Consider the following 72,089-nt stretch of genomic DNA (forward strand, 5'->3'; position numbering starts at 1 on the left):
TTATTTGATTATAGTAACGCAAAGAGTAAACATAAGAAATTATCAAAAGTTCCTTCCAATCTAAATTTAGTATGTACCATATTCATTTATTTAAGTTATTTTTTTTATTTTTCACTTTTATAATTTCACTTAAAGGGTTAGATTGAATAGAAAATTATTCATGCGTAATTAACTTTTTCTATCTTTGTTTCAATTAAATACATCATAATTAATTACCACAAATACGGTTATCTTGTGATTAAGATCTTTGTACTCTACTTGAAGTTTATTAGTACAAACCTAACTAATAACATATAAATCATCAATTTATAAATGTATTATAAGCTAATATTAGTCAAATCAATTCCCTCTTCGATGCGGAATTCTTTTTCCAATGAAGTCTGACCGATGAACCATAATGTTTGACTAATAAGACCTATGACTTAAGTCATTAATATGTTAATAACTGTCATAATTAAGTTAAATTTTGTCTTAGCAAGTTATAATGTGCCAGATAAAAAAAATTCTATGACAACTAAATTTCTTTAGTTGGTACCACGTAAAGGACTAAAAAAATATGATACGTGCCATATGTGATGGCAAAATAACTCAAAGTCACTCATTGAAAATTTTAGTGAAAAAGTTAAAAAAAATAGTGCTCCATTTTTTTTAGGGGGCTCCTTTTTTAAACATCCAATCATTGATCTACACATTCAACATGTGACATTACTACCCGTTAGATTTCACAGATAAAAGTACTGACTGTCAATCAACAATGTCTATCCCATTCGACTATAGTAACAGAAGGAGTAAACCTATAAAATTATCCAAATGTCCTTTTGATCTAAATTTGGTAAACATTTATTTACCATATTCATTTTTTTCAGTTATGTACTTGTTTTATTTTATTTTTTAATTTTTTGAGTTTACTTAAAAGAGTAGTTTAAATAGAAATGTGTGTAATTAACTTTTTTATCTGTGTTTATTAAATACATTATAATTAGTTACCACTAATACAATCATCTTATGATTAAGATCTTTGCACTCTACTTGAAGTTTACTAGTTCAAACCTTACTGATAACATACAACTCATTAATTTATAAGTGTATTATAGGTTGATAGTAGTCAAATTGTAATATTTGATTGATAGAACCTATGACTTAATTAATTAATATGTTAATAAAACTCATGATGAATTTTGTCTCAGCGAATTATAACGTGTTGGATTTAAAAAATTCTGTGATGGCTAAATTTCTTTAGTTGGTATCATGCAAAGGACTAAAAAAATTTGACACGTATCATATGTGATGGCATGAGAACTTAGGGCCGCTTAATTGAAAATTTTAATGAAAAAGTTGAAAAAAGAAGTGCTTCATTTTTTTTCGGTGGCGTGATTTTTAAACATCCAATCATTGGCTGACACGTTGGGTATGTTAGTGTATGATATTACTAACTATTTACTTTCACAAACAAAAAATCAGCAATGTTTATCTCATTTGACCATAGTAATGCAAACAATAAACTTATAAAATCACAAAAAAGGCCCTACAATTTTAATTTGGTAAAAATTTTTAATATCACTTTTAATTTTTCAATTATATACTTGTCTGTTCTTTTTCAATTTTGACAAGTTCACTTAAAGAAGAAATTTAAGTAGAAAATTATTTACACATAATTAACTTTTTCTACCTTTATTTTTATTAGATACATCATAATTAATTACCATTAATGCTATGATAATAACATATAACTTGTCTATTTATTAGTGTATTATAAGTTGTTAGTAGTCAGCTTGTAATATTTGATTCAACATGACTTATGACTTAGTTGATTAATATGTTTATGGGACTATCATGATTAAGTTGAGTTTTATTGTGACATCTCAAATGTTAATTAAGACATAAGGGTGTCAGATACATAAATAGATTACGAATGCATGATAAAAATTGTATACAGTGGAGCAAACTATTTTAAATCCCTTACCAAAATATATGAGTTCCAATTAGATATATACATAACTGAGGCCAGAAGTGGCAACAAAATATAAGATATTAAAAATACAAAAGGGCTACTTCTATCATTATGCGATAGGGCTCATCAAAGTGTGGGACAAGTCATGCACTCAAGGGTTGTGGATCCACGAGATCCTCAAAGACTTCAAGGGGTAGGTCAGCAGTCGATTCCTTATTATCTTCCTCATCTGAGGGAGGGGCATGGAAAGGGTGAGTTCCATATACTTAGTAAAAATATAATATTTAAATAACATCGTAAAATTTTAAAAGTGAATAATTATGTTATTAATACTTACCATCAGGTCACGTTAGGGTTCTATCTTTCTTTATAAAAATAATTTATTTATCTAAAGTAACATTATGTCACACTCACAACAATCAAATCAAAATCACACTTACAATAGAGAAAATCAAAAAAATCATGAAATGCTTAGATTTTCATATCATGCTTCACGAAATCGTTCCAACTTTCATCTCTAAGCACAGATACGAATTTTTGACTACCCATGTGGAATAACCAGATCAGATACAGATAATGGCAATTTACTCAAACACATTTTTGACTTGCCAAACCATGGTACGATCTATGATCATGGACCAACCACAGCGGTCCTATCAAATATTTTATAACCACGACAGTACTTACCCAAAGGTGACTCCTAATAGATATTTGCGTCATCACCCTTGTCAGAGGGTACGTCGTTATCCACATGGAGCAGTTCTCTCACATCTTTCCAAACGAGATGGGAGAGGGGAAAGCAGACCCTCATAGATAAAAAGTCTAACGAGATATTTGATACATTATGCATATTAATACATATACATAAATTTTTCAGACCATTCAAGCTCATTGCTCTTTTCTTTCTTTCTCTTTTCTTTTTTTTTTTTGTTACATTTTTCAGGTAAATATCACCAGATTCATATTATTTAATATTCAAATCATCAAGTACCTATAAAATCACATATCATGCTTGAAATCAAGAATAAATCATTTTATTAGAACTAGTAAACATGGAACATGCAAAACACAAACACTAACTTCATAATTTTAATTTTCTAAAAATATTCTTTAAGATATTTAATGAAATATTAAACTTTTTACTGAAATCTCGAAGTTTTCCTACACCGTTCTTTCTCTTCTTTTCTCCTTCCCTCTTTAAATCACTCCATCTCTCTCTAAATTCTTGGAAAATGGAAGAATGAAATGGAAGTGATGAGGAAAAGGAAGAAAATGGTCCCTATTTATAGAAAATAGAGACCGTTGGATTTGCACCAAGTGGCGAAATATGGTGAAGAGAGAGAATTTTGAATGGAAGATAATCAATTTGACGCGACATGACGGCAACGTAAAAAACAAAGGAAATATTCCTCCATTGGCGGTGGCTCACCACCCAAAGCAGTGGCACACCACCCAAGGTGATGCACGATGCCCAAGGGGGCAGCGACTCACTGCCAAAGGTGGCAATGTGCCTCACCTAGGTCGATCGTGCACTGCATGCCTAGCCTGCAGGCACCAGCCTACCCTGTCGCGCGCTGCAGGCTCAGCCTGCAGGTACTGCGGCCAACCCTGCCGCTCGCTGCAGGAACTAGCCTACCCTATAGGCACCAGCCTACCCTGCCGCGCACTGCAAGCCCAGCCTGCAGGCACCGGCCTACCCTGCCGCGCACAGGAGCTAGCTTGCGCGTGCGCAGGCCTATCCGTGCAAGCCCACTGCGCGGACAGTGCACACATAATGCGTGACGCCTGACCCTGTCCACACGTGGATTGGCCTGTCTGCGCGTGACAAGACGCACACACACAGGACTAGCCCCACACCCTGGGCGAATGGGATGTGCGCGCTGTCGCGCGTGCACGCTCGCGCACAGCGCGTGGTGCCCGCGTGGGCGAGCCTCTCCCCCAGGTGTTTTCCCGCTAGATTTCTCCCCTTTTTTCATTTTCTCCTAAAAATTATTTTTTTAATAAAAATACTTACAAAGTATAAAATAATAGAATCAGCATAAAATTAAAATTATGAATTTAAAACATGAATTACTATATAAACCTGTGAAATAAATTTAAATGAGTTTAGGTAGCTTTAAGGTTCGAATAAATAGAGATTTTTTTAATACAAATTTTGTGCAGTGGCAAGTGGAGTGTTACATTTATCTTATGGAGTTATGATTTGCCAAGTAAAAAAATATGCAAAGGCTAAATTTCCTTAGTTGGTATCCCGTGAAGGACTAAAAAAAATCGACACATGCCATATTTGATGGCATGAGAACTCATGACCACCGCTCATTAAAAATTTGAGTGTAAAAGTTAAAAGAGAAGTTCTCTGTAATTTTTAGGTGGCCTCATTTAAACATCTAATCATTGACTTGCACATTGAAGCTTATGTTAGCATATGACCTCATTAACTATTGCATTTCACAAACAAAAAGTTGGCAATTACCTAAAGCTCCTTGAAATTGTAATTTGCTAAACATTTTTTGTACGATTTTTATTTTTTTAATTATATCTTTTTTTTATTTTTTAATTTTGACGAATTCACTTAAAAAAATAGTTTAAATAGAAAATTATTTATGCATAATTAACTTTTTTTTAATCTTAGTTTTTATTAAATATATCATAATTAATTACTATCAATACAGTGAGATTTTGATTAAGATCATTGCACTCTCCTTAAAATTTATTAGCTCAAATATTACTAATAATATATAGTTGTAGTGCCCGGACCGAGAAGGAAAAAAAAAAAAAAAAAAAAAAAGCCACGTCGGCAGCCACGTCAGCAGTCCCGCCCAACCGGGGCCTGCCACGTGGCAAGACCACGTCGCTCCGGAACGGGCCACGTTGGCGATCCGCGTGGGCGCGATCGGACGGCCCAGATCAATCGCGCGATCGGACGGCCCAGATACAATCGCACGGACGGCCCAGATTCAATCAAAAACGAACGGCCCAGATTAAAACAAAATGGACGGCTGAGATCAAAAGGCAAGGGGTTATAAATAGAACCCCCACACCAGACCACAAACCCTAGCCGCCTGCCGCTCGCCGGAGAAGACGAACCAGAGGCCGACCGCCGCCACCCGCCGCCGCACCGGGGAAATTTCCGACCGCCGATCGAGGTAAATTTCATACCCCCGACTCGTTTTTCCACGCTGATTCCTCCTGTGGCCAAATCGAAGCCAAAATCCCGGCCAAACGGCCGGAATACGCGGCCGAAGACCAGCGGCGCCGCCGCGCCCCCTCTCGGTTTTTGCCTCCGACGAGGCCCTTCCCGACCTCCGTTTGATGCAATTTTTATATCACTGTGATCACCATTCTTTTCTCTACAGGTTGACCGGAGCCGAATCACTAAACCACGAACCTCGCCGGAGAGCCGCCGCACCCGAGAGCGCCGCCGCCGGTAAGCTCCGCTTCTCCGTGATTTTTTGGCCTCCCGAGGGCCCTAGGGTTGTTTTCTCGCAGGGACCGATGCGAGTGTGGCCGAATTCGGCCGGAAACGGCCGAAAACAGCCAACCCGAGGCGAATCGCCGCCGCTTGCGGCGGCGCCGTCGCCGGAGCACGGCGGAGCCGCCGTGCCGGAGTTGCGATATTGGCTAAAAAGGGGCCCTGAGCCTAATTTGAGATTTTTTGGAACACGTGCAGGTACCGTTAGTGTGTTTCAGTTCCCCGAAAAAAAATTCAGGAAAAATTAGGGACGGCCTGTAGGCGCACTGTGAATCGTATTCGGATCCCGAAAATAAGTAAGGACCCCTCACCCTATTTCCTATCACGGTATTAAAGTTCAAAATGATAAAACGGTATTTCTTGAATTAACGCATGTGTGAAATTGCTTAAGGTTGCTAATGGAGCCCGAGTCTAGTGTGATTGATGATTTACTGTTATTTGGCCTGTTTTACAGCTTTAAATGCATTATGAGGTTTGATGTGTTCATTTTATAGTTTCAAGTGCATATATTACTGTTTTATTAATTATGGGTTGAATGACTGAAGAACTGATACTGTATGTTGTCTGTTTGGCATGAATTACGATTTGCTTGTTTAAATGTGAATTGATGATGCTTATTGAGGAAAAGGAAAATGAAAGATTGTGTAGACTGATAATTGTATGATGGGGTCAGCCTGACTAGATATCCTGGGAGATGGTGGACGGATCGGGTCCGTAGGGAACCCTACCGGGATTGTGGTCTCACATGCCGGACGGGGTATGGAGATCTTATGGTTTTGGCGCCCATACCGGACGGGGTATGGGGACGGCCCGTTTCACCCTCATACCGGACGGGGTATTGAGGTTTATGGTTTTGGCGCCCATACCGGACGGGGTATGGGGGACGGCCCTGGAAACTGATTATGAATGTTAAAGGTTAACGGGTAGCGGACCCCTAGGGACCTCCATGGATACTAGTAGGCTGGTAAATGAGAAAAGGATATGTGATATAATGATTGAATTACAAAATGCGTGATAAGTGCTATGTTTTACAGCTTATATTAATCCATGATTTTGATAATGTTATTGTTTTCTTATATTGTTTCATGAATTCCACCGAGGTAAGTGGATGGTAAAGGTTTTATCATGAATAAAAGGATTTGTTGTAAATCATGCTCCATTGGTCTTTTGTGTTTTTCTACCCACCTTTACCTCCGTGACGGTGAGATATCGTGATGTTCTTACTGGGCTAGTGTAGCTCACTCCTTATTTAACAATTTCAGATCAGGAAGACATGGTTCCCGAGCCCGTTCCGCAGGAGGACGACGAAGGGGATGCCTAGAGATTCTGTAGTCATACTCATAGTTTTATTTTCGAGTTTCTCTTTTAGTTAGTTTAATCTTTTATATTTTAAGTACGTTTTTGATTTTCGTGTAAGGGATGTTAACTGAAATTTTGATCTCGCTTCCGCATTTTATGTGTTTAAATACTCATTTCATTTTAACAATTTCCGGGGCTGTTACAATAATTCTCCACTTTGTTAATATATTATAAGTTATTGTTATAGTATATTTTTCTTGTTAAACTAGCTTCTAAAATTGGTTTAATATGAAAATAGGTTAAATAAAAATTTACATAATCAATAATAAATTTTGAAGTAAGAAATTAATTAGACAACATGCAGCAATTGAACTTTTAATTAAAAATTTTAACATATTCATTATATTTAATTTAAAATAAATTATTAAATTATTCTCCAGATTTGAAATTTATTATAATTTAATATATAATATATTTTTTTTGTTATAACTTAATTTTCAACCTTTATTATTTTTTCTAAATGTTTAATTTATTTTTATTTTTTAATAAAAAAAAATACAATGATTAGATCAAATTTTTATATTTGAAAAAATAAGTTTAATTAATTAATTAATTAAATTATAAATTAATAACAATAAAAATAGGTTTATTATTATTAATCTATAATATATTAATTTAATTAACTAGTTTAAAGTTGTTTTCTTTAATTTATTTTTAAAATATTTAAATACGGTGTATCTATTTTAACTTTTTCAGTTAAAAATAATAAAATTTTGATGTTTGAAATAAAAAAAAAAAATCAGAAACTGATTTTAATAATTTGTCCTAAATATTTTCACTTTATTCTCTCACAAATATATATATTCAAAGTACATTATTGTTGCACTATTTTTTTTTGGAGGGGGAGGAGGGGGGGGTTTGGGGGTTTAGAGTAAAAACATATCTACTTAATTTTTGTGTAGTAAAATTAATTTTTTTAAGCTAATGCATTTATTAATACCCCATTATTTGATCTCTATATAAAGCCAAGTTTATAATATTAATTATAATTAATATAATTATGCTTAACCAATAGACTTTCAACTAGTAGTTATACATATTTGTAATTAAATTAGAAATTAAAGTTTCGAGTCTTGATTAATGTAAAATTAAATCATATATTACATTGTACCAAAAAAGATTATAAACAATAACATATTATTTTAGACAGTAACAAATTTTAAATTTAAATATTAATTTTTAACAGTAAGACGTTTTTTTAAAAAAATAATTTAATTATTAAGGCAACAATAATTTAGCTATGACAATCTTAAAAAATTTAAATTTAGTTAGTAATCAATAACACTTACTAAAGCTGTTGTAACATCCAGTATAAATGAACGTTTAACTTTCGGGTGTTTTGTAAGAAGTTTTAGTTAATTCAGGGGCCTTCTGCAAATTTAAAAGGGCTTAGGGACTTAGCAAAGAAAATTTCAAAATCACCAGATCTAACGGTACAAAATCCATTCCACCCAATTATAAATACTTTGCATCTGCTGAATTCAAACTGGGGGGAGAGAGAATGGAGCGGCTGAAAGGAAGTAGAGGGAGGAAAGTTCTGGAAGCGGTGAGGTCGACGAGAGAGGAGTGAACAGAACAAGTGCGAAGGCTTGGAGAGAAGGAATCTGCGGCGGGCTACAGCATCGCCGAGGGGGAGATTCGAAGGAGGATCGCCACTGCTAGCGAACACGCATCCAGAAGCAGGAGGTAAGATAAATTTGAACTTCAAACCTCGAATTTGAGATTCATACGAAATGATGATTGGGAGCTGAATTATAAGATCAATTCGATCTTGGAACCCGAATATGAAATGGTTGCGTTTAGATTCCCGCATTGTGATATTATGGTTAAATTATAGATTCATGAAGTATGATGTCTGCAAAATTTGATGCTGTCAGTTCGAATTATGTTGATTTATGTAGTTTGTAATCCAAAATGATGAGAGTATTGGATAGGAAAATGAATGGCATGAAGCCCTTGAGAGACGTAGAAATGTTTGGTGATCTGGAGCGTTATAGACATGTACACCGACCAAAATTTACTGCTTACTGGTTCAGTGTCGATATGAAGCTTAGTGACTATTTAAGGGAGCTAACAGGTCAGTCAAACCGAGTGGAAGAAAAGGGACTGGGTGGGGTGGGTTCATAATATAATGCAGAAGGATTTTTGTTGGAGAAAGTAGTTTTGGGTAGTTGAAAACTATGTTGAACGACGTCAGGAAGTGTAGAAATGTGGGATGGGAGTAAGGTCATGAGATCAGATTTGGAGACTAGGTGACAATATGTTAAGAGGATTTGGGAGGATGATGTAAAGTTTGGATGAGGATGTAGGGAGTGGTGGTTTATTGTTCTGGAAATAGACACAGCAGGGGTGAGTAAGGAGTGAGTAGGGGAGAGGGGGATCTGAGAGAAGAAGTGAGCTGATGGGAATGCAGAGACTGAGGTCAGAAAATATAAAAAAGAATAATAGAGTAAAAGGCTGGGACACGTCGAGCGGCCAAGGGTGATCAAGGGATAGGTGTTGGAATTTATTGGCAATGGGACTGTAATGGCTGAACAGAAATATGTATATGGCATGTAATGATTTTATTTCGTGCACATGCAAGTGTAAGTGGGGGGCCACTAAGTGAAAATGTATATTGTAGATAGTACTGCTCTCATTTTTCAGCTTGCAATTCTTTTATTTCTTTTCCGTTACAGTTCTTCATTTTCTGTTTTGCAGCTGGTTGTTTGTTAAATTGTTTTAATATTTTTTTTAGCACATTTTTTACTATGGAATTTTCTTTACCGTGTATAAATAACAGCTAATCTTGTATATTTAAAATAGAGAGAAATACAGTACATTCTGAGGAACTCTCTCAAATTTTCTTGGCTCATTGTGTTCATGGTATCAGAGCACAAGCGATCCAATTAATTTTTTTTAGAAAAGAATGGGAGAGAATACCAGAACTATTGAAGTTGTTGAAGGAAGTAATGGAGCAAGTAATCAAGGAAGCAACCAAGGAAGCAGATCAAGCAGCAGGAACAATTTTCTGGCATGGAGTAAATCCAAAAAGATAGCTTTAGGAGTTAAGAACAAACTAAGATTTATAGATGGGAAGTGTGTAAGGCCAGAAGCGGATTCTGGAGAGATAGAAAGATGGAATAGGGTGGACTTTATGGTTCAATCTTGAATATTGAGTGCTATTGCTGAAGATATTGTTGATGCTTTTTTATACGTTGACACTGCTAGGGAACGGTCGCAGGAAATTAAAGAGAGGTTTGGGGAACGCGATGGTTCATTGTTGTACCATTTGCAGAGAGAGATAACATCTATCTCTCAAGGAAATCAAACTGTAGTACAGTACTACACTAAGTTCAAGAGGCTGTAGGATGAACTGTAGTGTTTGAGGCCACCACCTCGGTGCCAGTGTGGAGCAGTAAAATAAATGATTGAGTATGATTCATCCCCATAAACTAGTGCGATTTTTAATGGGTCTTAACGATGCTTATGATCATGTTAGAAAGCAGATTTTGGTGCTAGAACCATTGCCTGCAGTTAATAAGGCATAGTCGATGATGCTGAGGGTAGAGAAACAAAGGAAGGTGCAGACCGTTTACTCTGAAGGTACAGAAAACATGGCAATGCTTGCAGTGGGCCAAGGAAATAGAAGGTTTAGAACAAATGCATGAAATACAGGAAAGGACAAAGGTGGACAGAAGAGAATTGATAAGTCCAATCTTCGCTGCACACATTTTAATTTCACTAGACATACCAGATATACCTATTTCAAAATATATGGAATACCAGATTGGTATAAAGATCTTATGAAGGGGAGAAACAAACAAGGCCAGAAACATGTTTCAAATATGGTGGACTCAGAAGTTGAAGCTGAGCCAAAGAAAGAGAATCCACTGCCAGGGGACTTGAACAATAGAATTCATGACATGATCCAGCAAGAACTAAGTAAGTTAGCTAAAGGAAAGGGGTAGCAGACCCAACTGTAGTGAATATGGCATATTTTAACGACTTTGCAGGTATGTCTACGCTTCATTTTGCTTTTAGTATACTCAGTGTATTAGACTCTGGTAGCTGGATTGTGGATTCAGGAACCTCAAATCATATGTGTAACGATTTTTCTCTCCTACAAACACCAAACAACGTTCAATCTATTACTCCTGTTTACCTACTTGATGGATCAATCAGAATGGTTCATCACATAGGAGATGTTTCCATTACAAAAAGAGTCCTCACCTCCACTTTGCATATTCTAAACTTTCAATATAACTTTTTATCAGTAAATAAGCTTTCTAAAACTTCCTTTATCAAATTTTTTTCTATTCTAACTTTTGCCTTTTACAGGACTTACAAACTGAAGAGATTCTAGCTGTTGGCAAGGTGATTGGAAGGCTGTATATTCTAGATTCAAGTAGCTCACAGCCTGATTTGATTAAGTTTCATACCAGTAGATTCACCTGGACTTTTTTACTTGCTCACAAGACTCAGACCACTCACACTTTAAAGAATTCATTGAAACTCAATTTTCAACCACCATTCAAACAATTAGATTAGACGATGGATTGAAATTCACTAATCAAGAGTGTCAAAGCCTTTTCTCTTATTAAGGAATCCTCCATCAGAGATCAACTCCTTATACTCCCCAATAGAATGAGGTAGTAGAAAGGAAACATAACATATTCTCCAAATAGCCAGAACCTTATTATTCCAATCTCATTTACTTAGACATTTTTGGGGAGAGGCCATTTTGTTTGCCACATATATCATAAACAGATTACCTAGTGCCCTTTTAGATTGGAAAACAACCTTTGAAATCTTTTATGGTCATTCTTCTTCTTATGACAATTTTAGATGCTTTGGCTGCCTTTGCTATGTGACAAACACCATACCACATAAAGACAAATTGGATCATAGAGTCATAATATGCATCTTTCTGGGGTTTAATGTTGGCCAGAAAGTATATAAAGTGTGTGACCTCCAATCACATAAGATCCTTGTTTTTAGGGACATTGTTTTTTATGAGAATGCATATCCATATCAACCATTGTTAGCTATTATGCCATTACCTATTGTTTCACCTTTTGATGATCAAGAATTTCATACTCTTTTACCAGATTCCAGAAACACTCTACTTGATTCGTCTACTACACACAATGATCTTGATATTGCTAATGATCATTCTTTTGTTAATGTTATGGAACCTTTACCTACCCTAGATCAGCAGATAAAAAGAAGCATTAGAACTAAATAGAAGCCTACTTAGCTGCAAGATTTCGTTTCTACAGTAGTTCAATCATCTTGTCCATCATCTGCGGTCACTTCAATTTCCAGTGTGCCGGTAAGTTCACCATACCCTATAAATACTTTCCCATACTCTACATCACATTATTTCAATAATCGTTACATATCTTTTTTAGCTAATGTTTCCATGATTACAGAACCTAGTTCTTATAGTCAGACGTGTACTAATTCAAAATGGGTAGAGGCAATAGAGACTGAAATGGTTGCACTTGAACACAACAAAACTTGGGTTATAACAGATTTGCCAGCAGGAAAACATGCCATAGGGTGCAAGTGGGTGTATAAGGTGAAGTACTTGCCTGATGGCAATGTTGAACGTTTCAAAGCCAGATGGGTTGCCAAAGGGTATAACTAGATTGAAAGCATTGATTACTATGATTCCTTTCCACCAGTGCCAAAGTAGTTACAATACGTTTATTTCTAGCTTTGGCAAGTGCTAATAGTTGGTCCATGTTCCAGCTAACCATCAATAATGTGTTCCTTCATGGAACTTTAAAAGAAGAAGTCTATATTCAACTTACAGAGGGATATACCAAGGCCAAAAAGGGACAGGTTTGCAAATTGATTAAATCTCTGTATGACGTAAAGCAAGCCTCAAGAGAATGGAACCAAGAATTTTGTGATCAATTGCAGCATTGTGGTTTTACTCAATCTGAACATGATCATTGCTTATTTACTAAAGGTGCAGAAAGCAAATTTGTGGTTTTGATTGTGTATGTAGATGATGTGTTTCTCACGGGCAATAATGAACTTAGTATTACACACATCAAGCAATTCTTGGATAATCAGTTTACTACTAAAGATTTTGTGATCAATTGTAGCAATGTGGTTTTACTCAATCTGAACATGATCATTGTTTATTTACTAAAGGTGCAGGAAGCAAATTTGTGGCTTTGATTGTGTATGTAGATGATGTGTTTCTCATGGGCAATGATGAACTTGATATTACACACATCAAGCAATTCTTGGATAATCAATTTACTATCAAAGATCTTGGGCAAGTAAGGTATTTCTTGGGCATTGAAATAGCCAGGTCTTATGAGGGATTGTATTTGAATCAACAAAAGTATGTACTTGATATTCTTCATGATGTTAGTTTACTTGGCATAAAACCAGCTAAGACTCCTTTAGGGAAGAGTCAAGTTTTGCAGGCAGATGATGGTGATCCTTTTCCAAAACTAAATAGATTTCGAAGGTTAATTGGACGTCTCGTTTATCTCAATATTACTAGACCAGATATAACTTATGAAGTTCAATAGTTAAGTCAATATGTTAATGTTCCGTGCACTTCTCACTAGAATGCTGCACTTCATGTACTCAAATATCTCAAGGCAACTCCATCCAAGGGACTTTTCTTCCCATCACAAATTGATTTCACAGTACATGCGAATTGTGATGCTGGCTGGGTAGCTTGCCACGATTCCAAAAAATCATTGGTTGGTTATTGTATTTTTCTTTGGCCTTCTCTTATCTCATGGAAAACAAAGAAGCAAACAACTGTGTCAAGGTCTTCTGCTGAGCAGAATATAGGAGCATGAAATCTACGGTTTGTGAACTAAAATGGATCTCTTATCTTTTATAGGATTTTGGCATTAATGTTCTACTTCCCATCCCTTTATACTGTGATAATAATGTTGCTTTACACATAGCTGCCCATCCTATGTTTCATGAGCGTACTAAGCACCTTGAAATAAATTGTCACTTGGTGAGACACCTCTTGAAAGATGGCTTCATTGATCCTCAGTATATTCCCAGCAAACAACTTGCAGATGTGTTTACTAAATCCCTCTCCTTTCCACAATTTGATTCTCTACTGTCCAAGATGAGATTGGTTGACTTTCACCAATCTCCATCTTGAGGGAGGGCTATAGATAGTACTACTCTCATTTTTTAGCCTGCAATTCTTTTATTCCTTTTCCGTTACAGTTCTTCATGTTTTGTTTTGCCAGCTGGTAGTTTGTTAGATTTTTTTAGTATTTCTTTTAGCACATCTTTTACTCTAGAATTTTCTTTATCATGGATAAATAACAGCTAATCTTGTATATTTAAAATAGAGAGAAATACAATACATTGAAAGGAATTCTCTCAAATTTTTTTTGCTCATTATGTTCATATGTAGATATATATATATATATATCTATACATATAAATACCTATAAACTATATTTAATATAATGCTGATTAGAATGTATAACTACTATGTATGTGATAAATTGTTGCCTGCATCATAGGCATGATGGTGTAGTAGGGTTAGCCGAGAGGCAGTTGCTGCAACGAGTACATATATATAAATATGACTTATATTGTAGCACCCGGAAAGAGGGGGGGGGGCCACGTCAGCAGCCACGTCAGCAGGCCCGGTCAGCAGTCCCGGCCAACCGGGGCCTGCCACGTGGCAAGATCGCGTCACTCCAAAAGGAGCCACGTTGGCGATCCGACGGCCCAGATCAATCGCGAGATCGGACGGCCCAGATTCAAACGCACGGACGGCCCAGATTCAATCAAAAACGAACGGCCCAGATTAAAATGAAATGAACGGCTGTGATCAAAAGGCAAGGGGTTATAAATAGAACCCCCACACCAGACCACAAACCCTAGCCGCCAGCCGCTCGCCGGAGAAGACGAACCAGAGGCCGACCGCCGCCACCCGCCGCCACTCGCCGCCGCACCGGGGAAATTTCCGACCGCCGATCGAGGTAAATTTCATACCCCCGACTCGTTTTTCCCCACTGATTCCTCCTATGGCCAAATCGAAGCCGAAATCCCGGCCAAACGGCCGGAATACGCGGCCGAAGCCCAGCGGCGCCGCCGCGCCCCCTCTCGGTTTTTGCCTCCGACGAGGCCCTTCCCGGCCTCCGTTCGATGCAATTTTTATATCACCGTGATCACCATTCTTTTCTCTACAGGTTGACCGAAGCCAAATCACCAAAACACGAACCTCGCCGGAGGGTCGCCGTACCCGAGAGCGCCGCCGCCGGTAAGCTCCGCTTTTCCGTGATTTTTTGGCCCCCCGAGGGCCCTAGGGTTGTTTTCTGACAAGGACCGATGCGAGTGTGGCCGAATTCGGCCGAAAACGGCCGAAAACAGCCAACCCGAGGCGACTCGCCGCCGCCAGCGGCGGCGCCGTCGCCGGAGCACGGCGGAGCCGCCGTGCCGGAGTTGCGATTTGGGCCGAAAGAGGCCCTGGGCCTAATTTGGATTTTTTTTGGAACACGTGCAGGTACTGTTAGCGTGTTTCAGTTCCCCGGAAAAAATTCAGGGAAAATTAGGGACAGCCTGCAGGCGCACTGTGAATCGTATTCGGATCCCGAAAACAAGTAAGGACCCCTCACCCTATTTCCTATCACGGTATTAAAGTTCAAAATGATAAAACGGTATTTCTTGAATTAACGCATGTGTGAAATTGCTTAAGGTTGCTAATGGAGCCCGAGTCTAGTGTGATTGATGATTTACTGTTATTTGGCCTGTTTTACACTGTTTTACAGCTTTAAATGCATTATGGGGTTGGATGTGTTCATTTTATAGTTTCGAATGCATATATTACTGTTTTATTAATTATGGGTTGAATGACTGAAGAACTGATACTGTATGTTGTCTGTTCGGCATGAATTACGATTTGCTTGTTTAAATGTGAATTGATGATGCTTATTGAGGAAAAGGGAAATGAAACATTGTATAGACTGATAATTGTATGATGGGGTCAGCCTGACTAGATATCCTGGGAGATGGTGGACGGACCGGGTCCGTAGGGAACCCTACCGGGATTGTGGTCTCACATGCCGGACGGGGCATGGAGATCTTATGGTTTTGGCGCCCATACCGGACGGGGTATGGGGACGGCCCGTTTCACCCTCATACCGGACGGGGTATTGAGGTTTATGGTTTTGGCGCCCATACCGGACGGGGTATGGGGACGGCCCTGGAAACTGATTATGAATGTTAAAGGTTAACGGGTAGCGGGACTCCTAGGGACCCCCATGGATACTAGTAGGCTGGTAAATGAGAAAAGGATATGTTGTATAATGATTGAATTATAAAAGGCGTGATAAGTGCTATGTTTTACAGCTTATATTATTCCATGATTGTGATAATGTTATTATTTTTCTTATATTGTTTTCATAAATTCCACCGAGGTAAGTGGATGGTAAAGGTTTTCATGTTAATAAACGAGTTTATTGTAAATTATGCTCCATTGGTCTTTTTGTGGTTTTCTACCCACCTTTATCTCCGTGACGGTGAGATATCGTGATGTTCTTACTGGGCTAGTGTAGCTCACTCCTTAATTAACCATTTCAGATCAGGAAGACATGGTTCCCGAGCCCGTTCCGCAGGAGGACGACGAAGGGGATGCCTAGAGACTCTGTAGTCATACGCATAGTTTATTTTCGAGTTTTCTTTCTTAGTTAGTTTAACCTTTTATATTTTAAGTACGTTTTTTTTTTTGTTTTTTCGTGTAAGGGATGTTAACTGAAATTTTGATCTTGCTTCCGCATTCGATATATTTAAATACTCATTTCTTTTTTAATATTTTCCGGGGCCGTTACATATATGTATATAACAAATGGCTGAATAAATGTATAACTTAGCATATGATAGATTCTTGTTTGCATAATAGGCGTGAATGGTGGCCGGATTGGCCGAGGGGCACTTGTTGCCATTTATATATATATATTTATTTATAGGAAGATGTTTTATAATGGATGAGTAAATAGACATGCTAAATTTGCTGTATGTTAAGTGTTTGCGGTGTATGATTGATTGTGAAGTAGTGGAATGAATTCTGTGTAGATAATGATCTCCTTATGATAATTAGGTTCTGTAAAATGACTTGTACGTTAGTTGTGTTTTGTGTATGACCTTGGTTACTCTTGGATATAGGGGTAAAATTGGGCAGAGTCAAGGAAGATGGGGAATTAGGAAGATATAAGCTGGAAAGTGGTTGAGACTTAAACTCAATAAGATTCCAGACGGGAGATAAATTGAAGAATTGGTGAGATGGGGAGCAGGGAGAGTGCAGATTATGACATAAGGAATATGTTGGTTTGCTGTCATGATTTTATTTTAATCTAATAGGAGTCTAGATGGGAAAGAAATAGAAATGGTGGGCAGAGGAGAATCTCTGTGGTAGTGAGTGAGGTGCTGGATGATGGGAAAATGGGTTGGGATGGGAAAAATATGGAATCTGGAAAGCAGCAGGGATGAACAGAGACATTTTTGTAGAGGGAAGAAAGTGAGCAGTAAGTTTTTAGACAGGAAACAGATGGGAACTTAGGGGAACTGTTGAGGTGAACAGTGAGGAATTGTGAAGTTGTGCAGAAAAGCGAACAGGAGAGGCTATAAGGATTAAATCAAATTTTTGGGGTGATTACGAATTTCAAGTCATAGGTTTAAATTTTAAATTTGATTTACTGAACATGTGTAACTCATTATTGTTTTATTTCAGATCCGGTGAAATAAGAACAGATCAAATCTTACAAGGGATAGAATCCATCGCTTGAAGGTTTACAAAGGACACTAATTACGGTAGCTCGGGATCCGATATTCCAACATCACAGAATTATGGAATAGTTCATAAAGTTGTTCAGGGTTTGACATTATATTCATAAAATTGTAGATTTACCCACAGTACACACACTGTTAGCCACTGCAAATTTGCACTGTGAATATATGCTTTTAATAAGAGGTAGAACATTAATATCAAGCCTTTCATATGAATTATTTGAATATATTAATGTATACTCGCTGTTATGCCTAGTTGTGTATGCATTCCTTGTATTAGGAAGCTTCCCTTTATAGGCGTTGATGGTATTATTTTACGGCATATGTTTTAGGGAAAATGTGAAAAGACAAATGGGAATAGATGGAGTAGACGTCGTATCCTTCTTGGGATATGGGACATTATAGTTGCAGTAAACTTGAGTTTTTATAAGTACAAAGTACCTGATTTCGATATTAACTTTTGAAAAATGTTCAAATTACATCATGATTTTTTTTATATGTTTAAATCAACCACTAATTTTTTAAAATGTTCAAATTAGCTCATTGTTTTTTTTTTTAATTAATACTATTAAATATCAACATCAGTGCATGATGACAATTTGTTTTAATCCTTTATGGATGTCACATAGATGATGTGGCGTACACATGGATGCAAATAAAATGGGGTGTAACTATGCCTTATAAACCAAAATTTCTATGTATCAATTTCATGAACTTTGAAACCATTCTTTACCATTGTCTTTGATCATCCACTTACAGGTTGCTAGCTTGAAAGTGTCGTCATCGGTTGTATCGTTTTGAGATTTATGGCATAACCTGTAACGACTATTTTCTCTAAAGAGAAAAGAGTATTAGCATACATATAAATTTAATAAATTTTGTGTAATATTATACTAATATTTATAAATCAACGATATATCTCTTGTACGGAGTCAATTCATGAAACTCACAAGAACTTTTTAAAATTACATCACAAAAATATATCTATATCTATTTTACAATAAACATCCAAAATAGTTAAAAAAAAATTCAGAGTCTTCATTTGATCTTGAATTCATTCTTAAACTAAACTAATTTGTATTGAGGGTATGAATTAGGGTGAGTTTCACAGACGTAGTAAAAATAAAGTAGTGTTCAAAATAGAGATATGCAAATACACATTCATACGGATTTAATAAAATCATGCAAATTTTATCGAATAAAATCCAAAACTGAACAACAATCATAACTATCGTCATTTTTTCTTTTATTGAAAAATACCTATATTCTTTTCTCTCACTAGCAATTATCCATACACATAATATTAAGAAATCATTAGAATTACTGTGAAAAAACACAATCAACACGTATATCCATAAATGTAACACTTGGGTTCCTTACCATTTCACTAAAATCAGGGTTATTTACCATTTCCATTTCTATTGCATATTATCATTTTTATTACTAATATCACTGAGGGCCCATAGGGATCCACGCTACACACAGATGTATAAATATTTCTTTTACAATTCATCGGTCGTCCCCATACTACGTCCGGTAATGGGTGCTTCAATTATAAACAGTCTCAATACTCCATCCATTATAAGCGTTATTAAACCAATTTCCAACCCCTTCTGATATGGGACTTCTCATCCCATGCGACTGAGGATATATTCACAACAGGATTCACCCTATGTACCAAGTTAGTATACTCTCTCTCATGATATTCAGTAAGTTTTTTCTTCTTCAAAGATTATTTTTATTTCATATCTCAACTTAAAAAACTCAAACATGAGATTTTATTCATTTTTATATTTAAACATTAGATTTATATTTTAGAAAGAAAATTTTTATTCAACAACCACATTAATTTATATCCCTACTCAAAATATCAATGACCATATAATTGAATTATACACATATATATAAAATTAATTGGTTTTATATATATATATATACACCATTGAGTGATATATAGATATAATATATTAATTTTTTTAATAATAATATATGAATGAAAAACACACCTCATGATACTCGAATATTTAACTTCTCAAAAAATATTACACCGCTCAAATCAAATGTTAAATATATTTAAAAATTATTTGAAATTGAGATGGGTGACCTGGTGAAAGATCATCAGTATTGGGTAATCTTAGAAAATATAGGGATTGTATAAACAAATTTTTTATTAATTTAAACAAATTAAAGTAATTTTAAATTAAAATTACTGACATTTAAACTGTCATGTTAGACGAAAGTAATAATTTATGTAAAAAATATTTTTAATTAATTTATATCACGTGTCAATTTTATTAATACTTTATATACATATTAATAGTATTTAATGCCAAAAATAATGAGTGACTAAATCTAATAATTTTTTAAAGTATAAAAATTAAATTAGCACAAAATTAATATTGAGATCAATAGTTATTTAAAAGAAATCATGAATTGTAATGTTTTAATTTTTTTTAACTTGGTAAAATATCAATTTTCTTAAAGTTTAGATAATATTAAATTAAGAATTTTTGAATTTAGCATCCAAACGTGTTTCTTGGTCATAATTAATAAAACTTGATTGAATTATGTATATATATACTGTAGCACCCGGAAAGGAGGAGGAAAAAAAAAAAAAAAAAAAAAAAAAAAAAAAAGAGGGGGGGGCCACGTCAGCAGCCACGTCAGCAGGCCCGGTCAGCAGTCCCGGCCAACCGGGGCCTGCCACGTGGCAAGATCGCGTCACTCCAAAAGGAGCCACGTTGGCGATCCGCGTGGGTGCGATCCGACGGCCCAGATCAATCGCGCGATCGGACGGCCCAGATCAATCGCGCGATCGGACGGCCCAGATTCAAACGCACGGACGGCCCAGATTCAATCAAAAACGAACGGCCCAGATTAAAATAAAATGAACGGCTGTGATCAAAAGGCAAGGGGTTATAAATAGAACCCCCACACCAGACCACAAACCCTAGCCGCCAGCCGCTCGCCGGAGAAGACGAACCAGAGGCCAACCGCCGCCACCCGCCGCCACTCGCCGCCGCACCGGAGAAATTTCCGACCGCCGATCGAGGTAAATTTCATACCCCCGACTCGTTTTTCCCCACTGATTCCTCCTATGGCCAAATCAAAGCCGAAATCCCGGCCAAACGGCCGGAATACGCGGCCGAAGCCCAGCGGCGCCGCCGCGCCCCCTCTCGGTTTTTGCCTCCGACGAGGCCCTTCCCGGCCTCCGTTCGATGCAATTTTTATATCACCGTGATCACCATTCTTTTCTCTACAGGTTGACCGAAGCCAAATCACCAAAACACGAACCTCGCCGGAGGGTCGCCGTACCCGAGAGCGCCGCCGCCGGTAAGCTCCGCTTTTCCGTGATTTTTTGGCCCCCCGAGGGCCCTAGGGTTGTTTTCTGACAAGGACCGATGCGAGTGTGGCCGAATTCGGCCGAAAACAGCCAACCCGAGGCGACTCGCCGCCGCCAGCGGCGGCGCCGTCGCCGGAGCACGGCGGAGCCGCCGTGCCGGAGTTGCGATTTGGGCCGAAAGAGGCCCTGGGCCTAATTTGGATTTTTTTTGGAACACGTGCAGGTACTGTTAGCGTGTTTCAGTTCCCCGGAAAAAATTCAGAGAAAATTAGGGACAGCCTGCAGGCGCACTGTGAATCGTATTCGGATCCCGAAAAAAAGTAAGGACCCCTCACCCTATTTCCTATCACGGTATTAAAGTTCAAAATGATAAAACGGTATTTCTTGAATTAACGCATGTGTGAAATTGCTTAAGGTTGCTAATGGAGCCCGAGTCTAGTGTGATTGATGATTTACTGTTATTTGGCCTGTTTTACACTGTTTTACAGCTTTAAATGCATTATGGGGTTTGATGTGTTCATTTTATAGTTTCGAATGCATATATTACTGTTTTATTAATTATGGGTTGAATGACTGAAGAACTGATACTGTATGTTGTCTGTTCGGCATGAATTACGATTTGCTTGTTTAAATGTGAATTGATGATGCTTATTGAGGAAAAGGGAAATGAAACATTGTATAGACTGATAATTGTATGATGGGGTCAGCCTGACTAGATATCCTGGGAGATGGTGGACGGACCGGGTCCGTAGGGAACCCTACCGGGATTGTGGTCTCACATGCCAGACGGGGTACGGAGATCTTATGGTTTTGGCGCCCATACCGGACGGGGTATGGGGACGGCCCGTTTCACCCTCATACCGGACGGGGTATTGAGGTTCATGGTTTTGGCGCCCATACCGGACGGGGTATGGGGACGGCCCTGGAAACTGATTATGAATGTTAAAAGATTAACGGGTAGCGGAACCCCTATGGACCCCCACGGATACTAGTAGGCTGGTAAATGAGAAAAGGATATGTTGTATAATGATTGAATTACAAAAGGCGTGATAAGTGCTATGTTTTACAGCTTATATTATTCCATGATTGTGATAATGTTATTATTTTTCTTATATTGTTTTCATAAATTCCACCGAGGTAAGTGGATGGTAAAGGTTTTCATGTTAATAAACGAGTTTATTGTAAATTATGCTCCATTGGTCTTTTTGTGGTTTTCTACCCACCTTTATCTCCGTGACGGTGAGATATCGTGATGTTCTTACTGGGCTAGTGTAGCTCACTCCTTAATTAACCATTTCAGATCAGGAAGACATGGTTCCCGAGCCCGTTCCGCAGGAGGACGACGAAGGGGATGCCTAGAGACTCTGTAGTCATACGCATAGTTTATTTTCGAGTTTTCTTTCTTAGTTAGTTTAACCTTTTATATTTTAAGTACGTTTTTTTTTTGGTTTTTTCGTGTAAGGGATGTTAACTGAAATTTTGATCTCGCTTCCGCATTCGATATATTTAAATACTCATTTCTTTTTTAATATTTTCCGGGGCCGTTACATATACTATCACGACTTCAAGTCATCCACTACTTGTCTGCCTCGCTTGTTTGTCTTTCCAAACAATTAAAAATAATAGCTGTGAGTAAAATCATGAGGATGGGTTTGTTCTTTTTGGTGATCACCAAGGCTCTCTGGGGATTCTCTCTCGGTGCTGTTCACAAGGTCGGTGACTCCGCTGGGTGGAGTCCCGCTGCTGATTACCAAAAATGGGCTTCCTCCAACACTTTCCATGTCGGGGACACTCTAGGTATATACATTACAATACTTGTATGTATGTATGTATGTATGTATGTATGAATGTATATATGTAGATGGTAAGTTATAATAATGGTTTTGTGCAAAAATGGTGTAGTTTTCGAGTACAATAAGCAACTTCACAACGTGAAACAAGTTAAAAGGGAAGATTTCGAGTCATGCAATGCGGCGTCTCCAATAGCCACATACACGACAGGATCCGATTCGATTAGTTTGAAAAGCCGCGGAGATTACTACTTCTGTGGTTTCGCAGGTCACTGCCAAGCTGGACAGAAGGTTCATGTTAAAGTTTAAAGTTTAAAGTTTAACATATTTAACTTTGTCTATATAATTTTCCAATAAATAAAATCATGATCAATTAAGTCAATGAAATTAGCTACCTCGATGTTATTATAAATTTTTCTTTTAAACTTTTAATTTTTCAACTTCATAATTATTAAAATTTAAAGAAAGAAAAAAAAATTGTTAGGGTGATGTTACATGTGGTATTGACCCTTTTTGACTAAGAATCACAATTTCAACTGGGTACCGACGCCCAAGATTTCGTGATTCAATTTTGCACAAAATTATAATAATAAAAAAATAATAAATCATTTGAATTAAAATCTAAATTAATTTTAACTAATTAATTATATTATATTATATTTAAATGATTATATTATATTTGAATGTTTTAAAAAATAATTTTAGCTAATTAATTAAATTATAAATTGATATCAATAAACATATGTTTACTAAAGTTATTTTCTTGAGTTATTTTTAAAATATTTAAAAATAGTATATCTATTTTAACTTTTTCTATAAAAAAATAAAAAATATTTAATATTTAAAATACATAATAAACTAATTTTTAATAATTTATTTTAAATATTTTCACTTCAAAAACTAACTTAATATGTACAAACCTGAAACCTTAAAGGAAATGAATTTATAATTTTAAAGCAAATGATAATATTAGGGTTTACATTCCTTACACAATAAATTGAATTGTCCAATAGAGCTAAGGAAATGTCCCTTCTACGTGGTTCATAAAAGAAAAACGTTAATTAAAAAAAACAAATAAACAAGTATTTTAGGGCAACATTCAATAGCATTTGAAGGGAGTCCGGATTTGAAGGGAGTCCGGGAGGTAGACTACTCACAACCCTCTTATTGATTAGGATCTAGATCTTGGTCTTCTTGATCTGAAATTATTAATGAAATTGTGAAGTATACTAACCTAGTAAGAATATCAGAGTAATCACTGATATAGAAAACCGAAAGTTGGTAAAAATCAGAAAACAACTAATAGACCCCTTACTTTAAGTAAATACATTTATCTTTAAAATTTTTTATTAGATACTTACCGTTACAGTTTTTTTTAAAATCAACATATGAAGACAATTAACCGAATGACATTTCAATTTCATGCATAGAATCAATAATCCTTCCTTTTTAACCTACTTACTGGGACCATTGGGGGGTCCATAGGGATATCCTTCTAATCTTGAACCCAGTATCAAGATTTGACAATTAACCTGGCCGGCCCCACACCCCATCCAGTAATGGACGCCAAAAACACCATCGTCTCGATATCCCGTCCGGTATGAGGGTAAACTATATCTCCAAAACCCTTATGGTATGGGACTTCTCAGCCCCGTCCGACTTAAATAATGTCCACAGTAGGATTCCCAATATACCGGATCCGTCCACCATTTCTTAGAATGCCTAGTAAGCTTTTATTTATTTAGACTATCATCATCCAAACAACCACTAAAGTATACTCACATCTCATTTCATATTCACATATTAATTCAAATGGTACTTAAACAAGTGATATAATTTAGCATAGTCAAATAACCAATAACCAGAATACCGAATAAACAATACAAGAGGAACTAAATAACCAAATAACTGAGAAGACCATAAAAATCATCAATTCAATTACGCACAGTATAATAGTAAGAAAATATAGGCAGTACAGGAAAATAAACGAGGAATCAGGACAAATGTAAACTAACCAGTTTCGGCTCAATTGGTGACTTGTAATATTTTTAGGATTTTTTTAATTTTTTCATAAAACACATAATTATCGATTATTAATCCTCAATTTACCGTAACCGAGAATAGAATGAGAAATTCTTACCCAGATCGGTGTTTCGAAATACCGTACTATCTACTATGCCTCCTAAGGGGTCCAAGGTTTCTTGAATATTTTATATGGGAATCTAAAATACTCATTACGTACCTAAACATACTATAAAAACTCAAAATTGGTGTTGAAAACCATTTTCGGCCCATTTTAGGGTTCCAGCATGGCAGCGCCGCCATGCTCCGATGCTGGCTCTGCCACTAACGGTGACAGTTTGCCTCAGCTTGGCTAGTTTTGATCGATTTTGGCTGGTTTTGGTCGGTTTTACATGTATCCCTGTGGAAGAACACGTTAGGGGGCCTCGCTTAGTCAAAAAATCACAAAAAAATCGAACCTATTGGCGGGGGAGGGGTCTCCGAATGCGGGGGCTCCGTCGGTTCTCCTTTGCGGCTGGGATTTCTTTTTCGGTTAACTTGCACAAAAAAAGATGGTGAACAATGGTCAGAAAATTGTGTGAAATAGGAAATGGGAAAGGGCTCATCGGAGGGATTTTAGGGTTTTAGCTGTGGCGGCTCCGCCAGGCTTTGCCTGTGATTTTTAGCTCATCTATTGTCCTTTTTACTCCAATATGGCCACAAGGAGACTCGAAATTGAATTGTGAGCAGGTAGGAGAGAATTTTACTTTTTTTGGCGGTCGGCAGTGGCTCCGGTGCAGCGGTGGCTGAGGGTCGATCTCTTTCTCCAGCGGCTGGTCTTTCTTTTCTGGTGAGGGCAGGTGCGGCTAGGGTTAAGGTTCTCCTGCGATACGATGTTTAAATACTTATCCCACATCGATCTAGGTCGTCCATTCGCGTCGATATGGAGTAAGGAGAGTCATCCAATAGTTATCTGTTTAGGCAGGTTGCATGGGCGAATCTGAGCCGTAAATTGTGATTGATCTCATCTTTCTGATCGAGCCTAAGGAAGGAATGCATCTATGTCGTTCATGTACACGGAACTGAATTTGGGTCAAAGTATAATTGAGTATGTGGATCTCCTGCGTTGCCTTTTGCATGGCGGCGATGTCGGCGTGTCTTGCCATGCGGTGTGCTATGGCAGCACCATTCGACTGAAGAAGCCACATGGGAGCCAGAAGAGGAAATGAAGGCCAAATACCCATATTTGTTTATGACTATTAGTAAGTCCAATTTGAAGGACCAAATTTCTTTTTTAAGGGAGGGGAGGATGTGATAGCTTGAAAATACCTCTGAGTTAATTTCTTGTATTTGATATATTTAATTTAGCTTTACATATGTTTGAAAATATATAATAAGGTTAAGAATATAATTTAGAGTCAAATGAAAAATGGATAAGGATTAAGGAGCTAGAATAAGCATGAAGAGGTATGGGAAAAGGTGAGAACCTTTTAAATGAAGTGGCATGTGAAAGTGGTAACCTTTAAGATAAAGTGACATATGAAAGACCTTTTAGATAAAACGGAATGTGAAGAATGGTAACCTTCTAAATGAAGTGACATGATAAAATGTGACAACTTTAGATAAAATAGTATGATGGAATGGTGGCAACCTTTCCCCCGTGGCTCCCCACTCCTATAAATAGGGGATAGGAGAAGGGAGGAAGAGACATTCTAGATGAGAGAAAAATAATAAAAAGTGAAGAGGTGAAGGAAGAAGAGGGAGTATGAAGTGTATGATATTTGAAAGTATTTTAAGGTTTTAGATAAAAACCTTGATGAAACTCTGCTAAATTTGTGAGAGCAGAGAAAGAGGAAGAGAAGAAGAATAAGGATCATGATCAAAAGAAAGTTATAAACCGTTAGATTTTTGGGATTAGTTTTTAAGTATTGTGTTAAATATTTTTGAGTCAAGAAAGTGAATAAAAATCATTCCGAAACTCTACTAAATGTTTTAGAGAAAAAAGTTATAAATAAAGACGAAACTCTGCCAGAATTAGGACTATGACTGCTGAGAACCTAAGGTAGTGGATATTATGGATTCATTTCCTACATAGTTTTGAGGTATTTTGTGTATTTTTAATATAAAAATGTGCACATATTTTATTTGTCTTATGTATTTGCTAAGTATTTGTTAAAGTTTTACTTCAATATAAGTATTATTTCACTTTGTATTTTTAAAATGTGATTTTGATATGTGTGCATCACTCATTATGAAAAAAAGTTATTCCGAAAGCACCTGCATTATGTTAGACTTTAATCTGGTCATACATAACTATTCTGTGTTCGGGTGTATTGGCGAAGTGATAAGTGTGTACCCATACATAACCGTTCCATATTTGGGTGTATGAGAAAACAGTTTAATCTGCATGCCCTAATCGTTACGTGTTCTAGGGGTAGCAATATTTCAAGGTACTCATGTATGTCTTTCCGTGTTTGGGTACATGGGAAACTAGTGATAAGTATATATGCCTATGCTTGATGTATGGTAATTAATTGATCCTCCATAATAGTGATGAAGTATACAACATGAATATATTTTCTGATTTGTGTCTTCATCTTTTGACTCATGTCTGTTTTGGAAAGATTATATAATATATGTTTTGTTGTGTGTAAAGAAACTATATATTGCATGTACTATATTGTAATTTTATAATATTGTTTATTGGGATATATTATCTCACTTCCCTATCACCCTCCAGATACTGAAGATACTGATGCAGAGTGAGCGATGATACGGAGAAAAATTCTGAAGTCTAGACTCTGATATTAAGGTTACTGTTTCGTATTTTTATTTAGTAATGTAAGTAAGAAAATTTAGAGCCTCTTACATATGTTTATGTTTTATATTTAAATAATGTAACACTTCAGTGACTCTTTTTTTATTAATAAAATTAAGTTATTTTCCTTTACTCGAGACTATATAATTTACGGAAGTATGCTCCGGTCATTACCCTATAAGACAGGGTGTGGTCCGTGACAAATGGTATTAGAGCATGATTATAAGACATCCCTTGAATACGAGATTTAGAGTTACATAAGACTTAGATAGAGTTGAGAAACATAGGAAAATGTCCCTAAATTTGAATTTCATTAATATAGGAAATGACAAGGATACCAAGAGAGAAGACACAGAATTCTGGAAGACCGGATCGAGGAGAGTCTAGATAGACACATGTGTATAGTCGAAGGCTTGGCCACGGTGGTAACTCAACACGTAGTCCATAGCCAAAGTGCTACAAATGGTAATAATCCTAGTACTAGTAACACTCGACCGATGGAAGGAAATAATGGAAAACTCATTGAAAGATTTAAGAGAATGAACCCACCATCATTTCCTAGAGCAACAGACCCGATATGAGCCAAATAGTGGATCGTGGAGTTAGAGAATATATTTGATGTTCTCAGCACCACTTCAAAGCAAAAGGTATAATTTACCACATTCATGTTCAAGGAAGCTACAGAACACTGGTGGCGCTTGAAGAAGGGATCACGGAGGACACTGATCCTTTGGAAAATATTTGGAGCGGCATTCTATGAGAAGTATTTCCCTGACTTTGTTCAAGAACAAAAGCAATGGAATTCCTAGAATTAAAGCAAGAGAATATAAGGGTGGCAGAATATGCAGAAAAGATTATAGAGCTAGCTCAGTCTGCACCCAACTTAATAGCAGATAGAAGCCTAAGAGCCAAGAAGTTTTAGAGAGGCTTGCATAAAGAGATCTAAGATAAAATCTTCATTCTAAAAATTAATGACTATCAAGAAACACTTAAATGAGCCCAGATTATAGAAGAGGTTATAAGCCCAGCCCCACAACAGATCCAGCGGGTTCGATCATTCATACCAAATAATAAGAGAAAGGTCTATGAGCCACAATAACCTGTTAAAAGGTAGAAAACATATCTCTTAGTCATAGCACAAGGGCCAGAACATATATGCTCCCATTGTAGAAAGAACAATGATAGCAAACCCTGCTACAAGTTGACAAATGGATGCTTCAGATGTGGTAGTACTCAACATCGGATCAAAGAGTGTCCTATCAACAAAGAGCATCTCAAACCAATAACTCAAGGAAGAGTATATGCCATTACAGAGCGAGATGCTTAATCCTCTCTAGATATAATCCAAGGTATGCTCACTATCTCTAGTACCTTGGCTAAGGTTTTAATAGACCAAGGATCTACACACTTTTTTATATCACATGAGTTTGCTCAGCATCTAACATTGAATAGTTACCTTTAGAATATGTATTAGTAGTCTTTACCCCAGCCAATAAGGACTTGACAACTAGTACGGTCTGTCAACTATGTATTGTAGAGATTGCCAACAAAGAGTTACCAATAGATCTCATACTCTTAGACATGCACGATTTTGATGTCATACTAAAAATGGATTAGTTAGCAGTATACCATGCCAATATAGATTATCATGGAAAGACAGTGACTTTTAATATTCCCAATGACAAGGCCTTCAAATTCAAAAGGATTAGGGAGCCCCAATATCCATGTCTCGTATCTTGCATTCAAGCTCAATGATTACTTGAGAAGGGATGTGTAGGGTATTTGGTGTACATAGTGGAGAATAGAAATAGAGAAGTCAATCTACAATAGATACCAATGGTGAAGGAATTTTATAATGTTTTCCCAGAAGATCTTCCAAGTTTACCTGCAAACTGGGAGATTGAGTTCTTCATTGACTACATTTCTGGTACGAGCCCTATCTAAGGCTCCGTATCGAATGACGAAAGAGAATTAGAGTAACTCAAGAAACAATTGCAGGAATTATTGGATAAGGGTTTCATCAGACCAAGTGTATCACCATGCAGAGCTCCAATACTACTTGTGAAGAAGAAGGATGGTACCATGCGACTCCGTATCGACTATAGGTAACTAAACCAAGTTACCATAAAGAATAAGTATATGTTGCCTCGTATCGATGATCTATTCAACTAACTTCAAGGAGCACAAGTATTTTCAAATATTGATCTACGTTTTGGATACCATCAACTAAAAATTAAGAAAGATGATATTCCCAAGACTGCCTTCAAAACCATGTATAGCCATTATGAATTCTTAGTCATGTCATTTGGTCTAACCAATACTCCCATAGCATTTATGGATTTGATGAAAAGATTCTTTTAACCATTCTTGGATAAGTTTGTCATCATCTTCATTAATGATATACTGATTTATTCACGAAGCGAGATTGAACATGCGAAGCATTTGGCAATAGTGCTTAGGATACTTAGAAAAAATAAGTTGTATGCCAAGTTTAAGAAGTGTGAGTTTTGATTAAATGAGGTTGACTTTCTTAGACATACAGTTTCAAAGGACGAGATATCAATAGATCCAGTTAAAGTAGAAGTATTAGCAAGCTGAAAAAGGCCTACAACAGTAACTGAAGTCCGAAATTTTATTAGTTTAGCTGGATGCTACAGGAAGTTTATTGAAAAATTTTTAAAGATTTCTAATCCACTAACTCAGCTCATTAGAAATGATACAAGTTTGAGTGGAATGATAAATGCAAAAAAAGTTTTCAAGAACTAAAGAAGCGGTTGATAAAAGCTCCAGTATTGACTATTCCTAATGGTACTAGTGAATTTTTATATACAGTGATGCTTCAAAGCAAGGGTTGGGATGCGTGCTAATGCAACATGAAAAAGTGATACCTTATGGTTCCAAACAATTAAAGAATCATGAGTAAAACTATCCTACCCATGACTTAGAACTAGCTGCCATAATTTTTGCCTTAAAGATCTAGCGCCATTATCTACATGGTGAAAGTTTTGAGATTCACACAGACCATAAGAGTTTGAAGTATTTGTTCTCGCAGAAAGAACTTAATATTCACCAAAGGAAATGGATGGAATTACTTAAGGATCATGATTGCAAGATCCGATATCATCCACGAAAAGGTAATACGGTTACAAATGCAGTTAGTAGGAAGAGTACTTGCACTCTTTCTTATATAATGGCCTCAGAGTGGAGACTCGTAGAAGAGTTCCAGAAATTGAATCTGAATGTCTGACTTAAGAAATCAGGAGGATACCTAGTAAATATAAAAGTACAACCCATTTTGATGCAGAAAATTAGAGAAGCTCAACAGTCTAATCTTATCTTAAAGTTGATTATGGAAGATGTCAGTAAGAGACTTAGGCAAGAATTCAAACTATCAAAAGATGGTGTATTGAGGTTTGAAAAAAGAGCATGTGTGCCGAATAATAATAGTATGAAAAATAAGATATTAGAAGAAGTGCATTGCTCTAGATTTGCTATGCACCCTAGCAACACTAAGATGTATCAGAACTTGAGAACTAATTATCGATGGAGTTGGATGAAGAAAGATATAACAGAGTTTGTTTCTAAATGTCTGATATGCCAACAAGTGAATGCTAAACGTCAGAAACTGGCAGGACTACTTCAACCCTTGCTAGTAGCAGAGTGGAAATGGGAATATATTACTATGGATTTCATGGTTGATCTACCTAAAATAAGATCCCAACATGATGCTATTTGGGTTATCGTTGATAGATTAACCAATTTTGCTCATTTTCTGGCTATCAGAGTAAATGACCCTCTCGACAAGGTGGCCAGACTCTATATCAAGGAGATTGTGAGATAGCATGGAATTCCACTCACAATCATCTCTGATCGAGATCCCTGTTTTTCTTCAAAATTTTGGACCAGTCTACAGAATGCTATAGGGACCAAGCTATCCTTTAGTATGGCTTTCCATCCTCAAATAGATGGTCAATCAGAACAGATAATTCAAACTCTATAAGATATGCTACGAGCCTATGTCATTGAGTTGCGAGGTAATTGGGACAATCATTTACCTTTGATTGAGTTCACATATAACAAAAGTTATCAGTCTAGCATTCAAATGGCACCCTATGAGGCTTTACACGGAGGACCCTGCAGATCACCTATTTTTTGGGAAGAAGTTAGAGAATGAAAACTAGTTGGACCTCAATAGTGGAAGAAACTACAAAGAAAGTGAAATTGATCAAGAAACATCTTTTGACAGCTCAAAATAGGAAGAAAAGTTATGCCGACAATCGAAGAAGAGATTTAGAATTTGAAGTAGGCAACCATGTATGTCTGAAAATCTCACCAATTAAAGGGATTATGAGTTTGGGAAAAAAGAAAAACTCAGTTCTCGATTTATTGGACCTTTTGAGATATTAGATAGAGTAGGAGTTGTCGCCTACTGTTTAGCATTGCTACCTGAGTTAGCCAACATACACAATGTCTTCCATATTTTGATGTTGAAGAAATATCACCCAGATCCATCGCATGTACTCTGATATGAACCCCTTGTACTTCAGGATAACCCATCCTAAATTAAGCTTCCTGTGAAGATAGTGGACCGTAAAGAAAGGATATTACGGTATAAGGTAATCTTAATAAAGGTAGTATGGCGGCACCATTCGACTGAAAAAGCCACATGGGAGCTAGAAGAGGAAATGAAGGCTAAATACTCACATCTGTTTATGACTATTGGTAAGTCCAATTTGGAGGATTAAATTTTTTTTAAGGGGCGAGGATGTGATAGCTTGAAAATAGCTCCAAATTAATTTCTTATATTTGATATATTTAATTTAGTTTTATATGTATTTGAAAATATATAAAAATAGTTAAGGACATAATTTAGAGTCAAATGGAAAAAGGATGGATAAGGATGAAAGAGCTAGAATAAGCATGAAGAGGTATGGAAAAGGTGGGAACCTTTTAATTAAACTGACATGTGAAAAGTGATAACCTTTTAAATAAAGTGGCATGTGAAAAGACCTTTTAGATAAAACCATATGTAAAGAGTGATTACCTTTTAAGTGAAGTGACATGATAAAAGGTGACAACTTTTAGATAAAACAGTATGACGGAATGGTGGCAACCTTTCCTTCATGGCTTTCCACTCCTATAAATAGGGGATAAGAGAAGGGAGGAAGAGACATTCTGGATATGAGAAAAATAGTGAAAAACATAGAGGTGAAGAAAGAAGAGGGAGTACCAAGTGTGTGATATTTGAAAGTATTTTGAGGTTTTAGATAAAAATCTTGAGAGAACTCTGCTAAATTTACGAGAGCAGAGAAAGAGGAAGAGAAGAAGAATAAGGATCACGATTAAAAAAAAGTTATAAATCGTTAGAAAGGTAAGTCTTTTCTTAAGTTTTAAAGTTCAGTTTCTATTTGATTTTTGGGATTAGTTTTTGAGTATTGTGTTGGATATTTTTTAGTCAAAAAAAGTGATCAAAAATCATCTTGAAACTCTGCCAAATGTTTTAGAGGAAAAAGTCATAAATAAGTCAGAAATCTGCTGGAATTAAGACTACGACTAATGAGGACCTAAGATAAGTGGATATTATGGATTCATATCCTATGTAGTTTTGAAATATTTTGCGTATTTTCAATATAAAAATGTGCACTTGTTTTATTTTCTTCCGTATTTGCTAAGCATTTGTTAAAGTTTTACTTCGATATAAGTATTATTTCGCTTTTTATTTTCAAAATGTGATTTTGATATGTATGCATCACTCCTTGTAGAAAGAAGTTATTCTGAAAGAACCTGTATTATGTTAGGCTTCAATCTGGTCGTACATAACCATTCCGTGTTCAGGTGTATTGGTGAAGTGATAAGTGTGTACCCATACATAATCGTTCCGTGTTCGAGTGTATGGGAAAACAGTCTGATATGCTTGCCCTAACCATTCTGTGTTCGGGGGGTAGCAATATTTCAAGGTACTCATGTATGTTGTTCCGTGTTCGAGTATAAGGGAAACCAATGAAAAGTATCTATGCCTACGCATAATATATAGTAACTGATTGATCCTCCATAATAGTGATGAAGTATACAACGTGAATCTATTTTCTGATTTGTGCCTTCGTCTTCTTATTCGTATCTGTTTTTGAAAGATTATATGATATATGTTCTATTATGTGTAAAAAAATTATATATTATATGTACTATGTTGTGATTTCAGAATATTGCTTATTGAGATATTTTATCTCATCCCTTTATTACCCTCCAGATACTGAAGATGCCGTTGTAGAGTGAGCGATGATACAGATGAAATTTCTGAAGTCTAGACTCTTATATTGTGGTTACTATTTCATACTTTTGTTTAGTAATGTAAGTAAGAAAATTTAGAGACTTGTACATATTTATGTTTTATATTTAAAGGATGTAACGCTTCTGTGACTCTTTTATTATTAATAAAGTTAAGTTATTTTACTTTACTCGAGTTTATATGATTTATGGAAGAATGCTCCAGTCATTACCCTATAAGATGGGCTGTGGTCTGTGACATTAAAAGATTGAAATATGAGACTTTGATTTCAAGAGCATGAATGAAACGTTATTTAATAATTCAATTTAATTTTTTAAGATCAATGCCATAGTTAATTCATTTAGGAGCTCAAATTTTCCCTTTACTTTTTTATACTTTTTCTCCTGTGATTCAGGCTTTCACTTTAGCATTAGTGCTTAAAACAAGTTAAGCTCTGTGATTTTTTTTTCAGTCTCGGAGTCTATCAGAGCCCTTACTAAGGGTTTCTAATTTGAGAAAGAAATAGAGAAACAAGAGAAAAATAATGAAGAAAAAAAGAGAAATTTTTAGGTAAAATTGTTTTATTTATTTAATGGATTACATTTATAGAAATTGAGTCTATTTATAAGTTAATATTATTAAAGATGAATAACGCTAGAAGGGGACATCGCCTGATCATTTAGGTTGTAGCAGTGGTTGTAGTAACAGTTAGTATTAACCAACTCTAACCCTAATCGGTTTAAGTAATTTGACTATTATACACTCTATGACAACTTCTTGACAATACCTTCCCCTTAAGCATCAACTTTATCCTTAAGGTTGAGATATTAAAACTTTTTCTTCTAATGTTTCTTCAGTAAAAATCTCCCCCAAGGCTATTAGTTTTTGCTTGAGCAATGATGTTATGGAAAATGCCGATCTCTATATTTGTAACAAGTAGTTATTGTTCTTTTAGATTTTTTCTCTTTTCTCGTGGCTTGGGAAGGTTGTTCATAATTTCTTGATCTAGATCCTTACAAATTTAGGACAACTTTACCCGAGAAATATAAATTTTAAGATATTTCCATTATAGGGTTTGGTTGAGCAAGGATGTATTAAGTAGCCTAACTATTGGTTGTAGTTCTGGTTTGACTCTGCTGATGAAATTGGAAATAAAAAATCTCTTAGAAAGAGTGAGATTATTGGCATTCATTAATGCACACAAAATGTTAAAACGATCTTTGATATTCTAAAACAGTTCTGGTATGTGTGAGCTTGTTAAATTCTTTAATAAAATCTTTCTATAAGACACCTCCAAATCTTTGACAGAGTTCCTCTATGAAAAAATTCTAGTTAAGTTCTTCAAAACCATCATTGGTACCAAACATCCTCTACATCACCCAAAAAGAATGAAACCACCTCCATTTTTTGTTTCTACAGTGTTCCATTCACCAAAAAATATTTATTACATCTCTGGATCTAAGAGTGACCCTCAAAAAGTAAAAATTCCACCATGGGCAAGCAAGGCAAGTTGGACAATTGACCAGAAGGGTAGACAGGGTCTCTTTGAACTGGATTAGTTCAGTTCACTTATATTTTTCATGAACTAGTCAAAATGGTTTTAGGGTTATTTTTTAATCCCTTAAACCCATTTTCTCATCTCTTCTTCCTTGTGCTCAAAGGGAGTCAGTAGGACCCCTCGCAGCCCGTTCGGTATGATTGCAGTTTGGGTTGCTGAGCTTGCCATCTCTGATCATGACTCCCATCACGCAAAATCTCCACTACAAACTCGAATTGTCGCCAATTACTTTCTCTGGATCTCACAAGCTTTGGCCACGAGGTTAGAAAGCTGTTAGTCCAACTTTTTCGCCGTTGGCTCTGCCTGTTATGCCACGACCATCATTGATGGGTGTCAAATCCACAAAAATAAATTCTTATTCAAATAAAAAAATAATATTATAGTAGAATGAATATGATCGAATTCTTAGGGAATTGAAGACTACTCTCTTTTATGGCTAATGATCAAACAAATTTGGAGGTTTTTATTTCGACAAAGGATTAAAATGAATTAACAAAGCTTAAAACAAAAAGGCACAGAATATTATCAACAAGTAATTAAAGTAACAAAAAGTTAAGATTGATTTCCAGTTAAAGAAATATTTTTTATTCCAGTTATAAGATTGATCATGGTTGCAATGACTGTTTTTCTCAACCTTCAATATACCAATTCTAGTTTTCGAAGATGCTTTTAATAACCATTCTTTCGTTAATCCTAGATTAATCAAGAGATGCTTGTTAGTTAATCCTTGTAATGAACAACCTCAAACACGTTCCTAGAATTTAGTTCACTAACAGCATTAAAAGTTGAAAAGACCTGGTTCTAATCAATGAATTCAACCGCATAATTCATTCAAACTAGATTATACATCCTTCTTAGTATGAAACTAACCATTAATCATCAAACACCCTAAATAATTATGTATTTAGGAATTTTAATCGTAGAATGCTGCTATGTTGCGCACTCAACAGACCTTGTTAAATGATTAAACAAGCGTTTTTCTACAAGATCGGTGCTGATACCAACTTCTCCTTAAGCTCATCAATTGCTTTTCTACATGATGCATCAATTTTAAAGGTTACTAATTTTTGCAGCAGCCTACATAGAGGCTGGGTGATCTTGAAAAATTCTTTGATAAATCTCTTATAGAACCCACATGCCAAAGGAAGGATCGCACTTCTCACACACTAGTGGAGTAGGGTAGTGATTTGAACATATCTATTTTTGCCTTATCTACCTCAATCCCCTTTGACGATACCAAATGTCCCAATATCAGCCTTTGATGAACCATAAAATGACATTTTTTGCAGTTCGGGACCAGGTTAGATTCAAGACATCATCTCAACACTTTTGTGAGATTAACGAGACATTCAATAAAGAAATCTCCATAAATGGGGAAGTCATCCATGAAGACTTCTATTATGTGCTACACAAAGTCAGAAATGATGTTGACCATACATCTATGAAATATAGCTAGGACATTATAAAGCTCGAAAGGCATTCTTCTATAAACAAATATACCAAAAGGACATGTGAAAGTGGTCTTTTCTTGGTCTTTAATCGCAACTGGGATCTGATAAAAACTTGAATATCTGTCCAGACAGCAATAATGTGTTCTTCTGGCTAGACTTTCTAACATCTATATAGACCCTCCATCCATTTTGTACCATGGTTAATACTTTCTCGTCGTCTTGGTTTTCTACCATTGTTATAACCACTTACACTGGGCTTACCAATTTGTTGTCTGAGATTGAGTAGATGACTCTAATGCCCTAGAACTTCAAAACCTCCTTTTTCACAACCTCTATCATTGGTGGGTTTAGATGCCTTTGTGCTTGCCTACTGGGCTTGCTATCTTCTCTTATCAGAATTATGTGCATGCAAGTAAAGTGTGATATCTCCTTAATATCTGCTATAGTCCATCCAACTGCTTCCTGGTATTTCTAGGGCACTCTGATTAGTCTTTCTTTTTCTATCTTTCTTAACTTATTCGAGATTATCATTGGGAGAATTTTTCCTTCTCACAAGAACATGTATTTCAGGTGTCTAAGCAATGGCTTTAAGTCCAACTTGGGTTCTTGCAAAATAAAAGGTAAGAGTTTCATGTGAGAAATAGGAAGATCTATCTATAGCGCATTACCTTTTTGTAGTTTAAGTGACTCCAGCTTCAACAAAACCTCTTGCAGATTCTTGTTAATAACATACTCTTCCTCCAAAATCTCTAAATTATCAACATTTAATCCATTATAGAGCACAATATTCAACTCATCACCATGGTGTAAATCAAAATATTTTTTATTCAAAGAATCTATGATGTCTATACTGTATACACAGGATAAGTCAGTAGGGTACATCATGGCATCATAAACATTGAATTTAACTACCTCTCTATCAAATTCCATCGTGAATGTACCATCTTGTACGTCTATTTTGGTCTTGACAGCCTTAAGGAATGGTCTACTTAATAAAAGATCTTAGGCGTTTGAAGATCTATCATCCTCTATGTCTAGTACATAGAAGTCAGTTAGAAAAATAAGGTTGTCTACCTGAACAAGTATATCTTCCAAAACTTCCTTGAGGTAAATAACTAACATGTCAGCCAATTGGATAATGATGCCAATTTTCTTCAACGGTCCAGGGTCTAACTTCAAGTAGATAGACAATGGTATTATGTTTATGGAAGCCCCTAGGTCACACATGGCCTTTCTTATGCCTAAGGCACTTATTTTGTATGAGATAATGAACATATTTTGGTCTTTGCATTTGGGAGAGAGCTTCTTTTGTATGATGGCCAAGACATTCTTCTCCATATTAACTCTTTTGTTGAAACTCAACTTTCTTTTGTTAGTACATAACTCCTTCAGAAACTTGGCATAACAAGGTATCTATTTAATCACCTCAAGTAGGGGGACGTTTACCTCAACCTTGCGAAAAGTCTCTAGAATTTTTTTGTCTTCCTTCTCCATCTTTATTTTGGAAAATCTTTCCAAAAAAGGTGGTTTGATTGTGAATGTTGCCGGCTGATCAGAGTCTTGTTTTGTTTGGCAGGTGTTGTAATCATCAATCGCTTCGAGTGGCTTGCCCAAGGCTTATGGTTCAAAGCTTTTGTGTAAGTCTTGCCCAACACTTACCCGATGAGGATTTTCCTGTAGTTCTTTACCATTCTGTAATGTGACTACACTCACATTTGGTCTTGGGTTTACTTCTGTCTGAGAGAGTAGTTTACCTTAGGACTTCAGTTTGCTCATAGATATCTTTAGTTGGCTTATTTGGGTCTCTAGGTTCTGAATGCTAACCCTGGTCTCCTGTTGAAATTTTCTGGGTATTAATTGTAAGGGATTTTATTATTTCCTCAAGAGACATAACTTGCTTCGAGAGTGCCGATTGTTGTTGTGGTGGCTGCCTTGTCTGATACTACTGAAAGTTTTGCTACCTCAGTCCATAGCTGAAGTTTGGATGGTCTTTCCATATGGGATTGTATGTGTTAGAATATGGGTTGTATCTCTTCTGTGGCTGGTTTTAGAATCCTCTCACTGTATTAATGTGTTATTGGTCGTCCTCTTAGAGTGTGGGACATATATATGTTGGGTGTCCCGAGTTTGTATAGATTCCATAAACTCTTACTCATGGGGTGTTCCCTGTAACCATGTTTTACACCATATGGGTTAGTTCAAGAATCTAAGACTTAAGGGAGGAGATACTTACCTCGTTCACCTCCTCAAGGTATCCTGTGTTGCTTGAATTGTTGTGAGGTGGTTACTATAGTCAATATTAACTCCCTGACCTTTCGTCATGTCTTGTTCACTATGGAACCATCGCTGGCCGCGTCTAGCATTCTCTTTTCCAAGAGAAGCAGTCCCTTACAAAAGTAGTAGATGAGTGACTACTCTGATATGTCATGTTACAGATAGCTTACACACAGTCTCTTGAATCTCTCCTAGTAATTATGAAGGCTTTTAGTATCTTTTTACTTAATCCTGCATATCTCTCTTCTTTTTCCTATAGCATGGGAAGTAGAGAAAAACTTGTTTAAAAATTACGTTACAATCTCAGCCCAAGTTGTGATCTAACTGGGAGCTAAGTAGAACAGCCAATCCTTGGCTACATCATCCAATGAGAAAGGAAACACTCTTAGCTTAATCTATTCTTTAAATACTCTTTATGGCTTCATACTTGAACACACCACATGGAATTCCTTAAGGTACTTATATGGGTTCTCATTCTCCACTACTACAATTTTATCAGTTGGTCATAAGGGAAAAGTAATTTTCAGCATTCTAAGGATTGGACCTTATTTACCACTACTGTAATTCTATATTATTAGTTGAATAAGAATTTATTTTTTAATGGATTCAGCCACCATCATATTATCTAAAAATATAGGAGGAGCTAAACTGCCAAACAGGCCTTGATTGATATTGCCCTCAAGTTTTTCTGCGTCAGGAGGAATGTCTTGACTAAAGCTTACTAGTGTTAACATCAATCCCCATCTTAAAAAATAGACGACATTTGAGATCCAAAAGGAAATATAACTAACGAAATAAAGAAAGAAGAAATGTCAAAATATAAACATCTTCTCATGTTAAATTTATGTTTTGAAACTAGTAAAATGGATCGCTTATTGGATGGGAAAATCAAATTTATTTAGTATTACCCCTAGAAAGAAGTTCGGTATTTCCACTTCCTAGTTGACTTGCTAGTGAATACGTACTCTTTCTCCCTTGTGATGATCTTGGTTGTGGATATAATGGGATTTCAAGCTGCAAGGTTGAAATGTTATTTAGTAGACCATGTGATGATGATGATGATCCCTGTTACAGCACCACAAGAGTTTCCTATATTCGTTCTAGTAATGGTCCGTATATCAACAACACATTATCATCCTATGTGTCCAGTGATGGTTCGCATTGCAGTGCTACATTATTATTTCAAAAATTATATTAGGGTCTAGGTTAAAACATCGGTACATTATTCTGTACCCAATTCAATGACGATCAAGGATACATAAGCTAATTGTTATTCTATAACCCATATGATGATCCAACTTGCACCCTTGAAGCATTGTTTTAAACATTATTTAATGAGGAACCTATCTGCAACAATGACTTATCGTTATGTAGTATGAAATTATCATTTACTTTGGATTGCAACATTGGAATCTCAGTTTTTAGCCATCTGAATGGAGATTCTAGTTGGAGCAATGAGATATTATTTTGCATGTTTCCTGATGATCAAGATTGCAACATTGAAATATTATTCTACAGGTTTAGTGAGGATGGTGATCCAGGTAGCAGTATTGGATTGTTTCTCTACATAGCTAGTGATGGTGACCTTGGTTGTGGTAATGAATTATTATTCTACAACCATGGTCACATAGATCTGGCTTGTAGCTTCAAATAATTATTCTACTATCGCTGAGATGATGATCCAAACTATAGAAATGAAGTGTTATTTTGTGTCACTTTTGAAGAGATCTAGATTGCAACAATAAACTATTTTTCCTCATTGCCAGTGATGGTCCAGAAAGCTTGATTAGGTGCCCAGCAGTAAGGATGTCAAGGTACATTTTGACTCAGAATTGCGTTGGTGTTGAACTATTTTCTACTTCTTTAGAAACTACAACTTAGAGTTGTGCTAAATATGCTCTTAATTACAAATCCACTATATTTCTAAAGCAAATAATAGTTATTTGATTTTTCAAAAAAAAAAATAGAGATTGTAAAAAAGGGTTATAGTATGAAACCTGAAAGTGACTAGCAACTTGGCATTGAATCAACTTAAGAACATCCATGAAATTTAGTATTGAGTTTGGACGAGCTTTTGCACCTAGAAAACAAAGGATATCATTATATATACTATATACATACATGTATTGAAAATAAAGTAATACCTTTTTATGAGGAGCGAGAAATCACCTTTGTCACTTAAAGCATTGACAGTAGCTGTAAACTCAAGATGTAGGTCTATATTCCAAACCATACATTGTTTCTTAGCATAGTTCTCATCCTTATCCTCCTCACCATCTTCCCTAATCGTATTACTACTAATATTCTCATAGGCAAATTTCATCCTTCTTACTTTGGAATTTTCATTTCCAGCCCCAATATTTGGTTCCCTTCTATTTGACACTAGAGTACTTTGGCCATCTTGAGACATCCCTAATGGGTTCATCTCAGCTTAATTTTTCTCAAGTCTATCACCATTCTCTCCTTGATCCATTGTTTTCTTCTTCTCTGAGCTTTGATCCTTATTTTCTAGATGAACACAACTAATTAGTCTGACATCAGATTTGATTCCATCTGATCTCTTTTTTCTTGATCGCGTGTTTCCACGTCTCCAACATTCTCTGATGAAATGGGTTTCTCAAAACATAAGCGTGCACTACCTGGCAAGGCTTTGAGGGAAACATTGGTTTTGTTCTCTGATGCCATCACTATATGATAATGAAAATAAATTAAGAACATCGAAAAATTAAAATGACTTATGAAATTTTGAATCACCTTACGAATAATAGCAATCCCTGTTCTTCTGATTGTGTTCACAAAAACAATAATATTCATATCACATCATTCTATGAATACCATAATAAGTTTGAAACGATCTGGTTATGTTAAAATCATGTCCATAGCAATGACTCCTGATTTAGTAGTGGTCACTAAAAGAATGAAAAACAAAAGAAGAAACTAAATTTGATCAATCTAATGTGACAAATAGAAAAAAGGAAAAATAATTGAAAGATTTTCTTGATGAAATTATATCTTATATATAAATATGAAATCTAATGAAGTTAGATGCATAATATCTTATGTATGTATATACATGTGGGTATGCTTGAGTGTATTGGTTTATGATATAATGTTTATAACTCAAAAGAAATATCAAAATCCATGATTAATGACGGCATATAATTTTAAGCTTCAAGACATATTTAGGATTAAATATATATGTAGACATACAGAAACACGGAACGTGCCAGTGCACGACAAACTAGTGCACCATCCATCTTATGTAATAAGTATTAGGATAATAAAGTATGTGATTAGTCATGTGCTAGTGTTATATCCTACCATGAATCATATTGACTGTCGAGTTAAAATATCATTTTAAATGTACACATAATAATTATATATTATTAAAGCTGAAAGACCATATTAATGATATAATTCTTGTACTAATTAGATATACTCGAACTTTTACTCTAAAATATTAATGATGAATCAGATTTACATTATTAAAATAGAAAAGATGTAACTAATTGTCAGCTTATATAGCATTTTTTATCAGATTATCTTTCCATTCAATTATTTAACGTTATTGTCCGTAATTTACTATTTCTAATAATAATGAACAGTTGAATCTAACCATGTATAAGTGTTTTTATAAGTATATAAAATGACAGATAGATATATATATATATAATATATATAAGAAATAATTTTTTTCCTTCATTTAAAAAAATATTAAATGATAATAAAGAACAACAATTTACACGAAAAATCACTATCAAATAAAAAAGAACCAGAAAATATTAAAAAGAAAATGATAGATAAAATGAAACATGTATACATGGACAAACATTTATATGTTCACATACATGTCCCAAAAGCAATTCTAGTTCAACCAAAAAGGAAAAATATAATATATATACTTAAAAAGAAGAAGCTAGATGTATATATATTATACATGTATATATGTTACACTACCAACTCTTCCTTCAATTGTTTTCCTTATATATACGTGCACTGTAATTTTATTTATGCTGCTTAATTAAGCCGTAGAACCATTAAAAATCTGAAGAAAAAAAATAATCTAAAAAATCTCCATTTTTATGCAAGACATTGGTATATATAGATACCTTGCAAGATCTAAACCAATTCATACGCAAACATACACAAATGTAAATAATAAATACATATACATCTAGTGAGAGAATCCAAAACCAAATCTATGATTAGATAAGAAAAATATTTTCATCAAAATAAGAACGTAAGTTTAAACCAAAACTAAGATAAAACGTGATAACCAAAATTTGGATCCATTTAATATATATGTATATGTATCCATATATACACACACACACATATATAAGGGAGTTTACCTCTGTACTTATACTTTCCTAGCAGTGAATACATGTACATGCGCATGGTTTTGTGTTGATCAACCACCAAGATAAAAAGGCCTTGAGTGAAGGTTGGGATAAAGCCTTTAGAAGTCAATCATTGTTCACTAACTCCATTTTCATCAAGAGAAAAAACCAATTGATTTACCTGGATACCAAAGAGGAAGAAGAATATCAAAAAGGATGATGGTGTTAAAAGATTAGATAAAGTAAAATAATGAGCTTTAGATTTAAGGAGAAAATTTGAGAAGAAGAAGATGATAAAGAGAGAAGAATTCAAAAAATTCCTGTGTGACATTAAGGCTTGACAATGTGAATTGAAAACCAGGGGAAAACACAAAATGGTGAGTTTTAGGGTGGACAAAAACACCCAAGAGAGCAGATTGAAGAAGATGAACAAAGAAAACAAAGCTCAAGCTTTTAGAGTCCAAAACCTACCGTGATATATATATAGAGAGAGAGAAATATAGAGAGAGATATAGAGAGAGTCAAGAAAAAGACTACTTTTAGGTTTATAAAGCAATGAGTAATGGTTGCATCATCGACACGTGGCATATACAATGACATGACAACTTCTTAATCGTTCGTTGAAAATCTTAGTGAAAAGTTAAAAGACAAAGGTTCTGTCTTTTTTATGTGGAATTATTTTTAAAAATTAAACCTTTGGTTTACACATTCAACATGTGACACTACTAATCGTTAGATTTTATGGATAAAAGTACTAATCATTAGATTCCACAGATAAAAGATCAGCAATGTCTATCTCATTTGACTACAGTAACGCAAAGAATAAACCTACAAAATTCTTAAAAGCTCATTTCAATCTAAATTTGGTAAATATTTATATACCATATTCATTTTTTCAATTATGTACTTGTTTTCTTTTAATTTTTTAATTTTATGAATTCACTTACAGGAGTAGTTAAAATAGAAAATTATTTATGCATAATTAACTTTTTTTATCTTTATTTCTATTAAACACATCATAATTAATTTACCACCAGTATGGTCATCTTATGATCAAAATCTTTGCATTTTACTTGAAGTTTACTAGTTCAAACATCACTGATAATATATAACTCGTCAATTTATAAATGTATTATAGAATACTAGTTGTCAAATCCTAATGTGATTAATAGGACCTATGACTTAATTCATTAATATGTTAACAATATTATCATAATTAAGTTGAATTATACTCAGCGAGTTATAATATACTAGATAAAAAGAATTCTATGACAGCTAAATTTGTTTAGTTGGTACCATGTAAAGGACTAAAAAAATTGATACGTGCTATATATGATGGCATGAGAACTCAAGGTCGCTCATTGAAAATTTTAATGAAAATGTTAAAAAAAAAAGTGTTTCATCTTTTTAAGGGGACCCATTTTTAAATATCTAATCATTGGTTTCCACGTTCAACATGTGACATTACTAATCATTAGATTTTATGGATAAAAGTATTGAGCGTTAGATTCCACAGATAAAAGATCAGTAATGTTTATCTTATTTGATTATAGTAATGCAAGGAGTAAACCTATAAAATTATCAAAAGGTCCTTCTAACTAAATTTGATAAAAATTTATTTAACATATTCATTTTTTCATTTATGGACTTGCTTTTTTTTCTTTAATTTTACGAGTTCACTTAAAGGAGTAGTTTAAATTAAATATTATTTACGTGTAATTAACTTTTACTATCTTTGGTTCTATTAAATATATCATAATTAATTATCAATATGGTCATCTTGTGATTAAGATGTTTGAGTGCTATTTGAAGTTTACTAGTCCAAACATCATTGATAATGCATAACTCATCAATTTATAAGTGTATTATAGGCTTGTAGTAGTCAAATCATAATGTTTGCTTAATAGAACCTATAACTTAATTTACTAATATATTTATACGATTTTCATGATTAAGTTGAATTTCGTCTCAGGGAGTTATAACGTGCCGAGTAAAACAAAAGCTATATGACAGCCAAATTTTCTAAGTTGGTACCACAAAAGGACTAAAAAAATTTGACACGTGTCATATGTGATGGCATGAGAACTCAAGGTCACTCATTAAAAATTTTAATGAAAACGTTAAAAAAGAAGTGCTCTATTTTTTCAGGTGGCCCACTTTTAAACACCCAATCATTGGTTTATACATTAAACATGTGACATTACTAACCATTGGATTTCAAAAATATAGTAGCTATTAGATTTCAAAAATAAAATAACTAACCGTTAGATTTCACGGATAAAATATTAGCAATGTTTATCTCATTTGACTATAGTAACACAAGGAGCAAAACTACAAAATTATCAAAAGGTCCTTCTGATCTAAATTTGGTGAACATTTATGTACCATATTCATTTTTTCAGTTATGTACTTGTCCTTTTTTTACTTTTTAATTTTATGAGTTCACTTAAATGAGTAGTTTAAATAAAAAATTATTTATGCGTAACTAACTTCTTCTATCTTTGCTTCTATTAAATACATCATAATTAATTACTACCAATACGATCATCTTGTGATTAAGATATTTGTGCTCTACTTGAAGTTTACTAGTTCAAACCTCACTGATAACGTATAATTCATAAATTTATAAGTGTATTATAGACTGATAGTAGTCAAATCATAATGTTTGATTAATAGGACCAATGACTTAATTTATTAATACATTATTAAGACTCATGATTAATTTGAATTTCGTCTCAACAAGTTATAACATGCCAAATAAAAAAGATACTATGACTAAATTTCTTTTCTTGGTACCACGTAAAGGACTAAAAAAGTTTAACGCGTGACATATGTAATGGCATGAGAATTCGGGGTCGCTCATTGAAAATTTTACTGAAAGGTTAAAAAAGAAGTGCTCTATATTTTTTAGGTGGCCCCATTTTTAAACATTCAATCATTTCTTGACACTTGTTAATACATGACCAATTAACGTTTGGATAAAAATTCTTTCTGGCAGCGTTCTATTTTTAGGACTCACATAAATCCCTCGAATGGTGTCACAATCTATTATACGTACAATAATATGTTGAACTACTTCAACAAGTATGTGCATAAGATATCCAACATATGATATTCATACAGCAGTATCCACAACCCCTTTACAAGCTCCGTAGCAAGAAATTGCTTTGAATGGGTAAATCAATCATTTGTCCTTGAAAATCCGACATTAATCCTCTCATACCTACTAATTAGTGCACTTGAGATGTATTTCCTCGAGCTCCTGAAAAAGACATTATATGGACTAGATTGAAGGGGTCAGTCATCCTAAAATTAGGATTCATTTTTTGTCACAAATATTCACTCGTAGTATACCATATCTTAAGTGGATTGGCATAATTTTTCTACTACATGTACATTCCCATAATGATGGTGTTTTTCCAAAATTAAACTTTGTTGTTTAGCATCTTGGACTAGCCATGTAACAGCCTCGGAAATTTAAATGAAATGTATGTATTAAAATCTCAAATGCGAAAGCGTAATAAAAATTTTGATTAACATCCCTTACACAATAACCAAAACGTACTCAAAACATGAAGGAACAAACTAACTAAAAGAAATACTCGAAATAAGAACTATAAATATAACTATGAAGTCTTTAGGCGTCCCCTTTGTCGTCTTCCTGCGGAACGGGCTCGGGAACAACGTCTTCCTGATCTGAAATGGTTAAATAAGAAATAAGCTACACCAGCCCAGCAAAGACATCACACTATCTCACCGCCACGGAAGTAAAGGTGGATAGAAAACAAAAATGACCAATGGAGCATAATTTATAACAAACTCATTTATTAACATAAAAACCTTTACTGTCCACTTACCTCGGTGAGATCCATGAAAACAACATATGAAAACAATAACATTATCATCACCATGAAATCATATAGACTTTATAACATAACACTTACCATACCTTTGCATTTCAATCATTAAACAACATATTTTCCTCTTTTACCAGCCTACTAGTATCCATGGGAATCCATATGGGGTCCCTGCTACCCGTGAACCATTAACATTAATAACCTGATTCCAAGGCCGTCCCCATACCCCGTCCGGTATGGGCACCAAAACCATAAACCTCCATACCCCGTCCGGTATGAGGGTGAAACGGGCCGTCCCCATACCCAGTCCGGTATGGGCGCCAAAACACATAAGTCTCCATACCCCGTCCGGTATGGGAGACCACGTTCCCGGTAGGATTTCCTACGAACCCGGTCCGTCCACCATCTCCCAGAATATCTAGTCAGGCTATCCACATTATTAATTTATCAATTCACATAACCTTTTTGCCTTTTTTCTTGATCTCAATCATCCAATCATACACAACATGTAAACCAGTAATTGACACCAAACAAGACAACACAGTATCGGGTTCACCATAATACAAACCATAATAAAAGAAACCATGATTCATGCATACGAGACCATAACATAATTACATCAAACATCATACTACATTTAATACTGAAAATTAGACCAAACAACAACTGACCAACAATGTATCAGACTCGAGCTCCATTGGCAACCTTAATCAATTATACATCTATAAAGTCACACAGTACAGTTTAATTATTTATTTAGCTTTAATACCGTGATAGGAAATAGGGTGAGGGATACTTACTTGTTTTGGGGTCTGAAATCGACTCTACAGTGCGCCTACGGACTATCCCTAATTTTCCTGAATTTTTCCCAAAAAACTGAAATGCACTACCGGTACCTGCACATGTCCCAAAAAACCCCAAATCAGACTTAAGACCCCTTTTGGCCAATATCGGAATTCCAGCACGGTGGCTCCGCCGTGCGCCGGCGACAGTGGGCCAAAAAATCAAGAAAAACAGAGACTTACCGGCTGCGGTGCTCTCGGGTGCGGCAGCTCCTCCGGCGTGAGTCGCATTTTGATGTTTGGCTCTGATCAACCTGTAGAGAAAAGAACAGTGATCACAGTGGTATAAAATTTGCATCAAACGGAGGCCGGGAAGGGCCCCATCTGAGGCAAAAACAGAGGGGAGTCGCGGCACCGCCGCCGGACTTCGGCAGGGTTTTCTGGGCGTCTGGCCGGTGGTTTGGCTCTGGTTTGGCAATAGGCGGATTTAGCATCGAAAAATGAGCCAGGGGGAGAAACTTTACCTCGATTGGCGGTCGGAAACTTCTCCGGTGCGGCGACGGGTGGCGGCGTCTGGTTCTTCTTCTCCAGCGAGGCACTGGCGGCTAGGGTTTTGTGGTCAGGTGTGGGTGGGGTTATTTATACCCTTTGCCTTTTAATCTCAACCGTCCATCAAGATTAAATCTGGACCGTCCGATCGCGATTTAATCGGGATTAAATATGGACCGTCCATCGCGATGCAATCTGGGCCGTCCGTACGCATGAATCTGGGTTGTCCGTGCGCACGTTTGATATGGGTCCTCCGTGCGCGCGAGAACGGATCTGGGCTCTTTGATCGCACGCACACGGATCACCCACGTGGCCCATCCCGTGTCAGCATTTCCTTGCCACGTAGCGTGTCTGGATGGTCGGGGCTGCTGACGTGGCTGCTGATGTGGCACAAATTTTTTAAATTGTATTTTGACCCCTGATTTCTGATTTTCTTTTCAAAAACACCCACAAAATCTAAATTTTCACCCTTTTTTTTCAAAATCAATTTCAATTAAATCCAATTAATATTTTTACCCAATTTTATCATTATAATTATTTTTATTTTCATTAAATTAAATTAAATTAAATGAAATAAAAATCTAAAAAATTCAAATATAAAAAAAAAGAAAAATAAATAAAAATAAAAATAATATATTCAAAAAAATATTTGAATATGGACTAGATTGAAGGGGTCAGTCATCCTAAAATTAGGATTCATTTTTTGTCACAAATATTCACTCGTAGTATACCATATCTTAATGGATTGGCATAATTTTTCTAGTACATGTACATTCCCATAATGATGGTGTTTTCCAAAATCAAACTTTGTTGTTTAGCATCTTAGACTAGCCATCCCTTAGAAGGTATCGTTAAAAGATCATCAATTCCTAATGAAATAGATATAGTACTGGCTTACTGAAAACCTAGAGTCTTTACTTGATCCAGGACGTGTGATGTATATGCCATTCTAAAGTGATCTATTAATCTGCTGGTAAGTCGTTTAATAGCAGTTTCATCTATTACTTTATTGTGAAATACTATATCGGCCCGTTCTACTATAAGTACCTCCATATTCTGCTGAGTGAGATTGATTTCACATACAAAAAATCAGAAACGCATATCCCATTTTACCATAGTAATGCAAACAATAAATTTACAAAATTATAAAAAAGTCTCTAAAATCTTGATTTGGTAAACATTTTTATATCATTTTTAATTTTTCAATTATCTATTTATTTTTTCTATTCCAATTTTAATGAGTTCACTAAAAGAAGCAGTTTAAGTAGAAAATCATTTATGCATAACTAATTTTTTCTACCTTTATTTTTATTAAATACATCATAATTAATCACCGGTAATACGATGATATTGTGATTAAGATCTTTGTTCTCTACTTAAACTTTACTAGTTCAAACCTCACTGATAACAAATAACTCGTTTATTCATGAGTGTATTATATGTTGGTAGTAGTCAACTAGTAATATTTGATTTACCAGGGCTTATGACATATGCAACAACTAAATTTCTTCTGTTGGTATCCTATAAAGGACTAAGAAAAATTGACATGTCATATTTGATGGCATGGGAACTCATAACCACTCATTGAAAATTTGAGTAAAAAAGTTAAAAGACTTCTTCTCTTTTTTTTAAGTGGCCCCATTTTTAAACATCTACCCATTGACTTACACATTAGAGCTTATTGAAGCATGTGACATCATTAACCATTACATTTCACAAACAAAAAGTTGACAATCACCAAAAGCTCCTTGAAATTGTAATTTGGTAAACATTTTTAGTACCATTTTCAATTTTTCAATTATATCTTGTTTGTTTTTCCAATTTTGATGAGTTCACATAAATAGAATAGTTTAAGTAGAAAATTATTTTTTCATAATTAAACTTTTTTATTTTAGTTTCTATTAAATACATCATAATTAACTACCACCAATGCGGTGATTTTGTAATTAAGATCATTGCACTCTATTTAAAATTTACCAGTTCAAATTCTACTAATAATATATAACACATTACTTTATAAGTATATTATAACTTATTGCTATAGTATTTTTTTTTCTTAAACTAGCTTCTAAAATTAGTTTAATAAGAAAATAAGTTAAATCAAATATTTAGATAATCAATAATACATTTTTAATTAAGTAACTAATTAGACAATATGTAGCAATTGAATTTTTAATTAAACATTTTAACATTTTTATTATATTTAATTTAGAATAAATTATTAAATTACTCCCCAAATTTGATACTTATTACAATTTAATGTATAATATATTTTTTGGTTATAACTTAATTCTCAATATTTTTTATTTGTTCCAAATGTTTAGTTTATCTTTATTTTCTAATGAAAAAAATTAAAATGATTACATCATATTTGTATATTTTAAAAAATAATTTTAACTAATTAATTAAATTATAAATTAATATCAATAAAAATGTTTACTATTGTTAAATTATAATATATGAATTTACTTAACTAGTTAAAGTTGTTTTATTTGAATTATTTTTAAAATATCTAAATAAGGTGTATCTATTGTAACTTTTTCTGTTAGAAAATAGAGAATATTTGATATTTGAAATTGTAATAGCTCGAAAATACTTCCGAGTTAATTTCTTATGTTTGATATATTAAAATTAGTCTTTATATGTGTTTAGAAACATATAATAAGGTTAATGATATATTTTAGAGTCAAATGAAAAAATAATAGATAATGATGAAAATGCTAGAATAAACACGAAGATGCGTGAAAAAAGGTAGAAATCTTTTAGACAAAGTAGTATAATAAAAAGTTGTAACTTTTAGATAAAGTGATATATGAAAAATAGTAATATTTTAGATAAAGTGGTATGTAAAAAGTGACAATCTTTTTTTATGAAATAACATGATTAAATGACGCAAACACCATCCCAAAGAATACTCTGATAAAAGATAAAGACACAAAGGAAACTAGTGATATCCACGATGGACTAGGACCAATAAAAAATCAAGCACAATTACCGTGGGCCCAATTACTCAAAGTCAGGCCTAAAAACTTCCATGTGTTTTCAACCTATTAGTGCAGGAATGGGTGGGAAACAAGATCACCAATAAAGCTCAAGAAAAGGCCCAAGGTAAAAAAAACAAAAAAAGCAGAAGACACATGCGGCACACGATAATTATCTATGGCACGTGTGCAATGGTTCACATGCACATGGAAGTCCACCCACACACATAGGAATACTTCCAGCATGATCACGACACGTCGAGCGTGCGGACAGAAAGCTCTGCACAAGTCGCACGTGCTCGCACACGGGCCATACACCCCTGTGCGAGGCAATGCCCACGCACAAGATCTGTAGGCCCTATACGTGGAATCGGCCGCATGCGCAGACCCATTCGTCCAGACGTGCACCCAACATATAGTCGGGCCAGGCGCATGCCTAATAAGTCTGCACCCAACGCTATGGCCCAACTAGTAGGCCCACTTCATGCGACCTGCATGTGGCTTCCGGGTCAACCCACGCGTTCCACTAACCCACGACCGCGATCCTATTCCTACTTCCTTGAGTCCATCTTGGACCCCACCTCCATCTTTTCCATATGTTTTAATTAATTTTCCCATGTGTTTTACATTTAAAAAACACAAGGCATAATTTGCGCCTTGTTTTAATAGTTTTATGCTTATTTTAATGTAAATTCTATCTCTAGATTTATTTAATTATTTAATTTGAATTTTAAATTGGAATAGAATATTATTTTATTATTTGTTAACCTATTAGTGCGGGAATGGGTAGGCAACAAGCTCAGCAATTAAGCTCAATAAAAGGCCCAAGGTAAAAGAAAAAAGTGAAAGACACGTGCAACACACGTGAATTAGCTTTTGGCATGTGTGCAAAGGTTCACACGCGTAACGAAGTCCACCAACACACGTAGGAATACTTCCAGTGTGATCACGACATGTCGAGCACGCAGACAGACAGCTCTGCACAAGCTGCACGCGCTCACACACGGGCCATACACCCATGTGTGCAGTAATGCCCACGCACAAGGCCAGCAAGCCCTATACGCGGAATCGACTGCATGCACAGGCCCATTCGTCCAAATGTGTGCCCAGCATGTAGTCAGGCTTAGCACATGCCCAGTAGGTCTATGCCCAACGCGCTGGCCCAACTAGCAGGCCCACTTCACGCGACCTGCATGTGGTTTCTGAGTTGACCCACGCGCTCCACCGACCGACATCCCGCGATCTTGTTCCCACTTCCTTGAGTCCATCTCTGACCCCACCTCCACCTTTTCCATATATTTTAATTAATTTTTCCATGTGTTTTACATTAAAAAAACACATGGCATAGTTTGAGCCTTATTTTAATAGTTTTATGCTTATTTTAATGTAAATTCTATCTCTAGATTTATTTAATTATTTAATTTGAATTGTAGATTGGGACAGAATATTATTTTATTATTTTTCAACCTATTAATGCAGGAATGGGTGGACAACAAGATCACTAATGAAGCTTAAGAAAAGGCTGAAGGCAAAAGAAAAAATGGAAGACAAGTCCAGCACACGTGAATTATCTTTGGCATGTATGCAACGGTTCACACTTGTATGGAAGTCCACCCACATACGTAGGAATACTTCTAGTGTGATCATGACACATCGAGCGCATGGACAGACAGCTCTACACACACTGCACGCGCTTGCACATTGGCCACACACCCATGTGCGCGACAATGCCCATACACGAGGCTCGCAAGCCCTATACACAAAATCGGCCACATGCGTAGGCCCATTCGTCCAGACGCGCACCTAACATGTGGTCGGGCCAGACGCATACCCAGGAGGTATGCGCCCAACGCACTGGGCCAACTAGTAGGCCCACTTCACGTGACCTGCATGTGGCTTCTTGGTTGACCCACGTCCACTGACCCACGACCCGCGATCCTATTCCCACTTCCTTAAGTCCATCTTGGACCTGACCACCACCTTTTCCATATGTTTTAATTAAATTTCCCATGTGTTTTCCAAAAAAAAAAACACATGGCATAATTTGAGCCTTATTTTAATAGTTTTTGTGCTTATTTTAATGTAAATTCTATCTCTAGATTTATTTAATTATTTAATTTGAATTGTAGATTGGGATAGAATATCATTTTATTGTTTTTCAAGTGTTTGTAATCATTTAGGATTATTCTAGAAAAAACATGTAAATAGACCTTTGCCCATAGGATGTAAAAACACTACAATTCAGTTGAGAAATAAATCAAAACTTAGGTTTTTCTTCAATTAGAAATTTGCTAATTTTTTTTAACTTTTTCAAATTCTTCAAGAATCAAGATTCTTCATAAGTTATGTTGAGCCAAGGAGCAGGGTTTAATTTATCAGTAAGTCTATGATGTTTTTATTTTTCTTATTTTTAATTTTCTAGTTCTTCTTTATGCATGTCTATTAGATGTTATAGATTCAAGTAGAGGGAGAGCTTTTCAAGGTGGTGGTTAAATTTCGGTGTTGCATACTTTGAGTGGGTTATAGGAGTTAATTCGATTCTCCCCATATCCTCCTGCATCATCTGATATCATAGTTTAGGCACCAAAAATCTAAAACTATCTTTATTGTTCTTTAGCATTCTTGTTCTTAAATTAACATTTAAAATTTATTTTAATTGTTAATTCGTTTGCATATTATTTGAATCCATTCTATCAGTTCGTTTAAAGTAATTTTGTATTGTTCCCTTAATTAAAAATATATATATGTACAAAAAATATATATATCCTAATTGCACCCCATAAGGCAATTGGCACATTGTTTGCATTTTGCATAACAAAAGCAAAATAGCTGTCTGATTAGTGACTGAAAAATCTTTAAGAAATCAAAGGCAGAGTACCTTACCTGATGGGTGCAAGTGAAAACTTTTGTTTTCGAATCATATTTCTATAATTTTGCATCAACGTTGCATAAAGAAACTTGATCAGTCGTAAAGCATAGCCGACAAATTAGAGGTAGTATAAGTAGATATTCCTTCCAATTATATCCATCGAGATTGATCGGATCTCTACGCATCAGTCCGAATTATCATTCTTTATAATTTACGTTTCTATCTTTTATTATACTTTTATTCCATTATAAAAATAATTAAATGACTAATCGTTACTAGTTTCTTAACACACAAAAAGCACAGCAATCCTTCTTTTGTGTGCTTGATTATGAGCTTCCATAGAAATCAAACTCCTTTGTATATCAAAAGAACTAACATGCAAACCCAATCCGAGTGGCTCCAATTTCGAACGCCCAACTCGACAAAAAAAAGCTGTCAATTGAGAGATTGTGAGGTAAACATGAGTGGAGGTAAGGGAGAGTTTTTACTTTCACTAACTTCTTCTTGTAGGTAGTTTGATATATTTTAGATCATTGGAGGAACTCCCGGCTGGAGCGATAACCTTTTTCGACGAAGAGCCTTTGTAATACCCAAGTCCGAAAAATGATCAGAGATAAATTTTTTATTCTTTAATTATTAATTTAAAATAATTTAAGTAAAATTTTGAGAAAAAATGAATCAGGGACGAGATTAAAAATAAATTTGGAAAAAAATGGTGAAAATTTAGGTTTTGGAGTGTTTTTGAAAGAAAAAATAGAAACAGAAGATCAAAGTGCAAATAGAGAAAGTTCGACCACGTAGGACCACCCAGTCAGTAGCCTCGACGAACCAGAGCGCATCGTGTGGCAAGGCACACTGACGTCGGTATCACGCGGGAGGCCACGCTGGCGATCCGTGTGCCCCGCGATCGGACGATCCAGGATCGATCCCACGTGCGTGGACGGCCCAGATCTATTTTTTCCTTAGGCACGATCAGGCAATTGAGATTAATGGCAATGAACGATTCAGATTCGTTTCCTCCTTAAGCGCGATTGGACGAACGAGATTGATCGCGATAGACGGTCCAGATCAACGCGGAATGGTTATAAATACTTTAAATCACATCCACCAACCCTCGCTGGAGAAGAAGAACTAGATGCCAGAGAAGAAAGCCGACCGCCACTGCACCAGAGCCACCACCGACTACTGCCGCACCGGAGCCACCATCGACTGCCGCCGCACCGGAGCCACCACCGACTGCCAAAAAAGGTAAAAATTCTCCCTACTCACTCGAAATTTGATTCTGAGTACTCCTATGGCCAAATCAGAGCAAGAGGAACGGTCGGTGAGTCGAAAATTAGGGCAAAGCCCGAGGGAGCCGCCGCGGCTAAAACTCCAAAATCCCTCTGATGAGCCCCTTCCCAATTTTTGTTTCATGTGATTTTTCAATCATTATGTTCATTGTCCTTTTCTATGCAGGGTAGCCGAAGAAATAACCTCAGCCGCGAAGCAAAACTAGCAGAGTTGTCGCACCTGGAGGTCCCCCCGTCAATAGGTTCAATTTTTTATGATTTCTTGGCCAACCGAGGCCCTTAACGTGTTTTTCTACAGGGAGACGGCCAAAATCGACCAAAATTAGCCAAAATCAGCCAGGCTGAGGTAAATCGCCACCGTGGGCAATGGAGCTGGCGCTGGAGCACGGTGACGCTGCCGTGTCGGAACCTAAAAGTTGTAGGAATGAGTTTCGGACACTGATTTTGGATTTTTTTAGGGTATTTTTAGGTATATAACAAGTGCTTTGAATTCTATAAAAAAAAAATTAGAGAACCCAGTATATGTTAGGAGGCGTAATAGACAACTCAACATCTCGAAACACCGATCCGGATAAGGATCCCTCACCCTATTCTCTGTTACGATAAAATTTAGGCTTAACAATGTATAAATTTATATTTTTGTAAAAAATAAAAAGATTTTAAAAATAATTATAGATTACTGGTGGAGTCGTAACTGATCAGTTCACAATTGTCTTGATTCTTGTTTATTTTTTTGCATTGTCGTACTTATTTAATTTTCATATAGCATATGTTCTTAATTTATAGTTCAATAATCTTATCAAATTATCTAGTTATTTTGTTTATAACCGTCAACATGAATGTAGTAATTGATCTGTGAATGTGATATAAGATATTGGTATGAGTTTGTTTGTTGTTTATTAATGAAAATCTGTATGTGAAAGACTTGCTGGGTAGTAAAAGGGTGGACGGGCCCAGTACATAAGAAACCCTACTATGAATGTTGTCTCAGTCGAACGGGGCTGAGAAGTCCACTACTAGAAAGGTTTGGAAGATATGATTTGTCCTCATACTGGATGGGGTATCGAGGCGATATAATGTTTGGTGCCCATTATCGGACGGGGTATGAGGACGACCGATTAATTGTAAAATTGAATATTGGGCTCACGAGTAAGGGGGACACCCCTATGGACCCCTAGGGGTACCAGTAAGCATATAAGAAATGAAAGTTATTGTTTCTCGTTCTCTTATGTGTAGAAATGAAAAATGATATGAATATGGGTCTTTATAGATTGTCTTTGGAAAAACTTGTTATGGTAAGTATTAAACAAATGTCTTCAAGTTTTAAATGTATTCAAATAAAGCGAGGGCTCCATTGATTGTTTTTCTAATTTGTTTTTACTAATTTTCAGTTTTTCATATCTATGATTGGTATGATATTCTTACTGAGGTAGTGTAGTTTACCTTTTCATTAATTATTTCAGATTAAGAGGAATAAGATCCAGATCTCGATCAGCAAGAGGGTTGTGAGTAGCTCACTATCTGAACTCCCTTTAAGTGCTAGTGAAGCTTGTTCTAGGATGTTTAGTTATTCGTTTTTCACTTTATTTTTTTAATTTCTATCTATCTTTTAGAATGGACATTTTCGTAGCCCTATTAGACATTCAAAATTATTATATGTTCTAGGATGTTTAGTTATTCGTTTTTCACTTTATTTTTTTAATTTCTATCTATCTTTTAGAATGGACATTTCCGTAGCCCTATTAGACATTCAAAATTATTATATAAGGAATGTAAACCCTAACTCTATTAATCATTTTCATATTTAATTTATGAATTTATTTTTCTTTAAGTTCAGGGCTTTTATAGCATTCAACCTGCAAATCAAGGGTGGGGACCAAAAATAATGGGAGAACATATTCCACACCCGTTGCCTAGTCAACGACAATGTGTGTTGTATCATCATCAATGGAGGAAGTTGCACTAATGTAGCAAGCAACCTACTCATGGAAAGATTGGGACTTACATGCGCTGCTCATCCCAACCCTAGCAGTTGTAGTGGTTGAATGAAAGCAGTGAGTAATGGTAACCCAACATGTAATGGTACCCTTCTCCATCAGTAAGTACAACAATGAGGCATGTTGTGATATTGTTCCTATACACGCTAGTCATGTGATACTTGGTAAGCTTTGGCAATTTGATATACAAGTCCAACATCATGGTTGGACCAATTGTTATTTTTTGTGAAAGGACGACCTCACCCATGTTTTCACACCCCTCTCACCATAAGAGGTGTACAAGGATCAAGTAAAGGTCAAAAAGGCCTTTGAGGAATACCTAAAGAGAGAAAGGGAAAGAAAAAGTCAAGAATCTCGAGAAAGAAATAAATCGGGCCCAGTTAAGGTCAGGGATAGGGAAAAAAGGAAAAAGAGTCTTTATATGAGGGGATGACAGGTGAGCCAAGCAGTTTACAAAAGAAAAAGCCTCATAGTATTGCGATATAAGGATGTCTATTTGAACCTGTTTGACTGACCTAGTCCTACCTTGTGGTATTGTTTCCCTCTGACCCGAGTTTGAGGATTTCCTATCGGAGGAAATTCAGACGGACTCCCACCTCTACAAGGAACTGAACATCAAATTGACTTTGTCCCCGAAGTTGTCATTCCTAACCAAACTACTTATAGAAGTAATATGGAGGAAACCAAAAAGCTCAAGTGCCAAGTAAAAGAGTTGTTGGCAAAGGGACATGTTAGGAAAAGCTTGAGCCCTTATGTTATACTCGTCCTACTAGTTCCCAAAAAGGATGGATATTAGAGAATATGTGTTGACTGTTGGGTCGTCAACAAAATCAAAGTAAAATATAGGCACTCCATTCCTCAGTTAGATGACATGTTAGATGAACTTAGTAGGGCAATCTTTTTCACCAAAATTGATCTCAAAAATGGGTACCACCAAATTAGGATAAACTTTGGAGACGAGTGGAAAATAGCCTTCAAAAGAAAATATGGCCTCTACGAATGGCTCGTAATGCCCTTTGGCCTTTCAAACGCCCCCAATACCTTCATGAGACTTATGAACCATGTCCTATGATTGTTCCTAGAAAAGTTCATAGTTGTGTACTTTGACAATATCCTAATCTACAGCAAGAATTCAGACGATCACCTTAAGCATATTTGTTCAATTCTCAAGGTTCTAGGAATGGAATGATTATATGCCAATGGAAAAAAGTGCACCTTCTATAGTGCTAAGTTGATCTTCTTAGGAATCGTAGTAAGTGCTCGAGGTATTGAGGTTGATGTAGAAAAGGTAAAAGCCATTAAGGAATTACCTACGCTAACAAGTGCGAGTGAAGTGAGGAATTTTCTGGATTAGTTAGCTTCAAAAATAAATATGTTAAGGATTTCAATTCCACTATGACACCCTTAAATGAATTGGTCAAAAAAGACGTCAAATTTGTATGGACTGATAAACAAGAATCTGCCTTTATTCTGTTAAAGAAAAAATTATGCTCTGGTCCTATACTTGATCAGCTTAATTTTAATAAAACATTTGAAATTGAAGGTGCACTATATGTAACGGCCCCGGAAAATATTAAAAAAGAAATGAGTATTTAAATATATCGAATGCGGAAGCGAGATCAAAATTTCAGTTAACATCCCTTACACGAAAAAACCCAAAAAAACGTACTTAAAATATAAAAGGTTAAACTAACTAAGAAAGAAAACTCGAAAATAAACTATGCGTATGACTACAGAGTCTCTAGGCATCCCCTTCGTCGTCCTCCTACGGAACGGGCTCGGGAACCATGTCTTCCTGATCTGAAATGGTTAATTGAGGAGTGAGCTACACTAGCCCAGTAAGAACATCACGATATCTCACCGTCACGGAGATAAAGGTGGGTAGAAAACCACAAAAAGACCAATGGAGCATAATTTACAATAAATTCTTTTGTCAATAATAAATCCTTTACCATCCACTTACCTCGGTGAAATTTATGAAAACAATATAAGAAAAATAATAACATTATCACAATCATGGAATAATATAAGCTGTAAAACATAGCACTTATCACGCCTTTTATAATTCAATCATTATACAACATATCCTTTTCTCATTTACCAGCCTACTAGTATCCATGGGGGTCCCTAGGGGTCCCGCTACCCGTTAACCTTTAACATTCATAATCAGTTTCCAGGGCCGTCCCCATACCCCGTCCGGTATGGGCGCCAAAACCATAAACCTCAATACCCCGTCCGGTATGAGGGTGAAACGGGCCGTCCCCATACCCCGTCCGGTATGGGCGCCAAAACCATAAGATCTCCATGCCCCGTCCGGCATGTGAGACCACAATCCCGGTAGGGTTCCCTACGGACCCGGTCCGTCCACCATCTCCCAGGATATCTAGTCAGGCTGTCCCCATCATACAATTATCAGTCTATACAATGTTTCATTTCCCTTTTTCCTCAATAAGCATCATCAATTCACATTTAAACAAGCAAATCGTAATTCATGCCGAACAGACAACATACAGTATCAGTTCTTCAGTCATTCAACCCATAATTAATAAAACAGTAATATATGCATTCGAAATTATAAAATGAACACATCAAACCCCATAATGCATTTAAAGCTGTAAAACAGTGTAAAACATGCCAAACAACAGTAAATCATTAATCACACTAGACTCGGGCTCCATTAGCAACCTTAAGCAATTTCACACATGCGTTAATTCAAGAAATACCGTTTTATCATTTTGAACTTTAATACCGTGATAGGAAATAGGGTGAGGGGTCCTTACTTGTTTTCGGGATCCGAATACGATTCACAGTGCGCCTGCAGGCTGTCCCTAATTTTCTCTGAATTTTTCCCGGGGAACTGAAACACACTAACAGTACCTGCACGTGTTCCAAAAAAAATCCAAATTAGGCCCAGGGCCTCTTTCGGCCCAAATCGCAACTCCGGCACGGCGGCTCCGCCGTGCTCCGGCGACGGCGCCGCCGCTGGCGGCGGCGAGTCGCCTCGGGTTGGCTGTCTTCGGCCGTTTTCGGCCGAATTCGGCCACACTCGCATCGGTCCTTGTCAGAAAACAACCCTAGGGCCCTCGGGGGGCCAAAAAATCACGGAAAAGCGGAGCTTACCAGCGGCGGCGCTCTCGGGTACGGCGACCCTCCGGCGAGGTTCGTGTTTTGGTGATTTGGCTTCGGTCAACCTGTAGAGAAAAGAATGGTGATCACGGTGATATAAAAATTGCATCGAACGGAGGCCGGGAAGGGCCTCGTCGGAGGCAAAAACCGAGAGGGGGCGCGGCGGCGCCGCTGGGCTTCGGCCGCGTATTCCGGCCGTTTGGCCGGGATTTCGGCTTCGATTTGGCCATAGGAGGAATCAATGGGGAAAAACGAGTCGGGGGTATGAAATTTACCTCGATCGGCGGTCAGAAATTTCCCCGGTGCGGCGGCGAGTGGCGGCGGGTGGCGGCGGTCGGCCTCTGGTTCGTCTTCTCCGGCGAGCGGCTGGCGGCTAGGGTTTGTGGTCTGGTGTGGGGGTTCTATTTATAACCCCTTGCCTTTTGATCACAGCCGTTCATTTCATTTTAATATGGGCCGTTCGTTTTTGATTGAATCTGGGCCGTCCGTGCGTTTGAATCTGGGCCGTCCGATCGCGCGATTGATCTGGGCCGTCGGATCGCACCCACGCGGATCGCCAACGTGGCTCCTTTTGGAGTGACGCGATCTTGCCACGTGGCAGGCCCCGGTTGGCCGGGACTGCTGACCGGGCCTGCTGACGTGGCTGCTGACGTGCCCCCCCCCCCCCCCCTTTTTTTTTTTTTTTTTTTTTCCTCCTCCTTTCCGGGTGCTACACTATACTTTCAAGGATAAGTATAGGAGTTGTGCTGATGCAGGAACCGCGTCCTATAGCCTATTCAATTAAAAGTCTTTGTGGTACATTACTTAACTACTTGGCCTCTAACAACAAGCTATATCCCCTGGAGAGGTCCTTGGAGGTATGGCAATACTACTTGCTGCTTAAGAAATTTGTGATTCACACCGATCATGAGTCTCTTAAGCACCTAAAATGTAAAGGTAAGCTCAATTGTAGATACAGTAAGTGGGCAGAGTTCATAGAAACATTCTCTTATGTGATCAAGTATAAACAAAGGAAATATATCATTTGTTAGCGATGCCTTATCTTAAATATACACTTTACTCTCCACTTTAAGTTCCAAATTTTTAGGATTTAAGCACATAAAAGAGATATACGCTAATGATAAAGATTTTTCCTCTATTTACTAAGCTTATGAGCATTACGCGTTCTAAAAATATCACCAGAGTGATTGGTTCCTACTAAGGGAAAATAGGCTATGTATACCCAATTGTTTCATTAGGGAGTTATTGGTATGGGAAGCGTATAATGGGAAACTCATGGGGAATTTCAGGGTAATTAAGACCTTAAACATATTACAGGAACACGTCAATTGGCCCAACATAAAGGGAGATGTTGAGCGCATCTATGGCCAATGTATTGCTTGTAGGCAAGCCAAGTCTCGAGTGATGTCTTATAACCTGTACACCCTATTATCTATACCCACAACCCCATTGGTGGATATCTCTATAGACTTTGTACTAGGGTTGCCTAAGACAAGGAGGGGTCATGACAGTATATTTGTTGTGCTATATAACTTTAACAAGATGGCCTATTTAATTGCATGCCACAAAATAAATAATGCCACAAATATTATAAACTTTGTTCTTTGGAGATGTTGTGAAACTTCACAATATTTCTAAGACAATTGTGAGTGACAGAGACGTTAAGTTCCTTAGCCACTTTTGAAGGGTATTGTGGGGAGAGTTAGGAACAAAACTGTTGTCCTCTATCACATGTCACCCCCAAACCGATGGGTAAACTGAGGTGGTAAATAAGGTCTTTGGATCGCTCCTAAGGGGTGTGGTTGGCCGTAACTTAAAGACTTAGGAAGATTGTTTACCTATGATCAAGGTCGCCTACAATCGAAGTATTCATACTTCATAGTATTCGATTTTAATCCTTCAACTTCATTAGATCTAACCCTTATTCCTGTGTAGGAAGCAAAGAGTGTAGATGGACAGCAACGAGCCGAACTCATTAGCCATATACGAGAGAATTCAGCAACACATATAGAAACAGAATGAATCATATGCCTGCAATGCTAATAAATGAAGGAAACACATAGTTTTCCAACCAAGAGATTGGGTATGGGTTCACCTAAAAAAGGAAAAGTTTTCCAAACGACATAAATGCAAGTTAGATCTTTGGATCTTGAAGTGTGTCAATGACAATGCATATAAGATCGAACTACCAGGTGAGTATGAAGTGTCTACCATTTTTAATGTATTTGATCTCTTTTCTTTTGATAAAGGTGAAGATTCAATGAGGAATCTTTCTGAAGAAGGGGGAATGACACAAAGACCATCCCGAAGAATCCTCTGATAAAAGAAGAAGACATAAAAGAAATAGGTGATATCCATGACGAACTAGGATCAATGGGAAATCAACATAATTACCCATAGGCCCAATCACCCAAAACTGGGCCCAAAAACTTCAAGGTGCTTTCAACCTATTAGTTCAGGAATGGGTGGGTAACAAGATCACTAATGAAGCTCAAGAAAAATTCCAAGGCACAATAAAATAGTGGAAGACACGTGCAGCACACATGAATTATATTTGGCATGTGTGCAACAGTTCACACACGTATGAAAGTCCACCCGTACACGCGAGAACACTTCTAGTGATCACACGGCACGCTAAGTGTATGACAAATAGATCTGCATGCCCTGCACACGCACGTGTATATGTCATCCGCCCATACGCGGGGCATTTCCCACGCATATGGCTCGCATGCCCCACACATAAAATTGGGCATGCGCACGCAGGCCCATTCGGTTAGATGCGGGCCCAGTGCATAATTAAGCTAGGTACGTGTCCAGCAGGCCCACACCCAATGGACTGGCCTAACTCGTGGGCTCGCTTCACATGACTCGCATGTGGCTTCTAGGTCAACCATGTGCTCCACCAACCTGTGACCTGCAATCTAATTCCCACTTCCTTGAGTGCATCTTGGACCCCACATCCACTTTTTTCACATGTTTTAATTAATTTTCCCTTGTGTTTTACATGAAAAACACATGAGATAATTTCAGCCTTATTTTAACATTTTTATGCTTATTTTAATGTAAATTCAATCCATAAGTTACTTAAGTATTTAATTTGAATTCTACATTAGGATAGAATATTATTTTATTATTTTTTAAGTGTTTGTAACCATTCATGATTATCCTGAGAAAAGTCTGTAAATAGGTCTTTACCCATAGATTGTAAAGACACTATAATTCAATTGAGAAATAAATCAAAGCTTAGCTTTTCTTTTATTACCAATTTGCTAATTTGTTTTAGATTCTTCAAGTTCTTCAACAAATAAGAGTCTTCAGAAGTCTTGTTAAGCCAAGAAACAAGGATTAATTTATTGATAAATTAGTGGCTTTTTTTTTCCTTGTTTTTAAGTTCCTAGTTCTTCTTTATACACGCCTATTAGGTGTTGTAGATTCAAGTAAGGGAGGGATTTTCTAGGCAGTAAAGTTTCAATATTGATTACATTAAGTAGGTTATAAGAGTTGACTTGATTTTCTCCATACCCTCCCTCATCATGAAAGGTGACAACTTTTAGATGAAGTATCATGGTGGAATGGTGGCAACTTTTCTCTCGTGGCTTCCCACTATTATAAATAGGGGATGAGAAATGGAGGAAGAAACATTGTAAATGAGAGAAAAATAGTGAGAAATATAGAGATAAGGGAAGAAGAAGGAGTACGAATTTTATAATTTTGTGATAGTATTGTGAGCTTTTTATATAAAAATCTTGAAAAATTTCTACTAAATTATGAGAGCAAAGTAAGGGGAAGAGAGGAGGAAGAAGACTCACAGTTAAAAGAAGATTATAAACTGTTAGAGAGATAAGTCTTTTCTTTAGTTTTAAATTAAGTTTCTCTTTGATTTTTAAGATTAGTTTTTGAGTATTGTATTGGATATTTTTTAGTTAAAAAAGTGATCAAAATCATCTCGGAACTCTATTAGATTTTTTAGACAAAAAATTCATAGATAAAGACGGAACTCTGTGGGAATTAAAATTACATATTTTAAAAGAAATTGAAGCAATATAAAGGAGCTCTATCTTCTTAGATACATAAAGCGAAAGATAAAAGTAAATGTTTGAGATACGACTGATAAGGACCTAAAATAAGTGAATATTATGGATTCATTAGCCTATATAACTTTAAAGTATTTTATGTATTTTCAGTATAGAAATGTGCAAGTAAATATTATGATATTATGACTTATAAATTTTTGGAAAATATTTAATTTGTACTTTCGTATTTATTAAGTATTTGTTAAATTTTACTTTAATATAAGTGTTATTTCACTTTTTATTTTTGAAATATAATTTGAATATATGTGCATCAATCATCATGGAAAGGAGCATTCTGAAAGCACCTACATTATATTAGACTTTAATGTAGCGGTACATATCATTCTATGTTCGGGTGCATTGGCAAAGTGATAAGTATGTACCCATACATAACCATTCTGGGTTCGGGTGTATAGAAAAACAGTGTCATCTACGTGTCCTGACTGTTCCATGTTCGAAGGGTAGTAGTGTTTCAAGATACTCATGTATGTCATTTCGTGTTCGGATATATAGAAAACTAATGATAAGTATGTGTGTTTATGCATAATGTATGGTCATTGATTTATCCTCTATAATAGTAGTTTTAATATACAAAAATTAATTAGATATGTTTTTACTACTAAAATCCCCTAAAAATAGTGTAATGATAATGTATATTGAGTATATATTTGTGAGAGAATAAAATAGCACAAAAAACTGAGAAAGAGAAATATTTTCTGTATTCATAAATTAAATGATAATTTGTTAAGTTAGTTCTTGAAGTGAAAATATTAATAAATATTATTAAATTAATTTATATTTTTTATTTATTTCTGTCATGAACCATACCCATCTTACATGGCAATGACCAAAGCATACTTACTTAAAATCACATAAACTCGAGTTAAATAAAATAACTTAATTTTACTAATTATAATATAATCGCATAAACGTTACATCCCTGAAATATAAAACATAAACATATGCTAAGAGGCTCTAAATTTTCTTTCTTACATTACAAAATAAAAGTACGAAACAGTAAACTTAATATCAGTGATGTAGCTTCAAAAACTTTTCTCCATCTTATTGCTCATCTTAGTGCTCACTTTGTAGTGATATCTTCGCTATCTGGAGGGTGATAGAGGGTGAGATCAAATATTTCAGTAAGCAATATTATGAAATTACATAATAGTACATGCCATATATAGTTTTCTTTACATACAATAAAAACATATATCGTATACACTTTCTAAAAATAGATATACGAATTAGAAAATAAATGCACAAATCAAAAAACATATTCATAATTGCTTCATTGTATACTTCATCACAACTTTTTAAGCTAATGCATTTACTAACACCACATTATTTGATCTCTAGATAAAGCCAACTTTTTAATATCAGTCATAAATAATTATGCTTAACCAGTAGACTTTCAACTAGTAGTTATACAAATATTCTATTAAAATAGAGATTTAAGTTTCAAGACTTAATTAACTTAAAATTAAATTATATATTACATTGTACCAAAAAAGATTAAAAATAATTACATATTATTTTTGCCAATAACAATTTTTAAATTTAAATATTAATTTTTAACAGTAACAATTTTAAAATAATAATAATTTAGTTATTAAAGCAATATTAATTTAGTTATGACAATCTTAAAATTTTTAATTTTGGTTATTAAAGCAATAACGCTTACTAAAGTTGTAGTAAACTTGAGTTTTTATAAATATAAAATACCTGATTTTGGCATCAAAATTTGAAAAATATTTAAATTGTACCATGAACTTTTTTTCTGTTTAAATCACCACGAATTTTTTAAAATATTTAAATAAGTTTATTATTTTAAAAAAAATTTAATACCATTAAATATCAACATACGTGCAAGATGACATAATTTGTTTTTAATCTATGTGAATACCACATCTATAACACGTGGCATACGCATGAATGTAAATAAGATGAATTATATTTATGCCATAAAAACTAAAATCTCTATACTTCAATCTTATGACCTTTGAAATCATCCTTCACCATTGTCTCTAATCATCAACTTGGAGGTCTCTAGCCTGAAAGTGTTGTCATTAGTTGCTACATCATCTTTGAGACATATGGCACACCCCATTATATGAGAAAACATATTGCGCGACTATCAATGTTGAGAGTCTTAAAAATAGACTTGATTAGGCTTGACTAAAGATGACATTCACCTGAGATATTCTGTAGATTTGTGATTGCTAGATTGAAATACGAGAATTTTGGTTTCAATTGCAAGAATGCAACCTTTTAATATGGGTCCATGTAGATATTGATGGGCATAATGTATTTTCTTGAAAGATAGTCGCACAATGGGTTTCAAAGAATATGGGACCACTAGAGGCTATGCTTTTAGGTTAGAAATGTAACGGCCCCAGAAATTTAAATGAAATATATGTATTAAAAATGTCAAATGCGGAAGCGTAATAAAAATTTTGATTAGCATCCCTTACACAGTAACTAAAACGTACTCAAAATATGAAAGAACAAACTAACTAAAAGAGACACTCGAAATAAGAACTATAAATATAGCTATGGAATCTTTAGGCGTCCCCTTCGCCATCTTCCTGCGGAACGGGTTCGGGAACAATGTCTTCCTAATCTGAAATAATTAAATAAGGAATGAGCTACACCAGCCCAGTAAAGACATCACACTATCTCACCGCCACAGAAGTAAAGGTGGGTAGAAAACAAAATGACTAATGGAGCATAATTTATAACAAATTCTTTTATCAATAATAGAATCCTTTACTGTCCACTTACCTCAGTGAGATCCAAGAAAACAACATATGAAAATAATAACCTTACAATATCATAAAATCATATACACTTTATAATACAACATATATCACACCTTTACATTTCAATCATCAGGAAATAGATTTCCTCTTTTACCAGCCTACTAGTATCTCTGGGGATCCATAGGGGGTCCCCTCTACACGTGAACCATTAACATTTATAACCTGATTCCAGGGCCGTCCCCATACCCCGTCCGGTATGGGAGCCAAAACCATGAACCTCAATACCCCATCCGGTATGAGGGTGAAACGGGCAGTCCCCATACCCCGTCCGGTATGGGCCCCAAAACACATAAGGTCTCCATACCCCGTCCGGTATGAGAGATCACGTTCCCGGTAGGGTTCCCTATGGACCCCGTCCGTCCACCATCTCCCAGGATATCTAGTCAGGCTGTCCACATTTTCCACTTATCAATTCACATAACCTTTTTGCCATTTTTCTTGGTCTCAATCATCCAATCATACACAAACATGTAAACCAGTCATCGACACCAAACAAGACAACACAGTATCGGGTTAAGCATAATACCAACCAAAATAAAAGAAACCATGATTCATGCATACGAGACTATAATATAATTATATCAAACATCATACTACATTTAATACTGGAAATTAAATCAGACGATAACAGACTAACACTGTATCAGACTCGGGCTCCACTGGCAACTTTAATCAATTATACACATCTATAAAGTGGTACAGTACAGTTTAATTATTTATTTAGCTTTAATACCATGATAGGAAATAGGGTGAGGGGTCCTTACTTGTTTCGGAGTCTGAATACGGCTCTACAGTGCGCCTACAGGCTATCCCTAATTTTCCTGAATTTTTTTCGAAAAACTGAAACGCACAACCGGTACCTGTACGTATCCCAAAAAATCTCAAATCAGACCTAGGGACCCTTTCGGCCAATATCGCAATTCTGGCACGGCGGCCCCGCCGTGCTCCAACCAAACGGCGGCAATTCACCTCGGGTTGGCCGTTTTTGACCGTTTTCGGTCGAATTCGACCACACTTGCATCGGTCCCTGTGTATAAAACAACCCTAGGACCCTCGATGGGCCAAAAAATATGAAAAATCGAAACTTACTGGCGACGATGCTCTCGGGTGCGACGGCTCCTCCGGTGTGAGTTGTGTTTTGATGTTTAGCTCCGATCAACCTGTAGAGAAAAGAATGGTGATCACAGTGGTATAATAATTGCATCAAACGGAGGCCGAGAAGGGCCTCATCAGAGGCAAAAACTGAGGAGGGGCGCAGCGGCACCGCTGGGCTTCGGCTGGATTTTTCGGCCGTTTGGCCGGTGGTTTGGCTCCGATTTGGCCATAGGCGAACTCAGCATCGAAAAACGAGCAAGGGGGAGAAAATTTACCTCGATCGGCGGTCGAAAACATCCCCTGGTGCGGCGGCGGGTGACGGCGGCCGGCTCCTCCGGCGTCTAGTTCTTCTTCTCCGGTGAGGCACTGGCGGATAGGGTTTTTGTGGTCAGGTGTGGGTGGGGTTATTTATAACTTTTGCCTTTTAATCTCAACCGTCCATCAAGATTAAATCTGGACCGTTCGATCGCGATTTAATTGGGATTAAATCTGAGCCGTCCATGCCTGATTGAATCTGGGCCATCCGTGCGCGTGAATTTGGGCCGTCTGTGTGCACGTTTGATCTAGGTCGTCCGTACGCGCGGGAATGGATCTGGGCTGTGCGATCGCGCTCACGCGGATTGCCTACGTGGCCCGTTCCCTGGTCAGCGTTTCCTTGCCACGCGGCGCGTCCTGGTTGGCCGGGACTGCTGACCGGACCGCTGACGTGGCTGCTAAAGTTGTTGACGTGGTAAAATTTTTCTAAATTGCGTTTTGACCCCCGGTTTCTGATTTTTTTTTCAAAAACACCCCCAGAATCCAAATTTTCACCCTTTTTTTCCAAAATCAATTTCAATTAAATCCAAATAATATTTTACTCAATTTTATCATTATTTTTATTTTTATTTTTCATTAAATTAAATCAAATTAAAATAAATTACATAAAAATCAAATAAATAAAAAATAAAAATAATAAAATATAATTTTATTTCACTTGGGTGTTACAACTCTCCCCCCCTTAAAGAAATTTGGTCCTCCAAATTTGCCTCTTACTCTTGGTCGAACAAATGGGGATACTGGGCTCTAAATTCTGATTCTAGCTCCCAAGTAGCCTCCCTGGGCGTGTGGTTCTGCCACATAACCTTTACAAATGATATTTCCCGGTTGCGGAGTATTCTGCTCTTTCGGTCCGTGATACCGACTGGTACTTCTTCATAAGTCAAGTCCTCTTGGAGTGGAAGCGGTTCATGAGCCAAGACATAAGAAGGGTCCAGGTTGTACTTACGTAGCATGGATACGTGGAACACGTTGTGGACTTTGGAGAGCTCTGGAGGCAGTGCTAGTCTGTAGGCAGCAGTACCAATCTTGTCTAAGATTTCAAAGGGTCTAATATATTGGGGGTTTAATTTTTCCCTCCTGCCGAACCTACTAATTCCCTTGAAAGGAGTGACCTTAAGAAATACCCGGTCGCCTTTCTCAAACGCTAGGTCTCTCCTCCGGGTATCTGTATAACTCTTCTGCCTACTCTGAGCTATCTGAATGTTCTTCTTGATTTTAACTATCTTAGACGTGGTCTCCTCTACCAACTTTGGGCCGAACAATCTTCTATCGCCCACTTCCTCCCAGCAATCGGTGATCTGCACGGGCGCTCATATAACGCCTCATATGGAGTCATGCCGATGCTTACTTGATAGCTGTTATTGTAGGCAAACTCTATCAGGGGCAGATGGTATCCCAATGGCCCCCGGAGTCAAGGACACAAGCTCGGAGCATATCCTCAAGCGTAGCTGTTGTCCTCTCTGATTGTCCATCAGTCTGGGGATGGAAAGCAGTACTAAGAGACAGCTTTATTCCCATAGCTTTCTGGAAGCTACTCCAAAACCGAGAAGTGAACCTGGGATCCCTGTCGGACACTACTATCACTGGAACCCCATGCAATCTAATTATCTCCCAGATATACATCCTTGCCAACTTGTCCAATGAATCGGTCATCCTGATGGCTAGGAAGTGGGAAGACTTGGTAAGTCAGTCAACGATTACCCATATGGCATCGTGTCTTGAACGTGCCTTGGGTAGCCCCGATACGAAGTCCATGGTGATATGTTCCCACTTCCACTCCGGGATCGGTAAAGGCTGAAGTAACCCACCTGGGCGCTGATGCTCTGCCTTGACCTGCTGACATACCAAGCATTTAGATACAAAGTCGGCTATATCTCTCTTCATCCCATGCCACCAAAACCGGGGTCGCATGCTTTAGTACATTTTGGTGCTTCCTGGATACATGGCAAACTTCGAGCTATGGGACTCCATCATGATGTCCCTTTTTAACTCACTGTCATCTGGGACACACACCCTGTCTTGGAAACAAAGTAATCCATCAGCAGAGATTCGGAATTCTGAGCTCCCTCCCTGTTCTGCATCCTTCCTACGGGCTACCAGGGCGGGGTCAACTGTCTGGGCTTCCCTTATTCTCTGGATTAACTCGGACTGGACTGCCAGGCGGCCCAAACATGTGACTCTCTTCAGATCATGAAGTCGAACCTGTTGCGTGGCCCCAATTGATCTGCATTCTGAAACCATTAAATGGGCTAAGATACCTGCACCTTTCCTACTGAGGGCATCTGCTACCACGTTGCCCTTACCCGGATGGTATAAGATGTCACAATCATAGTCCTTAAGGAGTTCCATCAACCTTCTCTGACGCATGTTGAGATCCTTCTGAGTGAATATGTGTTTCAAACTCTTGTGATCGGTATAGATCTGAAAGGTCTCTCCGTACAAATAATGGCGCCAGGTTTTCAAGGCATGAATGATTGCGGCAAGCTCCAAGTCATGGGTGGGATAGTTCTTCTCATGATTCTTTAATTGTCTGGACCCGTATGCTATAACCTTTTCATGCTGCATCAGGACACAACTCATGCCCAGATAGGAGGCATCACTATAAACTGTATATCCTCCCGATCCACTCGGTAAGGCTACCACGGGTGCAGTGGTCAGCCGCTTCTTTAATTCTGAAAAACTTCTTTCGCAGTCTTTATTCCACTCAAACTTGGCATTCTTCTTTGTGAGTCGGGTTAGAGGAGCTGCTAGACAGGAGAATCCTTCAACGAACCTGCAGTAATAACCTGCCATTCCCAGGAAACTACGAATTTCCTTAACTGATGTCAGCTTCTCCCAGCCAAGTACCGCTTTAACCTTTTCAGGATTCACTGATACCCCTTCCTTCGATATGATGTGTCCTAAGAAGGCGGTCTGCTCAAGCCAGAATC

At 36.4% G+C, this 72,089-nt stretch overlaps 1 long non-coding RNA gene and 1 pseudogene across 4 annotated transcripts; both read left to right on the top strand.

The window, feature by feature from the left end:
* Window positions 1–8,160: 8,160 nt before the first annotated feature.
* On the top strand, window positions 8,161–17,760 carry LOC148253769 (uncharacterized). 4 transcript variants are annotated; one of them, XR_015819063.1, is made up of 4 exons: window positions 8,247–8,468; window positions 11,103–12,096; window positions 12,197–14,755; window positions 14,966–16,349. It is a non-coding gene; the product is annotated as an uncharacterized LOC148253769 (long non-coding RNA). The 4 variants fall into 4 exon arrangements; XR_015819064.1 differs by lacking the exon at window positions 14,966–16,349 and adding an exon at window positions 17,503–17,760 and having other exon boundaries at window positions 8,248–8,468; window positions 12,197–13,065; XR_015819062.1 differs by lacking the exon at window positions 14,966–16,349 and adding an exon at window positions 9,655–10,777 and having other exon boundaries at window positions 8,248–8,468; window positions 12,197–12,967.
* A 4,781-nt stretch (window positions 17,761–22,541) lies between these two features.
* On the top strand, window positions 22,542–23,000 carry LOC110816233 (mavicyanin pseudogene; annotated as a pseudogene).
* Window positions 23,001–72,089: the final 49,089 nt, after the last annotated feature.

Source organism: Carica papaya, chromosome 5 (assembly GCF_054855325.1).
Source record: "Carica papaya isolate Zhongbai chromosome 5, ASM5485532v1, whole genome shotgun sequence".
NCBI classification, from domain to species: Eukaryota; Viridiplantae; Streptophyta; class Magnoliopsida; order Brassicales; family Caricaceae; genus Carica; species Carica papaya.